General features: G+C 39.3%; 1 protein-coding gene and 1 pseudogene across 3 annotated transcripts in view; both read right to left on the bottom strand.

The window, feature by feature from the left end:
• The window catches only part of LOC109238564 (26S proteasome non-ATPase regulatory subunit 12 homolog A-like), a 10010-nt gene extending 2662 nt beyond the window's left edge, over positions 1 to 7348 (bottom strand). For both annotated transcript variants that reach the window (XM_019405045.1, XM_019405046.1), the window contains exons 1-8: positions 7155 to 7348; positions 6864 to 7058; positions 4404 to 4511; positions 4218 to 4322; positions 4009 to 4065; positions 3722 to 3918; positions 2403 to 2502; positions 1248 to 1360 (exon numbers count right to left, since the gene is read on the bottom strand). In XM_019405045.1, the coding sequence (XP_019260590.1) occupies positions 1248 to 1360; positions 2403 to 2502; positions 3722 to 3918; positions 4009 to 4065; positions 4218 to 4322; positions 4404 to 4511; positions 6864 to 7058; positions 7155 to 7157 (878 nt within the window). In that variant the 5' untranslated portion in view covers positions 7158 to 7348. The remainder of the gene's footprint in view (positions 1 to 1247; positions 1361 to 2402; positions 2503 to 3721; positions 3919 to 4008; positions 4066 to 4217; positions 4323 to 4403; positions 4512 to 6863; positions 7059 to 7154) is intronic.
• A 21349-nt stretch (positions 7349 to 28697) lies between these two features.
• Positions 28698 to 49116, bottom strand: LOC109238562 (annotated as a pseudogene). Its single transcript, XR_002069758.1, has 9 exons — positions 49064 to 49116; positions 34964 to 35192; positions 34794 to 34843; positions 34658 to 34709; positions 34542 to 34560; positions 34306 to 34446; positions 33525 to 33674; positions 30486 to 30765; positions 28698 to 29412 (listed from the first exon to the last, which is right to left on the bottom strand). The product of XR_002069758.1 is annotated as an uncharacterized LOC109238562 (transcript).
• Positions 49117 to 66232: the final 17116 nt, after the last annotated feature.

Genomic DNA, 66232 nt, shown 5'->3' with positions numbered 1-66232 from the left:
GGGGGGGGGAGGTTCCACCATGAAGGTGAGTTGAAAAATGAAGTTAGGAATGGGCTAAGAAATTTTAGGGAAAATTCAATGCAAGAAAAGCAAAAAATTTGGTGTTGGTGAAAGAAGAGGTGTCAAGAGGTTGTCGAGGAGGAGACGAAAAATGATGAAGGGTGAAGAAGAAGAGATAGTGCAAAATCAAAAATTTTATAAACTGGTATTTACAAGCAGGACACGCAAATTAAACGCGTCAAACAATAAAAGGCGAAGGCCTTAGCGTGTGACGTGTTATCCTTGTCAGTGCAATTGAGGATCATGCTAGTGTTTAAAACATGTATCCTGACAACGTAGGGGTGTTAAAATGTGGAAAAAGAGAGCTGGGGCCGACAACAAATTCTGGTCCAAGGACAAGGTAATCGGGTATTCTGCCTTCCAGAAAATATGGACTTCAAAGATCGCCTAATCATTGAATGACTCAACATGCAAAAAGCATACTGCCTCTGTCACATTTTATGTGAACACTTTCCTCTTTAGTCTGTCCCGAGGAAAGATAATGGTACCTTTTTATATTTAGAAATAATTTAACATTAAACTTCTCATGTTTCCCTTAGTGGGATGATTTAAAGCCACAAGAATGTTTATGGCTCGTTTTAGACCACAAGTTTCAAATTCTTTCCTTCTTAAAAATATGTGCCCAATCAAACATCATCACATAATATGGGACAGCGGGAGTATCAAGTAAGCTAACATTGCAAAAATGCAAAATCCAATGAGCCAAGATTCTAAATTCTATTTTTCCAGCCAATGTATTACAGGTGTACGATTTGACTAGGGAGGGAGTTTAACATGCTAATTTGACACTTGTACTACAAGTAGTAACCAAGAAAAATTAAAATAGTTGCTGAAACTTAATTCGTTTACGGAACATAGGATAAATTTGTGAATAGTTAAATAAATTTAAAATCTTGAAGTCTTTGAAACATGCAAGGAATGAGATTGTTGATGGATGGTGGCAACATCCTCGACATGCCAAATAGAAATTGCCATACAAAATTGTGCCAGGAGTACAAAATATTTATTACCAAAATGGTCCATAACCGCACAAGTTGACTCCGGGTTGCCAAAATTTTGAGATATCTTAACTCCACAAATCCCAATAAGCACATGCAAAGATAATATCTCCACATAGTAATTCCTTTTTTCCTTTTTCTATAAGTAGCATCAATAAACATACGGTAAGAGAATTTTCACACGAAAACCTGAAATGAGGGATTTCTGAAAGATTCTTGTCCTCCAAAGTTGAGTTATGAAGACTTGATTGCATAGGATCATGGGGAGATAATACCAAATACCAGCAAATTTTCCTCAGAACCTGCATAAAATAACAGAGTTCAGCCTGCTGGTTGATCAAGTATTATCTGCAATAAGTCATCTTCAAGATTTGGAATCTCAAATACAACTGACGAGCTCCTCTACCTACATCTATCTACCCTACGAGCTTGAAATTTTTTTAAAGTAAAAACATGCAAGCTCCATTAAGAAAATAGCCTCTTGTTAAGATTCAAGTTACCATTTACCAAAATAGAAAAAAGCTATCCATCCACAGATTTTTCTCCTAATATACCAGTTTCAAATTTCTTTCCTTTTTAAAGCTGTGTTACAGTTGTTTTTACACTACATTAGCATAGACGCCTGTTGTGCTCCAACATGTGCTTGAAGGTCGAGAAGAAGCCTAGACCATTTGATCAACAACGGTGGCCTTGCACGTGATAAAGCTTTCTTCTTTTATTCCCCCATGCAATCATCTTTCGGACAAATGAAAAGGATGCCTACCCTCTTATCTAAAAAATGATAAGGATGCCCTTCTCCCCTGAGATGAAGAGAGGCCTGACTAGCTGCATAAGGCTACAACACCGGTCCCAGCTCACAATTACCATATGATACCAAAGAAAACTAATCCTATTCCTTCTCTTCTTTAACCATTCATTTCCCAGAAAAAGAGAAGAAAGACAGAATATGCCTCTATGAATTTGATATATTGATAATTCCACAGCACCTTTACTTGACATAGCAATTGGAATTTCATATTGGTAAATTAATTTAATCATCCAATCTATTAAAGTTATGCAACAATAACATCTCCTATAGATTAATAATTTCCAAACCATTTTAGTTTTGTCAAAGTTGGTATCTAACATTGGTAAATGAATTTGATGTCACATTATTTTGAAGTCGTGCAGCAGCACAACTATTATTTAATTTTTCTCTAAGGAATTGCTCATTCACCAACAGTACGTTTCACAGATATACTACTTTAAGAATTCAAAACTGAATGTGCATTTGATAATACGACAAGCAACATCTCGAAATTATAATGAAGTAGAACGCGAGTATGCATGAAAAGGACCACTTACCGGTATCCACTGTGCTAGGTCTTCTTTCACAGAAGGGATCTCATATATAGCCTTATAACAACGACATATTTCAAGGTAATCGTTGCTATGTGAATAATACCTGCGCCAGAAGGAGAGCAAATCACTCACCAGTTTAAGATATTCAAACGCAAAGAACGATCTCCAACTGCAACAATTTGTTCATCTACAGCTACATCATTCTAAATTACTAAGCAGGCTCTTTTAGGCCCTAGGATTGGTGATCTGCTAAATCCACAGTCCTGCTCCAACCTAAAATTCTCGGAGAAGTTAAGGGCACAACATCATATATATAGCATAATTATAGTTCATCCATTCTTTTCTCCAATAACTATTACTTGTGTTTACAGTTACATTTGCTTGCATTACATTGCTATTTTTTTACTTTTTCCCTTTTGTGCTTTTCTTCCCTAAAGCCGAGCCTTTAATTGCGCTTTGCACTTAAAGTTCCAACAGGCTTTGGAGCTTTTTTGCACTTTCCATTTTTGACTACTTTGTTCAATTTAGGTGCCTGAAATTTATAGAGTTTAGATGATCACAACCACATAATTTAATTATCATGTATTCTCAAGAAAACTCGGACACTTCTTAAAGGGAAGAGCAGAGTATAACAGAACTATAATTGACCTCCTAAAGTTTAGTCCCCTGCTCCCGGTGAAATTTTATGGATGGAAATCCATTCATCATATAAACCAAAACAGAGAGAGCAACTGTCTCAAACATGCAGCTATGCGGAATTTGCATTACTCTCTATTTCTCAGCTGTAATGAATGCACAGATGTGCATTATCTCTTTGGATGAAAATATGAACCATTCTGCTAAAATGAATCGCTACTGACAAAATATGGATAGCATTTCCTTTAGTCCCTTGGTACAGTTGATAAGGGTAAAACACTAAAATTCTCATAGACAACTAAAACATATACACAATGAGGATAATCAGAATTTTTATTCAGGAAGCATGTCTTATCCAAACTCAAACGTAAAGGCGAGGTATGAGAGCAACTGTCAGCAAACACTGAAAATGAGCACATAAAAAAGTTGTGTCTTATACACTATTATGTCCAGTCCAGATGCTACAGAAATCACCAAAAATAAGGGCAGAAGATGCAAGTTTCAACCATGACTGCAGTTAACTATTCCAAGTTTTTTCAAAGAAATAAATAATACTATATTAAAATCCTATTTGAGTTTGCATAAATGAGCTGAATGCTTGATAGCGCAAAGGGTGTGACACTATCATCAAATCTAGAGAAAACAACTTGACACAAAACCCACATTTAAAACATAATCAGATGTACCTAATCATCAGTTGATAGTAGATTTTCTTCAACTCTAATAGTGATGGAATATCTGCAGCAGGCTCCTCAACCACATTTTCACCCTCCTTTGGTTTCTTCTTTTCCTTTGAGGGGTCAGCTTCAAACACTCTGGGATTGATCTTTCTTGAGAGTATTTGAGCACGAACATAATCTTGACGATCTAAGCATAGACGAACCTGCAGTATTCAGCATCACGCAGTTAGTCCAAAGGCATGCTCTCATTTAAGTTTTGAGTAGAAAGAAAAGAAAGAGTATCTATCACATACTTGTTCAAGAATAAAGGCTATCTTCTCAGTTTTTGCCATCGCCCCAAAAGTTTCAACCTGTTAGTTAAGCCATGGGTGCATTGTAAGTGAAAACAATCGAGAAAAAAAATTCTAGAAAGAAAAGGAACCCCACTGTTGCAGCTTGACATCAATTGAGCAAAGCAAAAAAGACCTATAAGACACCAAAGCGAAAGTCACCAAATACTGACCGCAACTTCTTGCATCAAATCAGCAGCCTCGGCTATTTTTCCTTGTTCTTCGTTAATCTTCGCGAGTTTCTTAATCAAGCGAGCTCTCTCAATTTCGACATATATCTACATGCCAGATCACGGTTGCTCAGTAGGAGAGAGAAACAGATTGCAGCAATGTTTTTATGAAAATGAAAACACGCTAACCTTTCCCGCAGACACATTGTTAAGCGTCTTGATGAGTTCTATCTTAGTGTCAAGATCTGGTGTCTGGTCAATATACTGCATTGCTTGTTGGACCATGGCCTGTACAGCCTGCACAAGTACAAGGAAAACATCAAGCATGTTACTAAAGTATAAAGAGGACAAATGAACGCATAAAATCGTCCATCAAAACTAGACGAAGTACTGCATTGCCCCATGTGTATATTTTTCACGGGAATGACTCACTATACGTACAAAAAGGAAGAGCATATCCAAAAAGCCACTTCAAATATGGGATGAACAGAACTCAGGAGCTTACAAGAAACTCGAGTATGCTGGCCTGATTTTCCTAAAACACAAGCACATCGGTGGCCAATTGCCCAAGTATTCGCCGATGTAGCCACAATATGAATGTTGCCAGTCAGGTTAAAAAAGAACAGTCCAGTGCACTAAGCTCCCGCTATGTGCAGAGTCCGGGGTAAGGGCTAGACCACATTGGGTCTTATGTATATAGCCATACCTTGCATTTCTACAAGAGGCTGTTTCCACACTTGAATTCGTGACCTGGTCACATGGCGGCGACAACTTTTACCGTTGTGTCAAGGCTCCCCCTAATTAAACACCAAGTGCCTAGGCCTCCCATGCTATGCAATTCAATGGTTCATAGCCCACTGCATCTATAGGTACTTTCTGTTTCTTGTTCCAGTAAATTGTATACAGAAGTAGCACCCAGGTAGAAATTATTGTTCCTTAGGCAAACACATCCAAGACCATCCTTGATCATTTAATACCGCAACTCCTACCCTCTCAAAGACAAATTTTTGGGGCCACGGGAAAGATGGCTCAAAAGTAACACAAATAGAGCTATTGATCCACAATTTGGTTGCCAATATAGGATTCTATATTTGTATCTTAGTCGTAGTTGACAGTTTTCCTCATATCCTCACCCCCTTACATCTACTTCTCTGTTAATTTGTTTGGTTCTTAATCCCAAGCCTTCTTTTGGACCTCTCCGCTTAATGTCACTAATCAAGAACTTTGGCCCTTCGTTAATCCTCTCCAAATACCTTCCAGAAAAGCTCAAAGTGTCTTTATCTCTCCCGCGTTCCATTTAAATCCTAATAATCCAATTTTGGTCATTTATCTTCCCCAACCATAAATTTGAATACTACTTTTAGAAGTCCAGCAACCAAATATCACCCTGAAATTATCATCCTAATAATGAATCTTCATCAAGAAATTTTTTTTAAAAAAAGAATCACAAAAGAAGCCATCTCAAGGTAGTTCATCGGAAAAACAGGAAAAATACTGGTGCAACATGGCAATTGCAAACGATGTAAATGTCTTTATAGGTTTAGTCAGCTCATTACATGTTTTATAATGAACCATCTTGGAAGTATTTTCCTTACCAGCACTTTTTTAGTGCTAGAACACATCAAAATAAAATTTACTCTTTACTTATCAAACAAGGGGCAAAATCCATCCAAAACCCTTATCTAGTAGTACTAGTTATGATTGTGAGCAGCATTAAAGTGGATGGAAGGAAAGCCAGTTTTCCGGTATCACTTTGAAAAAAAAATAGGACAGCCTTTCACCTTTTCTAAGTGGATCTCCAGCCTACCAAATTTCACCATGTTCAAGGAAGCATTCATAGGCACTTACATACAGACGACCTTTTAAATCAAGCGAACTAAAATATGAAGCACTACTCTGTCCTTTTGCTTCTTTGATGTCCAAATAAGGACAAGAATCTCACTTCCATTCCCTTTCTACCAAGCAAAGAATAGCAAAAAAGGAAAAGTTAGAAAATAAATCCAATTTTGGCAAGTCTAAATACTAGTTTAAACTGTTTTTTCTCAACTCTTGCAAACAAAGACTACGAGTACATTTTCCTCTAAGTTCTAACCATTCCTAGCATCAGCATCACAGATGGGTTCATCAAATCAATCTTGCTTATTTACTTGGTAAAGTACTACTCCATCAGTCCCAATTTAAGTGATGCACTTTCCTTTTCAGACCGCCCAAAAAGAACGATACCTCCTTATATTAGAAACAATTTCACTTTAAAACTCTCATTTTACCCTTAATAAGATTAATTCATAGCCACAAAAATGTTTGACTTGTTTTAGACCACAAGTTTCAAATGTCTTTCATTCTTTCTTGAAATCTGTGCCCAGTCAAGTAGAGCCAAATAAATAGGGACTAAGGGGATTAAATAGTAACACAAAAGATCAAATCAAACTTCGTTTGCGCGAAAAAGTCAAGATCTTTAGCTACAATCAACAGATTACGCGAATTTCTAAGACTTTCTACCTTTTTACTTCACAAGTTCACGTAATTTAGCAAATAAAACCTTGAATTTCAAATCCAAATTCATAGACAAACAAAAAAAACAGTTTTGTTTAAACAAACTTATAGAATTAACTGATAAATAAATAAATATAATGAGATAGATAAGCATGCCTGTTTCAATTGACCACGGCGCTTAGACAAGAGAACAATCTGTTCATTTAAAGTATTCCAAGCACGAGCTTCGAAGCAAAGCTGAAGAATATCTGTAGCCGCTTTTCTAGTTCCGGCGACATCTCCAGCTTGCCTCATCTGCTTCTCTACATTCAAAAGCGCTTCTATGTGGGCCTCCAATTTCCCATCACCTTCCTGTAAACGCAAAAACAAAAATTTAAACGAACAAACAGAGGAATGGATCAAAAATTAAGCACGAAGTATAGAAATCTAAGATAATCGAACATTTACCATATTGAAATTTTTGAGTTTTTTGGAGTTCGATTGAGATCGATTCTGAAACCCTAGAAGAGAGAGACAGAACGAGAGAGAGAGAGAGAGAGAGGAGTGTTTAAAGACTTATAATTTTTACTTTTGAGTGTTTTTACACTTATTTTCTGTTTTCTATTTTCTTTTTTCTTCTTTATTCCAGTTTTCTTGTGGGAATAGTTATTCTAAAAAAGGGCGATCTTTTAAAGAAAAAGGAACAGAGAGATTTCATTGTAGGCCTTATGATTCTCGAAAATACACTTTCATCCTATTACATTACTTTGCTGCGTTATTGAAAAAATAAAAAGTGTTATGAAATAATAAAAGTAGAAGAATAATATTGCAGAGAAAGAGAGATAGAAAGGATTCTTATTGATTTAGGGTGAATTACAATGGAATAGAACTCTCTATTTATAGGGAGAGGTTGACTTAGCCACCAAGTAATAAACCCTAGAATCTCTCTAAATATGGACATTCACCATAAATAGAATTCTATTTATAACACTCCCCTGAATGTCTATTCAATAGATAATGTGCCTCGTTAAAACCTTAACTAAAAGAAAACCCAATGGAAAAAAAAATTATAGAAAAGGAAAAAGAGTACACATATCTAATAATACGCCTTTTGGTTGCCTCGTTAAAAACCTTGCAAGGAAAACCCAGTGGGACAAAACCTTGTAAGGGAAAAAGAGTGCAACGCGTATTAACTCCCCCTGATGAGAGCAATAATTCACATCCTTGAGCATTTGCATTCCAATCTTGTGCACCATCTTCAAAAGATCTTTGGTAGAGATTTGATGAACAAATCAGCTATATTAACTTGAATGAATATATTACACCTTAAAATCATCATTCTTGATAAAGATGGATTGTCTTCATATGATCTTGTTGGAATCGTCAGTTCAATATCTTCACATAGAGGTGAAAACTCTTGGTATCATATTATCATGCCTATAGTTATAGCAAGATACATTTGTGCACAAATTGTACTGAGAAAGTGGTACTTCAAGATCAAGAATTGTATATGCTTCAAGCGATTTAAATCCTTCAAGGATTGTCATATAAGTCATATAATAGACTTTAATTAGATGTATATCAAGTTTTCATGTCATGCTAGACATATAAGATATCGAAAACTGATTACACATATCATTGGCTTTATACTTTCAAGTGTTTGAACTACATGCATGTTCAAAACTACATGTCTTTCATATGAAACCAATTCTATTCGAAATTGTTTCTTCCGACTTAAGATCCTCATATCTATATTTAGCGCTATCATAGATGTCGTCGACAAACATTTTATATCAGTTTCAATATTTTTTCATAAAGACATAACATAGAGATTTCTTCATTCATATTTTCAGGTACTTGAATCTCTCTTGAGATTTTATGAAGTGTTATGTCATGTGATCTTCTAGATCAGTTGCCTCCGTTATTATGATCATTTTGATCATTTGCTCATCTTCTTTATTAAGAAGTTTATTTGAAACAGATATGTCTATACGCTTTAAGCGTACCATAGACTTTGTCCTTCTAGGACTTAATAGGAGCATTTGCAATGAGAATATAGTTACTTTCTTTGGGTCAGCAAATGCGTCTAGCATGCTTCGCAATATATTGCAAATGAATTATCTTTTTATGAACTTCAAGTTCATATTAGTTTATTTGAGGATCAAGTTATACACATGATAATTCATTCCACGTAACTTTTTCTCAATTGTTTATCATGTCTCCCCCTCATGTTAGAAAAACTAACTTGTTTCTTCAACTTTGAGAACTCATCTTTGTGCTTTATGGTGTTAATCAAAATATACACCGCACATCAATAATAATAAGATGGAATTATTTGGTTCCTGACCCTGAACCACTTGTGAGGGGAGAATGTAATATACTTTCGTATATAACCTATATCAAACTGATATAGATAACTTTGTTCTCATAAGCAATAGTTTAGCTATTAAGTAGAGGCACTTAATAAATCATTTTGCTAAACGAACTGTGATGTAAACCAACTTATCAAGATGAACTTCTTGAATAAAAAATCTGGAAATTATGCTCGAAATTAAATTATTGAGCAAGTTACCTCGCAAAACACCATGTTGCGGGTTAATAATAATTGCACATGTAACCATCTCATAGATGCATCTTATGTGGTATACATGGCAGGTGAGCCCATATTCACCTTTGATATTTCCAACATTCATGGGATTCAATCCCAATCTTAGTTGGTATATTAATTAATGAGAACAGACAACATAAGAGAATTTTAAAGAACTTTCTAGTTCTTTAATATTTACCCATGTGAATTTTCTTTTATTTTTGCACATCATACTTGAATTAACATGGCTAAACCAATTATGCAAACTGGATAAATTATCAATATTGATAAACTTCAGGTTTACACCATAATGTGTGCAATTATGAATAAACTCCAAGTTTATTATGATATGGGTTTTTATATCAATAAACATCCACTTTATTGTGGTATTCTTTTATTTGTGCAGTACAAACTGGAGAATAAAGCGGGTAGCTTTTACATACATATTGCTCCGCTACAAATTGTAGTAATAGAAAATATTAAATCTTTTCTTTATTTATAGTCTCAATATAACCAACCGCTTTCGCGAATACTTTAGAAACTAAACAAGTTTCTTTGAGACTTACTATAACACAATATCTTATTGGTAATCAATTGTGTTTCTCCAAAATAGTAATAATTGGCTCTTCCAGAGCTCTCAATTAATTTTGTAGTACCACATATTCATCAAAACCCATATGGTGAATATCTCTTTTAAAGAGAAAGTTATACCATTATGGTTATGGTCAAAATTATATACAAGATATATTTCTTGCATTAATGTTATTCTTTAATAATCACATTACCAAAATATTTTGGCGTACAATAGGTACGTGACCAATGACCATTCATGCCATAATAATGACATTATTTTCTTAATCATCTCAAACCTCCATCTAGAGATGAGTGTGGTTTATTCACTACCACTAGCACGTTCGTATTCTTCCAAGAATGAATATGTATTCATAAATTAGATGTTGTCACATTCACATCATGAATGGACCATAATCATCTATATGTGCTTTATAAAATCTCATGTCAAATCGATGACAAATATTACTTTCACAGAGTGAAAGGATTATTTTGAGAATCCTTATTATTCTCAATATCACAATAATGACGATTATAATTTCGTCTATTATCACGTCCACATCCATTGATACATTCATAGTAGTAATTTTGTCTTCTTTCAGACTTATCACATACTGCTATCACATTCTCTAAAGGGAATGAGAATGGAGCAAATTCAATTGGACGGGTTTTCAATTCCGTGCCCACAATCGTACATGAATTTGATCATGGCAAGGTATAGAAATTTTACCACTTCAGGTGGTTATAATTTCTTACAAACTCCATTAGAGTTATAATCAAACTTTGTTGTCTTTGCTTGTATATAAAATCAAATTATAGAATTTCAAGAATTTAAAAGAGAAAAATAAAGTAAAATACTTACCTTAAATCCAGAATTTAATCATGAAGGAAGTTCATGGAATAATTGACAATCATTATGCTCAATCCCAAAGCTTCTACTCAATTGGTTAGAGTCTCGTGCTGATAACGTGTTATGAAATAATAAAAGTAGAAGAACAATATTGCAGAGAAAGAGAGATAGAAAGGATTCTTATTGATTTAGGGTGAATTACAATGGAATAGAACCCTCTATTTATAGGGAGAGGTTGACTTAGCCACCAATACCCTAGAATCTCTCTAAATATGGACATTCACCATAAATAGAATTCTATTTATAACAAAAAGATAGTACTAGCTCTATTTTAAAAGGGAGAACGGGGACTCTTTCGGGGCTCGCACGGGGGGCGGAGCTCTCCTAAAATATTCTTGGGCTTATGTGTGAGGCTTAGTTCCGTGAGACTTACGTCTCAGCCGTCGAGGCTTACGGCTCGGACACGCACAACGCCCAGCGTAGTGGACTCGCCTAATAGAATTTTATGCAATTGTATGTAACTAACATTGTAAATCCTCAAATTTTCTTAATAAACCATTGACTATTCAAAAATATTTTTTTTCTTAATCATAAATTACTAAGTTGAGAATATTTTATGTCATAGTTAAAATAAAAAATTATTGCATGTTATCCACTAAGACTGCCATGATAGTAAATATTAAATAAATCTTTCATTTAAAAGTATTTGTTTATTAGCTTTTATTATGTCTTTATTATGTAATAGTCCATAAATTTTTATAATTATTTTTCTAAATATTATTTTTTTACGTTTACGAGATACAATACTTATCAATTTAATAGCTCAGTATTAGCTAGTAACTATTTACAAATAATTAGTTATTATGGTATGGTATGATGAATTGTGTGTCACTTTGTTAACTTATTGAAACATAAAAATAATTGATGCTAGAGAACAACAACAACAAACCTAGTTTGATCCCATAAATGGGATTTCGGGAGGGTAGTATGTACGCAGACATTACCCCTACCTCATAGAGATAAAGAGGTTGTTTCCGACAGACCCTCGGCTCAAGGAACAATGAATAAATGATAAATGATGCTAGATGATCATATTTAAATTGTGAATTATGTTTTTTCATAAATTCTCTTTCAAATAGAAAGCATATTACACAAAAAGTGTATTTTTTTTAAAAAAATGTCAAATTATAATATCGAAATTCATTCAAGATTCATCACTCCTTAAGATATACATATAAGATTTCGCATCGAATACATTACTTTTGATGTTAGAGTTGTAACGACATTGCAACTAATTTGCATATTATGATATATGTCATACTTTTCGTATTATTCATAGTTGAATTATAATTTATAAATATTTTAAATAGATTATGTGTTATAATTTTGTGATTTTAATGTAATTTCTATAATTATTTTTTATTTTCTACTATCTTAAAATTCTTGAAATTAGTAATATTTAAAGATCCGTGGGACTTACGCCTCATGTCTCAGGGCTTACGCCTCGCCTCGTTAGAGGTAAAACGCCTAGTCTCACACCCCCGCCTTTTAAAACATCTAGTACTAGTACTAAGGGCCCGTTTGGCTATAATTAATTTTTTACTGCTTTCCAGTTTTTTTTTTTTGGGAATCAGTATGTAGCAATGAAAATTTTAAATTCTAATTGAAATTGAATTTCAAAAAAAAAATTGTTTTTTAGAATTTTCACTTCAAATTACTCAAAAAAATCAAAAACAATTTCAAATTGTATCCGTGTCCAAACACAACTTAATTTTCAAACTCTTTGTGGGACTAACTATTCAATGCGGGATAGAATAGTACTCAATTATAAAATTAATTAATCCAAAAATTGTAATTTTCGATGTAAAAATTCAACCAAACGTTGGATAAAATAATTCCATATCTAATCTCTATATGTGGAGCCGAAGACAGGACAGTCGGACCCGAAGATAGTGATCTCGCTTGTCATCGGAGAGAATGATACTTATAAAGGCAAAATAAATGTCTGCCATCCGGTAACATTCAATGAAGAATATTCTATAGCATTAAGTGCATGATCTGTTAAAGAGAATATGACATTCACTGCCCACCGTTACATATTCTTCAATGGCCCTCATAATTATCATTTAAGAGGGCTTGATCCTAGGACCTTGCTCCCTAGATGTAACTATAAATAGTGAGCTCTATTATCATTATAAGGGGACGAATTTTCTGACAAGCATACACCATATTCTATCAAAAGCTCGATAACACTTTACTATATTGCTTATTTACATTGTCTTTACCGCCTCTAGAAGATCTGCGCTCGGGACTAAGTTATCTGCCGTTTTACTTCAATTTCAAGGCTAAGAGGGTGTTTGGATTGGCTTTTAAGCTAGTCAAATCAGCTTTTAAGCTCTTTTTAGCTTTTTTCAGTGTTTGGCAAAGTCAGAAAGTGCTTAAAATAAGTTAAAACTGCTTAAAACAAGCCAAAAGCAATAAGCTGGGCAATCCCAACTTACTGCTTTTTGGCTTAAAAGCTATTTCTGCTGAAAAGCTACTTTTTTTAAGCCAATCCAAACGGGCTCTAAGTCTTACATTTTTATTTAATCCATCTGTTATTTTTGGATCAAATTGATTCACTTTTCTAAAAACCACGTATAAATTCAACTACACCGTGTTACAGGTTAACAGTTTGGCGCCCACCATGGGGCATAGACAGTCGTGTAATTGAATTGATCCCTGTATCTTTTACTAACTTATTTGATTCTTTGTTCTTAGCAAAAATATTAAAAAACTGGCAGATAATGGTGTCAACATACAACGTTGAGGCCCAAGAAAATCAACCTCAGCACGAAGATTCCAGCAGTGATACCCGCAACGAGGGAAACGAGGCCACGCCGATTCACGGCGGGCAATATATACGACATGTTTGGGAGGCAACCCTTGACGATTCTGAAGATGAGAAACAGTAAGGATCCCGAGGGAACAATAAGAGGCCATTATAGGCCATCTCGCACGACAGGATAAGGTCATGATAGAGCTGAAGCAGGCGTTGTCGGGTGTTTCCAACAACGCGAATGACGAGGTCCGGTTCCTCCCAGTGCTCCCGCAAATCAAATAACAGAGAGGGTCGACAACAACACCCCGAGGGACGAAGTCGGCTTTGACAGGGTTGGGGGAGACGGTGGCGGGTCCGGTAACAACAATGAGGATCATCCCTTTTAAAATCGAACTTATGCAGTTTATGAGGGAAATAAACGCCCGAATGGATCAAATTCCGGGCGCACCACCAGTGCTTAAAGGGCCGGGTTCAAAGAAGTACACACAATTGCCGTTCAAACCAAGCGCGGCACCAGAATTGATCTTGAAGCAGTTTAAAATGCCAGACGTGCCGAAGTATGATGGGACTTCAGACCCTTAGAAGCATATCACCACCTATACAACAGCATTAAAGGGGAACGATTTGGCTCCCACGAGATTGAGTCAGTCTTACTGAAGATATTCGGGGAGAACGTTACAAAGGGAGCCCTGACATGGTATTCACTGTTGCCCGAGTAATCCATAAACTCCTGCGTATGCTCGCGGATTATTTCATCAAGGCCCATGCTTGGGCCAGAAAGGTACATGCCCGAAAGTCTAACATATTCAAGATTGCACAAGGAGAGTCCGAGTTGCTGCGAGAGTTTGTGACCAGATTCTAGAAGGAAAAATATTACTATCGGTCGTACCGGATGAATGGGTAGCTGAAGCATTCACCAAAGGCCTGAATTTGAGAAGTTCCGACGCCTCCCAATAGTTGAAAGAAAGTTCGTTCGATTTTCAGGCAACAACATGGGCAGATGTTCAAAACTGGTATGAATCAAAGATAAGAATCGAGGATGATCAACTCGATTTACCGGCATCAACCAAGGCCCGAGGCCGAGAGAAGAATAAAGAGAAGTCAAGAGATGACTTCGACTCAGATCAACGGGTCTTCAAGGGGTCGGTTTTAACCCTATGAACGGGTCGATGGATGTGGCACAGGTTTCCAGTCGGCCGATAGATTCGCCACCGATAGGAGAGCTGATCGCGGTCGGAATAACAAGACACTGTAAGACAAGGAGACATCGGGTTCTCAAGATTCCTTTTATCTCAGGCTTTCCGAGTACAACTTTAATGCCAGCGTAGTGGAGCTGGTGTCGGCTATGAGGAATATCAAAGAGGCACGATTCCCGAAGCCAATGAGATCCGATCCCAGTCAAAAGGATCCGAATTTATAGTGTGAATATCATAGGACAGACGGTCACCGGACAGGAGACTTTTAGCATTTGCAAGAGGAGGTGGCGACATTACTAAAGAACGGTCATCTCAGAGAATTTTTAAGTGACCGGCTAAAAACAACCACGGTCCCAATAGTGATAATGTGGAACCTTCAAAAGTAGGAGAAGATTCCCTGCACCTGACGATCAATTTGATTCTCGGGGAAACGATATTAACGAGGTTACGTTCTCGGTGGCAAAAAAAATGAAGGTGTCGGTGACCCACAACAAGAGACTCCGGGAAGTCGCTAAAGACGACGTTACTTACGCGGAGGAAGACGCATATGGATTGCTATTACAACACAACGATACGTTGGTAATTTCTTTGAATGTCTTATATTTTAAAATTAAATGTGTTTCGGTGGACCCAGGAAGTTCGGCCAACATTATACAATAGAGGGTGTAGGAACAAGCCAAGTTGACCAAAAGAATCATTTCGTCCACAAAACTCCTCGCTGGGTTCAACCTAGAAAGTGTGACAACCCAAGGAGAGATCCTGCTGCCCACGAATGCCTAAGGGGTGATGAAGACGACCATTTTCGAGATGGTGGACGGCGATATGGGCTACAATATCATTCTGGGTTACAATATCATCCTGGAGAGACCATGGTTGCACGAGATAAAGGCTATTCCATCAACATATCATCATTTACTTAAATTCCCAACTCCTGAGGGAGTTAAACAAATAAGAAGTGACCAACCGACAGCAAGGGAGATGAATGCAACATAGTTTCCAATAGCAAAGGAAAGGAGCACTTGTTATAGCAATTACAGGAACCGGCACCTGCTCCTCAACCGAGTGCAGTCAACTTGGGGAGGGGGTGGGGGGGGAGTCTTCAGAATCCTATCAGGTACCAAGATATTTTCCGGTACCAGAAGAAACGGACGCAACAAAACCCACGGCGGAAGAACTCGAACAAGTCGCATTGTTCAAAAATTTGTTGGAGAGGAAGTTTCACTTGGGGACAATACTGCATCCCGAACTCAGGTCTAGATTTATTAAATTTTTTAAATTTAATGTCGATTGTTTCGCATGGTCGCATTTGGATATGACAGGTATCCCGCCAGAAGTGGCCGTACACAAGCTAAGCTTGGACCCCAGCATCCCTCCTGTAAGACAGAAAAAACGTCCTATTGCCGAGGTCAGAAACAAATTTGTCAAAGAAGAGGTAACTCACTTGCTTGATATCGGCTCAATCATGACTGGATAGCGAACATAGTAGTAGTTCTATAGAATAAGAATAAATTTGCATGTGCGTAGACTATAAAGACTTAAATAAGGTATGCCCAAACGACTCGTTCCCATTACCAAATATTGATCAATTGATTGATGCAACGACCGGGCACAAGTTAATGAGTTTCCTCAATGCTTACTCCGGGTACAACCAAATCAAAATGAACCAGCAGGATCAGGAAAAAGCTTCGTTTATCACAAACTTCGGCACATATTGTTACAATGTGATGCCATTCGGGTTAAAGAATGCCAGAGCCACTTCTCAATGGCTCGTAAACAAAATGTTCAAAAAAACAGATAGGGAAAACCATGGAAGTTTACATAGATGATATGCTTGTTAAGTCTTTGAACACAGGTGATCATCTTAAACACTTGCAAGAAACTTTTGACATCCTAAGGAAGCATAACATGAAGCTTAACCCCGAGAAGCGTGCGGTCGGGGTTAATTTCGGTAAGTTCCTAGGATTCTTGGCGTTACAAAGGGGATCGAGGTTAACCCCGATATAATCAAATCCATCGAAGACATCCCGGACCAACTATCAAGCGTAAAAGAGGTTCAAAGGCTAACGGGGAGATTGACCGCTTTGAGTAGATTCATTTCTCGATCTTCAGAAGAATGACCATCATTTCTTTACACTTCTCAAAAAGAAGAATAGCTATAAGTGGACACCAGAATTCCAGCAAGCTTTGAAGGATCTGAAAAGGTATTTGTCAAGTCCTCTGTTACTGTCAAAACCAGAGGAAGGCGAACAACTATTGATCTACTTAGCGGTCAGGTTGCAGCAAGTGTTGTTTTAGTCCGTGACCGTGAGGACGAAGGTAGGGGTGTGCATTCGATTTATCGATTCGATTTTGACCCTTATCGATAATTACTTATCGATTATCAAATTGTACATATGCTTATCGTTATCGTTTCAATAAGGTTTTGATTTTTTCGATTTCGATTTATCGATTTTTGGGGCTTATCGATTCGGTTATCGATTACACCAATAAGAAAATTTCCCGTTGAGGGTTAATTCTGGAGAACCTGAACCCATTAGAGTTGGTTCAAAAAGATCATCATTGTCGCCGCAACATTCTTCTTCGTTGTCGGCATCGTCGCCGAAGAGGAGGAAGAAGGTATCTCGAGAGACGGAGCTAGCGGTGCTATAGGTCCCAACTGGGTTCTGTGTAGTGATTAAGAAAAATAGAATTAGTCGAGGGAATTTGTTTTTTGCTTGGCCGAAGTAATGAATTTGTTATTTCTTTAATTCTTTGGCTGTGGTTGAAATTGAATCAACCATATATCTATGGGCATTAACGATGATATTAATGGAAGATAATTAATCCAAAAGACAATATTGAGATATAGAGAAAAGAAAAATGGTCAAACTTATGTATTCCGACTTTTTTTTCATAGATTGAATTTTTTTATTTAAATAGTAGTAGTACAACCCATAGAAACACTACGGCCCCTAAAAATGCCATTAAGGCCCTTAATGGGTAGAGGAAATAATAGGGTTAGGGACTTAGGGTAGAGGAAAGAGTATTATAGAATAAGGGTATATTTGTCTTTTTAGTATATCTTATCGGTTTATCGATAAACAGATAACCGAAGAGGACAAAATCGAAATCGAAATTGATAACTCGATAAGGAAAATTTCGAAATCAAAATTGATAAATCGATAAACCGATAACAAATAACCGATTCGATTTATCGATAAACCGATTCGAATGCACACCCCTAGACGAAGGTATGCTATCTCCAATTTACTACATTAGTAAAATTTTAATGGAACAGAAACTCGCTACCCACATCTGAAAAAATTGGCCTTAGCTCTCATAGTCATCCCTCGAAAGCTTAGGCCTTATTTTTAATGCCATTTGATAGCCATGGTGACCACTTTTCCCCTGCGGACTTCATAAACCCGAACTTTCGGGTAGGCTGGCCAAGTGGACCGTCGAAATAAGTAAATTTGACATAGAATATAAGCCTATGACTGCGATTAAGTCATAAGTCTTGGCTAAATTCGTGGCCGATTTCAGTTCGGGCCTGTTATCTTTGGCTACCAAAGAAGCAGTGATGGTGTCAGAATCGACATCATGAGTTTGGAACCGATTCACGGATGGAGCTTCCAACATGAAGAGGTCCGGGCTCGGCATATTACTAACCACTCCCTCGGGAGAAACCCTAAGGCAGGCCATAAGAATTGTTCTCTAACTAACAATGAAGCAGAGTATGAAGCTTTGATTGCAAGGCTCGAGTCGGCCCGGGGACTGGATTTCGAGGTCATAGAAATCAAATGTGACTCCCAGTTGGTGGTAAATCAAGTCTAAGGGATCTTCGAAGCCAAAGAGGAACGCATGCAACAATATGTAACGAAGGTTCAGGCTCTGTTCGCTCGATTCCGGGAATAGTTGATTACGCATATCCCGTGTGAAGAGAACACAAAAGCGGATGAATTAGCTAACCTTGGTTCATCTACGAAAATGAAAGAATCAGACTCTAGTACGGTCGTACAGCTTATGCACTTGGTACTGGACGCAGACAGTTATTACGAGATAAACGCGACTAATTTGGTCTAGGACTGGAGAGACGAGATTATTGACTATTTTGAACACAGAAAATTGCCTGAATATCCTGCAGGATTGCGCACTAAAGCAACTCGATACAGCTTTTAGGGGGGTCAAGTGTATAGAAGATCTTTCCAAGGCCCGTTGGCCCGATGTTGGGAGCCTCCAAAGCTAATTGTGTTATGCGAGAAGTCCACAAAGGGATCTGCAGAAATCACTCAGGCGAAGATTTCGTAGTATTAAAATTAATTAGGGCAGGATACTATTGGCCGCGGATAGAACAAGACGCCAAAGCTTATGTTCAAAAGTGTAATAAATGTCAACGCTACGCACCGTCGGTACATCAACCAGCACAGCCGTTGCACTCTATTTTATCACCATGGCCGTTCATGAAATGGGAAATAGATATCGTCGGACCTCTACCATCGGCCCCCGGTAAGGTAAGATTTCTTTTGATTTTAAATAACTATTTTTCTAAGTAGGTTGAAGTAGGTCCTTATCAGAAGATCGGCGAACGTGAAGTTGTAGATTTCTTGAGAGAGAACATAATTTGCAGATTTGGGATGCCAAAAGAGATAGCTTGCGACAACGGGGCCCAATTTATATGCGCAAAGGTCACGAAGTTCCTTGAAGACTTGAAAATCAAAAGGTCACATCATCACCCTATCATCCGAGCGCAAACGATCAAGCAAAAGCAACAAATAATGTGATTATACAAAATCTCAAAAAGAGATTGGAAGCGGCTAAAGGTAAATGGCCTGAAGAGCTGCCAGGTGTACTATGGGCATATCGAACAATGGTCAATCGAGCACGAGATGGACTCCTTTCTCTCTTATGTATGGAGCAGAAGACCTGATCCCGGTGGAAGTAGGGCAACCTGCCTTGAGAGATATTTTCGGGCAAACGAAGAAGCAAACAATAAAGCAATGTTAGTCAATTTGGAGTTTCTCGATAAAAGTAGGGACTTGGAGCATATAAGGATGGCAGCCCAAAAGCAAAGAATAGAGAGATATTACAATTGTAGGGCCAATCTCCATTATTTCAAAGTTGGAAACTTGGTTTTAAGGAAAGTAACTAAGAACACCCGGAAGCTCAATGCGGGGAAGCTAGGTCCAATATTGGAAGGCCCCTACCGGGTTTCAACTGTCACCGGGAAAGGGTCATACGAGTTAGAAAATCAAGATGGCAAAATTTTTTCAAGCAACTGGAACGTGGCACACCTCAAGAGATACTATTGCTGATAAACATCGCCTGTACTGAAAGTATCTGCTACATTATTTTTCCCTTCGTCCAGTTTTTCTCCAAATTGGGGTTTTTAGGCAAGGTTTCTAACGAGGCAGCGATAGAAATCATACTACGAATGAAGCTTCAAAAACAACAATAATGCCTTTAAATGACAAGGCATATAAGTAAAGAAACACTACGGAACAGTTAGATAGTCTTTTGCTCGATAGCAAAGTTCCTATCGGGAAGTAAAGTTTGTTGTCGAACAGAGATTACCTTACCTTTCACAAGTGCAAGCCACTAGGGGACTGTTAGATAATCTTTGGCTCGATAGCATAAATTCCTATGAGGAAGTGAAGTTTCCTATCAAACTGAATATTATCTAACAATTCACTCCTCGAAGGAGTAAAACTTCGAGTGTTCAAAATCGCATTCTTCACGTTCGTACACTAGGTGTAGGGGATTGTATGAGGATATGGCAATAACGACTGCCACTTCTACCGGAATACGAAACCCGAGAACATAGTTGAATCATTGGGACCGGGACTGCGCGGCCAACCCCATAGAAACAAGTTGTACAAGTTAGCCACAAGAAATGGCAATTTCATTTTAGCACAATGAATGCTTATGTACTTTTAAAAATGGAAGGAATAAAGTAAAGTCCTTTTATTTCTATCTTGTTTCTTGTTTGAACGATGAATTGATATTATCATTTGAAAGTTAAACAAGTACTTCAAAAACTAGTGTCGTAACGAACAAGAGACGTCATCTTCAAGAGCACCGTAAATTTAAGAGGTCCCTCTGTTATGAAATCCCTCACGTTAAAGGGTTGATTTCGGAAGAACTTATGCCCAAAATCTAAATGTTTTCGGGGAAAAATAAACCCGAAACCTTGCACAATCAGACGCAAATAGTAAAACTTGCGCAAACACTTAAATTAAAAAAAGACGCAGAGAGCAAACTTGCGCAAATACTTAAATAGAAGGACGCAAGGAGAAAAACTTATACGAAACTTGAACGAAAAAGTGTTTCTATTCACAATAAGTGTGTCGAACAGCACAAGTACAATGATATGAGAAAGATAAGAAAACAAAAACTAAGTTACTTCACCTCCGGAACCCGGAGGAAGAGAAGCATCTACGCCCCCAGGGGGAGTAGGAGGATTCGCTGCCAACTCAATATCTTGGCCGTCATCATTTTTTATCCTTCAGCATCATCACCTTCCGGTTCTTCTTTTGTTCCCGAGAACTCAGCTAGAAGAGTTAGTGGCATCACGCCGGGCCGGGCTGGAAGACCTCTTTTTGCAGCTAACTTTAGCTCACAGGCCTTAGCGATTTCGACATCAAAGTCAATGACACCCGCTTTGACCTTTTTCAATGTTTTCCTCCTCATGTTGTACATAGCATATGTTTTCTCAACAATGAGGGAAGCCGCTCAGCGTTGAAGTTCTTTTATAAGCTAGCCGACCTCAGCAGAGAGGTTGTCTTGCGTGTATCTCATGGATCAGAGGCTGGCATCAAAATTACAGACAGTAGAGCTGTAAATTTTATTATGCTCTAAGGTCTTCTTATGCTTCTCCTTCAACCGGGCATGCTTTTCCTCGGCAGCAGCAAGTTCTTCAGCTTTAATGTTTAAGGCTGCCTCCAAGTTATTCAATCTTTCAGCAGAGGCAGCCTCACGATCGGATGCAGCAAGAACGGCAATATGGACTTCAACCTATTTGGCCTTAGTTGCTTCAAATTGTGCCCTTAATGGGGCAACATCTTGGCTAAGGGTCACTACTTCTTGCTCGCTTTGCTGCAACCGAGCCTCCAATTCCACGGCCACAGTGGCTAGTGCTTCCAGTTCTGAGAGGCGAACAACAATTTGGTCCCGCTCGGCCAAAAGTTGATCCCGCTTGGAGGTAAGTTTCTCCTTATCGCGAATCAGCCTTTGAAGGCCCTCGGAAGGAAGAAAGTTGGCTTGCAAAACAAGAATGCAAATTCAAAACCGTGCCATAACACAGATAGAAGAAACAACAGAGAAGACAATGACTATACGACCGACGCATTGTGCATGGCATTGTTCAACAAACACTCTCCCGAGAGAGTTTGTGTTTTTTCCCAATCTTTCTCTGAAGCCAATCATCAGATAGTTAGCAAGTTCTACCGGCCAGGACAATAGATGGCATCCGGTGGAAACCGAGAGGGTGCCGTTTCTCCTCCTTTGGGGATCTTCTGAAGGGGCAATATAAGTTTGCCCCAAGTTCTCGTTAACTGGGGACTTGGGAAGAGGGACATTCTCCCCTCAGACAATCACGGACGGATTGGATGATGTAGCAGTTGCTGGTGGCGAAGGCAGAGTCGGTGAAGAAGGAGATGAAGCAGATGTAGGGGTGTGCATTCAATTTATCGATTCGATTTTGACCCTTATCGATAATTACTTATCGATTTGTACATAAGCTTATCGTTATCATTTCAATAAGGTTTCGATTTTTTCAATTTCGATTTATCGATTTTTGGGGCTTATCGATCCGGTTATCGATTACACCAATAAGAAAATTTGCGGGATTCCATGGAAAGTATATCGCTATAAACACGCCTAACTAATATGGACAAAAAGAAGCTAAAATAAGACGAACACCGTTTATAACATAAAAATTGTATCAACAAGCACATGCAACGAAACTAAAGTAAGGGATCAAATATATGCCACCAACACTCCAACGGTATAAAAAAAATACATCATCACGGCCTATTCTGTTTTACATTAATTTGAACTTCATTCCCTTGAGCTTTAAATATGATCATTCCTTAAATGTGGTAGAGGAAATAATAGGGCTAGGGACTTAGGGTAAAGGAAAGGGTATTACAGAATAAGGGTAAAAAAAAAAATGAAAATTAATTTTTTTTGTCTTTTTAGTATATCTTATCAATTTATCGGTAAACCGATAACCGAAGAGGGCAAAATCGAAATTGAAATCAATAACTCGATAAGGAAAATTTAGAAATCAAAATCGAAATCGATAAACCGATAACAAATAATCGATTCAATTTATCGATAAACCGATTCAAATGCACACCCCTAAGCAGATGCCGTTGTAGGGTGAGAAGCAATTGCAACAAATGCAGTAACAGTTGTTAGTTGCTCGTCAACCGAAGACAGAAGGTCCCGGTACTCAGCCTTACAATACCGAGCGCGATAGTTGGGACTTAGAAGCGTGAGTTGGCATCTTCCACCACATCAAAGTCCCTCGAGATTGCTGAGGCATCATCCTCGGTTGGTGTAGCTAACTCAACAGATTAAGCATTCTGTTGAGCTGATGAAGGTCGTCATCTTCTATGTAGAGAAGCCCCATCATCACTAGCTTCTCCATCATCTTCGATTCAGGTGCGACGCTCATCTTCACATTTGCCTTTTTATTCTTTCCCCAGCCGTAGATGAACGTCTCTTTTTTTGTTGCTTGTTCTCCGGTCGGGGACTCCGAGAAGAAGTACTTGCACCAGAAGCAGGCCCGGAGACATCTTTCGTGTAAGAGCTTCCTGCAGCAGCCTCGCCGCGTCAGCAGGATTAACCATAACATCCTCCTCGGGGACGACAACTGAGCCCTAGGGTAGACCTTAATTCAACATGAGAGAAAGGTTAATTAACCTCCTTATACGAAAAGTAAAAACATGATGAGTTCAATTTACCATAATATTTGGCCTTCCACCCGTATTTAAGGGCTAGTTATTCCCACGTGCGTCTTAGGCGTAGTAATGTCCAAAATTTTCCGGACCCACTTGTCCAAGCCTTCAACCCTAGATGGTACCCGCTGAGTGCTGAAATAAGCGAAAGAAAAGGGGTCAATAATGATATGGGACGATCTGTCATAGAAGAAAAGACAAATGGTGAACTTACGGTTCCATAATTCCAGAAAGGATAAAGTCATTGCCGGAATGATATCAATGGTGGAAACTATACCGAACAGTTCCATCCACCCACAGTCGTTGTCATCATCCATACTGGATAGTAGAGCATGGTGGCCACGCTTGCTGAAATTTATCATTTCCCCGCAAATTTCTTGGGGGAACAAAGATTCATTAATCGAGCTACGGTTAGCTCCTCTCTCGTCTTTTGGCTCAAACGCCGAAGACAAGCGATTGTCCATTACACAGAAGGACTTACTTGTGCCAGGCATACCTGGTAGCGAATGTAGAACTCCATGATGACGGAGTCAAGCTCTCCACTCAAGGAGAACAGCCTTAAGGTGAAGGGATACGTATAAAAATACGTAAAACCCTTATTGGGCAAGGTTATCTGCTTTGCCAAATCAGGAGCGATAATGTCTAAATCTTGGCAATGGCAGTCTTCCTTCACAGCAGGAATATTTGAAGGACGGATGGAGGAAGGGTATACGCTAATGGCCCGCGAACGATGGTGAGCGGAAGGATACTTGTCTTCGAAGTCCTTAGTTGTGACAAGACTCTTTAGGATGATGATGCTCACCGTAGGAGGAGCAACGTCATCAGCTTTACCTTTGTTCTTTGAGGAACTAGGGTTTCTGGAAGAAGAGGCCATTTTTCATCAGAAGAGAAGGAAAGTTTTCTCTCAAAAAGAAGGTTAAAGAAAGGTTGAAGACAAAGCACAAGTTGTAAAGAGAGTTTGGAGAATTAGGAAGTGTGGATGAAGAAGTTTGATGCGTATAAGTAAAGGAATAGATGGCTAATCGTGGCAATAATTACCGCGAGAAACGGCAAAAGTAATGCAAAATTGTAGGATGACGCGTGTTTGGGGCATTAAATGCTGAGAGACGTGCGTCTAATCAACCGTCAGAAACTTTTCAAAGGGGGTCAGAGAATTTCTCGCCAAGGAAGGTATCTCTACCAACTTCCCGGTATCATAAAGTTATTCCACCGGAAAGCAGGGCTATCTACATGGGGTAAAATATGTTCATATTTAATGATTGCACGAGAAAGCGACACGTGGAGCCAAATATAGAAGACAGTCGGACCCGAAGGCAGTGATCTCACTTGTCATCGGAGAGAATGATACTCATAAAGTCAAGATAAATGCCTGGCATCCGGCAGCATTCAATGAAGAATATTCTGTAGCATTAAGTGCATAATCCGTTATAGAGAATATGCCATTCACTACCCACCATTACATATTCTTCAATGATCTTCTGTAACGACCCGGTCCTTCGTTCCGAGAGTTATAGCCCCATTTCCCCCCATCTATGCTTATTTATGTGTTGTTCAACTCTGTTGAGTTGCATCGAGTTGGTAGGTTTGGGTTCGGAGTAGTTTTGGAGTGAAATGATCACTTAGTCTCTTAGTTAGAAAGCTAAGTTAGAAAAGTCAACCGGAAGTTGACTTATGAGTAAACGAATTTGGATTTAGATTTTTATGATTCGATTAGCTTCCTTGGGTGATTTTAGAATTAGGACTGTGTCCGAAATTTAGCTTTGAGGTCCGTGGTAGAATTATGCTTGAATTGACGAAAGTTGGAAGTTTAGAAGTTCTTAGGCTTGAATTCGAGGTTGATTTGGTGTTTTGGGTGTTCCGAAGGTTCGACTAAGTTCGGGTAGTGATATATGACTTGTTGGAATTATTGATTGAGGTCTCGAGGGCCTCGGATGAGTTTCGGATAGGTTTGGGTTGTGGTGCGCTCGTTTTTCTTATGTTTCGACTCCGTTTCTTCAAGCATAAATGATATCATATTGAACAAATGAGCTCCGATTTCTTTTTTTGATTGAAGCATTAGGTCCGTATTGTAATTTCGGACCCATAGCAAAAAGAATCATCGAATTTGGACATCGTATGAGGATTTTAGGGTCATTTTACTAAGAATTAGGTTGCCAGATTTTTCAGGGTAATTACGAAATTGCCACTGACGACGTATTTAAAAATCTGCACTATTTGCAAATATTAAAACCTACATATCTCCTACGTTATAAGGTCAAATTGAGTGATTCAAAAGCCTAAATTGACTAGAATTTCACAAGGAATCCATTGGAGGCTTAAAATACGATTTTTGGGATCGTTTGGCATGAAAAACGAGGCAGAAAAGCTGGTAGAAAAATATACAAAACTAGGGTTTGTTCATTCTGTCATATTTTGAGTTGGGGAGCTCGGATTTGGGCGATTTTGGAGGTAATTTTTACCATATGGATTGGGGTAAGTGTTCTCTACTTGATTTTGATTATAATTTATAAATCCATCTTCGTTTTTGGATTTGATTGATGATTTCAAAGTGAAATTGAGGGAGTTAAGGTTTGAGTTTTGAAGAGTTTTAAGTGAGGATTTGAGGGACCAAACGGAGTCCGATCTTGACAAATTTTATATAGTTAGACTCGGGAGAGGACGAGGATTATTATTGTGCCATTTTTGACTGATTTCGAGACGTGGGCCCGGGGGCCGAGTTTTGGCCGATTTCGGATTTTTGGCATGTCTATGTAGTTTTTATTGTGTAATTCGATTCTTTAGACTATGTTGATAGTAGTATTCTGATTATGGTTAGATTCGAAGCTTTTGGAGACCGAGTCGAGTGATGAGGACATCCCGGAGTAGGATTTTACGTTGTTGAGGTAAGTAACAGTTTTAACTCTGGCTTTGGGGGTATAAACCCGAAGAAATTAATATCATGTGATTGTTTGGTGGTGATACCCACGCTAGGTGACTGGCGTGTGGGTGTGCACCGCGAGGGGTTGAGACTTGGTCCGTCCCATGAGGCCAGGCCTAAAAGCTATTATCTGTGGTTATGTGTTTACTTGTTGTTGAACTTGTTTGCCTTCATGTTAAAGACCTTGTTTAGGTTTTATTCATGCTCACATTATTTGTACTCAGTCATAGAAATTATTGTACATGTTTACCTTAGTCTCTATTATTTGCTAATATGTTGTGATACTTGATGTGGGTTGTGTTCCCTTATTTGTTGATGATGGTGAGGCTAGTGAGGTACATGACTGAGTGAGGGCGAGGGCCTGGTTGTGAGGATATTAATACCATAGCGCGTGAGTTGTCCGCATAGCACGTGAGTTGACCGTGCGGGTCCAGGTATTGATATCATAGCACGTGAGTTATCCGCATAGCACGTGAGTTGACCGTGCAGATCCAGGTATTGATATGGTAGCGCGTGAGTTGTCCGTGCTTAGCGCTTGGGCTTTGGGATCCCCTCTGGAGTCTGTACACACCCCCAGTGAGCGCAGAGTGTTGATGTTGAGTGCTAAGTGCAAGTGCTGAGTGATGGAGTGACATTGTTGTGAGGTTGCATTTACTTTTGTTGTTGCTGTATTTATCTGTTAAATTTCTTTGTGGCATTTACTGAGTTATGGAATTTACCTGTTAATTGGACTGTTTTGCTCAGCTCGTCACTACTGCTCAATTCCTTAGTTATTTCTGTTACTACTGAGGTGGTTTTACTCATACTACACCCCGCACTTTATGTGCAGATCCAGGTGAGTTAAAGCGCGGCGATCGTTGAGTTCAGGCCGGCTATCTTTGGAGACTGCAAGGTAGCTGCTAGCATCCGCAGGGCCTTGTTACTCCTTTTATCATTTCTTCTTTGGACAGTTAAACAGTTTATATATCTCAGTTCATAGTTTTAGACGCTCATGACTTAGTGACACCCCGATGTTTGGGGCTAGCTTCCGTATTTTATATTAATTATATTTAGAGTTGATTTAGTTTATGAGAAATTCAAATATTGAAAATGTTTTCATTAAATTCTTACAATCGGTTTAGTTGTAATATTTTGGGAATAGGCTTGCCTTGTAACATGATAGGCGCCATCACGACCAAGGTTAGATTATTGGTCGTGACATCTTCATAATTGTCATTTAAGAGGGGCTTGATCCTAAGACCTTGCTCCCTAGATGTAACTATAAATAGTGAGCTCTGTTATTATTGTAAGAGGACGAATTTTCTGACAAGCATACACCATATTTTATCAAAAGCTCAGTAAAACTTTAGTTTCTTGATTATTTATATTGTCTTCACTGCCTCCAGAAGCTCTGCGGCCGGGACTAAGATGCCTGCCGTTTTACTTCAATTTCACGGCTAAGTCTTACATTTTTATCTGATCCATTTATTATTTTTGGATCAAATCAATTCACTTATCTATAAACCACGTATAAATTTAATTGCACAATTTTATGGGTAAACAATCTCTAGATTATTATTATCGTTATCATTCTAGACGACCCCTTTGTGCTTCTAGAAAGCTTGCATATTACTTCTTGATAGTGCTACAAAGGTTTATTTAATATTTTTTCCTCCAAAAACACGAGATGCGACTAAACTATAGTAACTTAAGGTTTTATAAAATTTTGAGATGCAAAGTTTTTAATTAATTTTATACTAAATTTCATTTAATGATTTTTTTCCAATCATTAATTTACGAGGCCCAAATTTTTCTAATCTAGTTTTAAGGGACAAAGTCATATTCATGTCCAATATCTTAAGAACTACTTATGCTTTATTCACTTATTATCTTTATTTGAAAGGTCAAACCGATTAACCTAATATGAAGATGTTCAAAGAGTAGAGATAAACAATCTCTATCCACCTTGATAAAAGAACTCAACTGATGCTCTTGTGTTACAATACAAAGACAGAAAACCCATTAGCTTAATTTGCAGAAAGCACCTTAAACCACAAGAAAAGATGTACATATTGTTCAAATTCCAGAGGAGATAGATACAAACTAAAGAATTTAAGTAGCCTTTGATCTATAACTATAGTTTTTCCAAGAATTGCTTATAACCAGCAAATGATTGTAAAAGCCACCATCCACTCCCTCCAACAAAGATGTCATATCATACCTTACGAGAACAAGAAGAGCCAGAGAAGCCTGAGAAAGAGCACGCCAGTGCATGTTCATGGCTAACAATAAGTATCGTGTTACATTTTTAAATCTCAATAAATGATCAGTTGAACATCCTTCTGATTGCTCCAAATAATGCCAGCAGAAGGAAGTAGGAGTCGTTGAAAACATTGGTGATATTGAATTTTAGTTTTTTTTTTTCCACTTGTTTTGTCCCGGCTAGTAAGAGGGTCTGGAGGTAAAATGATCCTATCCTATACGAAGGCCTATATACAAAAAAAGCACGAGACTCTAGACCAAATCCAAAGTCAACCTCAGAACGACCAATGGGTGACCTGTCACTTCCTGTACCTCTAACATCACCAACTTCCTCAGAATTACGTCGTTGAGATATCTTCATAATATCTTCTCCAATATCAAGATCGTCTTCCACCTTAATTTGCGTACCCCATCAGGGATATCTATTTCTGTTTCTTGAACGTTACTCTTAGGAGGCTTTGATGCCTCTTCCTGTACATATCCACGAAAATTGATTTTTGGAGGTTCTATCCTTGAGCAATACTTCAAGAAAATTGCTAATGCATCCCCGGTTATACACATTGTTCCTGTTATCTCCCCTATAACGAAAGTTCTCATATGTGGTCCGCAGAGATCATTAGTAACTAACACATGTCAAAATTCACGAGGAGAAAAAGATAAAAAGGTAATGATCTATATTCAAAAAGAAACAAAAGATGTTCTAAATAAAAACATAATTATTCTATAACATACTAATATCTAATAAATTATCTAACTATCATCACCACGAAATACAATCAGCTAGTAAAAGCTGTATGTTATCAGGAGAAAATCAATTTTCTTTCTCGAAAAACAATTGACATACAACCACTAAAAGCTGCTTAACTGTCAAGTAGTTTTTTGAAAGTGATATGATCACAAAAGGCAGTCATCCAATTCCATTTTCAACAGCATTTGCTCCTAAATAGATGTAAAGTTTGCTCTCCATATGAGCACACAGAGCACTCATCTTTGACTACGAATAGTTGTCTTAAACATCCCCCACCCCCCCCCCCCCCCAAAAAAAAAGGAGAAAAAATTCCTTGTTCAGGAATCCTATAAAATATAAGCAAAAGAAAACACACATGAGATGGAACAAACTTCGGCATTTGTTCTTTATAACTACATCGACAAGCTAGCCCTTATAAAGGATCTTTATGAACCTTCAACATAGACACAAAAACAACACACCGACAAATTAGCAAGGCAAAAAACAAAAAAAACTTAAACAGAATATTCAAGGAAATGCGTGTTTTACCTTTTAAAGTGGGTAATAATAAGTCTTAACTATAGATCATCTTCTTGAACAAAAATATTCTACTTCTTCCAATACAATTAACAGAATCATCTAATATTGTTCATATTTTTTGGAAATAACGACCCTTGAAAAATAACCAAAAAATGTAAATAAGAAAATTCAACAAAAGATTTGGCTCCATGATAGCAAATAGAGGGCAAATGGGAAGCAATAATGTAGCTATGTTCTAAGCATCTCCTAGTCATTTTCTAAAAACGATATTGTATTAAATTTTCCAATAACACCACGATAATAACAGAGCCATCTTTTAGGAATTAAAAATAATACTATGATAGTACCCAGCTGCACAACAGCAGATAAGAGTTAAATTATTGATAGTAAGGGTTTAAAATCAAACTAACCTGATTTGTACCTATGAGATACAAATGGAAGCCAGTTAGACCTCCAACAAACCACAGTGCAACAAAACAATAGGCCATTAATGCCACAAGTGCTGGTGATTCTTTGATAGCTTTCCAAATAGTTCCAGAATCGTCCATAAAAAGCTTCAGATACAAAGCTGATATGGAAAAGACGAAAACACAAAGGAAGGTTGTTGAAGAAACAAAGAGAAAGAAGCAACGATAATCCAGATGTACACCAAAAAAAGAGCAAACAAGAAATAAGTGTCTCAAAAGGATATCTAAACAGTAAACAACAATTACAGTAGAAGATAAGCTTCTCTTTTCCTAGAATTCTTATACACACATAAAAAAGAGAAAACTAATATAAATGTAGTAGGCAAAGCTCAATACATTTTTCTTTAGCCTGTTTCCTGATCCTTATCACGACCCAAATCGGTGGGACGTGTCGGATGCCTGAGTCTTACCTGTCGAACATCCTTAAGCATGTGTCTAGGATATAAACATGAATAACATACATGAGGGAAACCTATCCAAAAGACATATATACATATACATGCGAAATACAGTAGGCAAGCCGGCAATACTGCTATAGACAAGATACCCAAAACTGAAAGCCGACAAGGCCACATACTATCCAACTATAACTGTCTATAGACCTCTAATAGAAAATAAAGCTATAGAAGGACGGGACTGGCCACGTCATACCCATATATGTATACAAGAATATCGTACCAAAATCAAAAGCAGCTCCAGATCAAGTGGAGCACGCCAACTCTCGCTGATCAAGAATCCTAAGAAGGGGGGCCGCCAGCTTGCCTACTTGCACATGCTAGCATGAAACGCAGGCCCCGGGAAATAGGGCGTCAGTACAAATAATGTAATGAGTATGTAACGCATGAAAATCAGTTCATAAGAGACATAGATGAAACATGGAATAAGGAATTCCGCCTTTAAGTCTAAATAACTTTGCAAATCCTGAAATGGTTATAATATCATGCACGCGCGTGTAAATGTCGTGTCATGCATAGGTATAGGTGACATAACATCATCAAGCCTTTGAGGGCATCCCATCATATCATCTCGTCCACTATGGGCAAAATCATAAACATATACCAACTGATCTTTTGGTGGTGCGTATATAACGCTGTAACCTTTTCCCGTATCCCATATATATATATAGTGACATCTGGTCATGGGTCAATATACATGTATAAATGAATGAAATGCATAAAAATATGTTAATAAGATCAATATACCTTTCGGATAAACTTTTTCAACTACGTATTTTTCTAAGACCCATGAACAGAGGATGTAATAATAAGATACATGGGAATTCAAGAACATAGGCACCTCTAATACTTCTATGAATAGAGTCATTTATGGAAGTTGTGCATTTATTCGTTTCATTTGTATCATATGGATCATGCCGAAAATAAAGAAGGGATAGCCTTAACATACCTGAACCGATTCGCTTAGAATTTGCAATTTACGCTTTACAGAATCAACAACCAACATTATCTAATTTTGGTATGTAATTGTTCTACTCTTTGAAGAACTCACGACCAGCCACTATAAGAGATTCCACTTGATTTGTAATGTACACATGAATTCATTTATGAAGAACTCACGTTCTTAAGACTTAAATGGGCTCTCTTTCCTTAGATGAATATGTGACTAATGACTCATCTTCCTAAGACTTAAAATGGATCTCTTTCCTTAAATGAATAATGTGACTCACGTTACAAGATTTGCCCACATATCTTAATCTTGCCACCTATATATTGACTTAAGAGTCATACATGGGGATGGGGGTGCTGCCACGTGGGGGGAGGGTTAGTCTTATTGATACGGAATCTATCGAAAACATAGATAATGCAAAAATACACGAAATCAAAAAGATAGAAGATTAGGGTTTAAAATAGAGAAATACAAGAACCTAACTATGGACTAGTTAGACCCCTTGAATTTATTATGATAAACACTAATCGAGGAAGAACACTAATAAGAAACACAGATTAAGCTAAGTAAAGAATACAATCCAAAGCCCCTAAAAGATATATCAACTAGAACAATGAATTAACATTCATAAAGATAATCCAAGAGTATGAACATGAACTCACACATGAAAAACCTAACATAGATAATCTAAAAACATGGTAAATAAAGAGAAATAAAAGATACCCTAAACCTCTCAAGGTTTGGTCTTTGTTTATTTTTCACTTCTTCCTCTATAAAAGTAGACAAAGCTTTTCTCACCAATATATCTTCATTCCTCCTATATTCTCCATTAGAAAATTGTTGGATGTCGTGAACTCATTCAAGGTGGTCTCATGATCATGGTGAAAAAGTGGGTTGTTAATCATTCGAGGCTCTTGAGGTGGTATGGGTTGTGGAGAAGGGAGATTGTCCCTCCTTGGTGGTGCTTGAGGCATATGTTTTAGAGGTAGAGTTAATGGTGGTCTAGGTTGTGGTGAAGGTTGATAAAGTTGTAGTTGATGTACTTGTGGTGGTTGAAGTGTGGCTGGGGGTTGTAGTTGGTGTTGGCAGTGGGATGGTGGATAAGTGTAACAAGCATTGTAACAAGCATCAAAACACACAACTTGGCTTGGCATAGTAGAATCATCATAATCTCCCCTTGGACTAGAAGAATGACTTGTGAATTGATTTGCACTACAAACTCCATATCCAGTATCTTCCCTTGCCACCAATTTATCCTCAAAGTATTTAGGAATGAAGGAATGCCCCCTTCCATTTAGATCAACCACATACCTATTCCACTTTACATCAATTGAAAGATTATGATCAAGAAACGAAGGTTTTCCCAATCGTACATGGCAATAATTCATAGGGTATACATTACACCAAACCACATCTTTAAAGTCTCATTTGGTTATAGTAACCATCACACCTCTATCAACCGACTCACCCCAAAATTTATAATGCGATTCCCTTGGAATACAACTCAATCTCAATCATTCAACAAAGGAAGAAGCTATAAAGTTGGTCGCATAGTGAGTACTTATAGCAACCAAACAACCTTCATAGCCTTCTACATTCGCTAGATAATGCCTCAAATTTATCTTTCTCCCACTTTCATCATAAAAGATTTCAACACTTGGAGACGCACAATTAGTTTCATAAGAAGAAGTGCCATAACCATCCATACCTCCCTTATGACTCCTTGTACCTACAAAAGAAAACTTATAGCAAGAAAGTTGGTTAGTCAAAAATAGGACCTCACATTCACTCCCTTAGTGTTTCACGCAATATATATGTCACTCAACACTCGTGTTTACACTCAAAGGTCAAAGGCTTTTGTGACCTCGCACAATTGAACTCACCACTCTAGCCTTTTTCCACACAAGGGTATCTAAAAGTTCTCTTCATAACCAACGTTCTCAAATCAATCGAAGTAGGCAATCAAGTATCGGTTCGGAATGAAATTTATGCGACACCAATGAATACACAACTAAAAGCTAACGGACTTGAGCCAAACAATTCACAATGAAATTAAAAGAGAAAAGCACGAAAAAAATGGCACGAAATAAAATAAAGCACACAAAGAAACTAGAAATAAACTCAATATGAACTAATATCATGTTAATCTAGTTGAGAATTTAGTTTACTACAAATTGAGAAGAAAGAAAAGAAAAGAAACTACAAAACTAGACACTTTTCCAAATTTTGGTCATATTCTCAAAAACGGGCTATTTTTGTAAAACAGGTCAGATTCGCAAATCTAGACAAATTGATCATTAGGTTGCAGGCTGTTGGAATTCTTCTGAGCAACCAGTTGTGTAGAAACTAGACTTACACACCCAACTGAAGCCAATTTCCCCAAAGTTTCAAGCTCACAAAATTGTCCTCAGGTTGTTTCAAACCAAGCAGTAGCTGACCAAAGTTCAGCAGTGAAACACCCTCTAAATTCAACCCAAGACTGTAGCAAATCCTTCTGCCAACTGGTTTTCAAACTTCACAACTACTGCATATTTTCAAAGTTCAAATTCTGTAGATTTTCAACAGACAACTATTGGTCAAGAATGAAGTTAACCACCTCCAAAGATGTACAAAAACTGGTGCAAAGAACTGATCAGAAACAGTTACACAACTACAGGTTTCCAAAGGCTGTTTTAGACCAATTTAGGCTGCAGAAATTAACCTTCAAAATACTGCTGCAACTAAGTAAACTTGCAGCTCAAAACCTTTCCCAACTGTGCACATTCTGGATAGAATGCCTAAACTGAGCAAACTTTATCAGCACATATGTTGTCCTAAAACTGAAGCAGGTTCACTGTCAATCTTCTACCTTGCAGTTGGTGTAACTGATAGTTGAAACACTGCAGTGACTGCAGCTAACTGATGCAACAGTTACAACTCAAACAATACAGAGTTTTAGCTAGAAAAGGCAGAAACAACATCCTAACAATGTGAAAACATTGGAGAATTTTGATCAGGGATGCAACTAAAACAGGTTACTTCAGTTAAACCAATTTCCAACCAGTCTTGAAGATGAACACTGCAGTACAGGGAGAACCAAACTGTGGCAGAAGCACCAAGTTTCGAACTCAACCCATGATTTTCAACCCCCCACAGTAGAAAGTAAAAGTTTTCATTTCTGTTGCTGATTCTGGAATGTTCTTCACAACTGAACTGCGCAGAATTAGCAGTTTCTGGTGTGCCGAAGAGCGTGTATGCTACGCAACAGCTTCAGGAACTCAATTCCAGAAATTTGAAACTGTTCTTCAGAGTTCGTCGAGCTTCAACCGCAGAGACTTCGGTTCTCGATCAAATCCCCACAAAACAAACTCAAATAAGGATTACACCTTCCCAACAACAGTACGAACAAATCCCAGCAGCTAATTTGATTCAATTTTCACGAAATCAATGGAACCCAGATCATCGTCGTCTTCGAAGAATTGAGTTCAGAAATTCCGAACGAAACCCTATCGAACCAGTTCAATCAACACCAATAGGTAGCTTCAACTTTAAATAGCTTAAGAATCAAACCCCAGTGATTCAATTTATTCCATCATAACCGAATTCACTAGACCTAAGTTCTTCGGCTTCGATTCCGAAATTTTCAACCAACACCCTAGATATTCAGCTCCAAATTAACTCAATCTTCTAATTCGAGTCCACAATCAAGTTTCCGACAAATTTAAGCAACAAATATTCAAATTCGAGCCCTAATTTACATATTTCAAACACCCCAACTTCAGCTAGGGCTCAATCGATTTTCAACTCAAAATCAGTTGTGGAATCGAACTAATACCCAAGTAATCCAACGTTTTCAATTGATATCAATTAATTTTCAGTGGACTAAACAATTTTTTTTCGGTCTCACACTCGAGCAAAGAGAGAACAAGGACTCGATTTTTTTAGCACATTAAACACAAAACAGTGAACAACAATAACGGGTGAATAGTGATATTTCCATTTTTCGAATTTTTTATTTTTTTAAATTTTTTGATTTGTTGATAATCAAAACAAAGACCCAAGGATTGATAGAACAATCCAAAACCTCCGCTCTGATACCAAGATAATACGGAATCGTATCGAAAACACGGATAATGTAAAATACGTAGAATCTTAGCGTTTAAAATAGAGAAAGACAATAGTTAGACCCCTTGAATTCCTATAATAAACACTAATCTAAGAAGAACAAGAACAACTTACACGGATTAAGCTAAGCATAGAATGCAATTCAAAGCCCCTAGAAAATATATCAATCAGAACAATGAATTAACATTCAAATACAAAAGATAATCCAAGAGTAAACCTAACATAGATAATCTAGAAAACATGGTAAATAAAGAGAAATAAAAGATAACCTAAACCTCTCGAGCTTTTGATGACGAATTAATAAGTGAAGACCAAAACCTTGAGAGGTTTAGGGTATCTTTTATTTTTCTTTATTTACCATGTTTTCTAGATTATCTATGTTAGGTTTATCATGTATGAGTTCATGCTCATACTTTTGGATTATTTTTTGTATTTGAATGTTAATTTATTGTTCTAGTTGATATATCTTATAGGGACTTTGAATTGCATTCTATGCTTAGCTTGATCCATGTTAGTTGTTCTTGTTCTTCCTAGATAAGTGTTTACTGTAGGAATTCAAAGGATCTAACTAGTTCATTGTTAGGTTCTTGTCTTTCTCTATTTTAAACTCTAATCTTCTATCCTTTTTGATTCTGCGTATTTTGCATTATACGTGTTTTCGCTACGATTCCATATCACTTATCCAACCATTACTTAATTAAATAGTTAATCTCCCATTAACCAATAATTAACCAATTACCCACATAATTAAGAATTATCTCAAATTACTTAATATACTACTCACTTTTAATACATTTTACGTACCCTACTATCGTGGTCATGGGGTACCTTGTATAGTACTAGTCCATAAATACCGGATATTATTGCTCGGATCGTATTTTATCCCAAATCGACAACCTTTAACGAAACTCAATTCTTTAATTCGTTTACCCTTTATCCTTCACGACACTTACTTATCGCTTGTTGTAAATAGCATAAATATGTTAACCTCAAGATAATCTCATCCCCTAGTCTACGTCGATTAACTGAAGGCAAAACTTTAACGTACGAAAGTGCGAGATGTAACATTCTTCCCCCCTTAGAAACTTCGTCCTCGAATGTTTTAACTCCCCTGGATCTATATAAACTTTGGCGGAGTCGCCTTTGTAACAATCTATTACTAACTTTTCCTGTAGAAACTCAATAATTCAACGCCACATAGGACCACAATCATCAATAACGATAATGGCCTCACACGACCAATGACAATAACTAATACAAGAATCCATACATGTCACGACCCAAACCGATGGGACGCGACCGGTACCACGTGCCCTTACTCAACCGAGTACCAATATAACGTATCTTTCTCATTACATCAACATGGGTAAATGGGGTAGAAGGGCCGTATGGGTAACAAGAATAAAACATGAGAGAACAGTCTACATAAAACGACCCAACCTGATATACTAACTTATACATATGACGTACGGGCCTATAAGGCCAAAATAATCACTCGTACACTGAACATAAGCCGACAAGGCCATACAATCTTTCATATACATGACATATGTCTACAAGCCTCTTAAGAGTACATAAACATCATAAGGTCGGGACAGGGCCCCGACATACTAATCAATACATGTCTAAATCATACTAACCAAATAAGCAACTCCGGAGAAAATGGAGCGCACCAACATCTTTCGCTGAGTTGATAGCCTACTTGGAGGACTCTCAACCTATCTATCGGGACCTGCGGGCATGAAACGCAGCGTCCCCAGGCAAAAGGGACGTTCGTACAAATAATGTACTGAGTATGTAAGGAATGAAAATCAGTGAACAATAGACATGAGAAAAACATGGAGTAAAAGACTCAACATGTATATCTGAAAATCCTCGTGAATCATTTAATATTATAATGTGCGTATAAATGTCATACCATGCATGGGCATATGCGTTCATAACATCATCAAGCCTCTAAGGGCATCCCATCATATCATCTCGGTCACTGTGCGCAAATCATCAACGTATACTAACTGATCAGGTGGTGGTGCATATATACGCCGTAACCTTTTCCCATATCCCATATACATATGTACGTGTACATAACGCCATCTGGTCACGGGTCAATGTAAATGAACGAAGTGCATGAGAAGTACGTCAATAAAATCTTTCAGAGTGTCATAAGACCATTATGCCTATGATTAATATCTTGAAATAAACTTTTTCAACTTATGTTTATTCTAAGACCCATGAACAGAAGATGTAATAATAAGACACATGGGACTTCAAGAACATAGGGATCTAGCACTTCTATGAATAGACTCATTTATGGAAGTTGTGCATTTGCTCGTTTCGTTTGTATTATATGGATCATGCCAAAAGGAAAGAAGGGATAGCTGATAACTAGGGATTATGGTTCATTACACTCCTCCTTACTTGAGTTTTGATTAAAATTGTGTACAAAAGAGTCCCAAAGGCTTACATGTTGTACTTGTTTGCAGGGTTTGGTCAAAAAGGTGACAATTAGTCAAAATCATCTCAAAAAGGAGTGAAACATGCACAAGTACCAAGAACAAGTCCAAGCATAGTGCAACAGATCCTCTACGACCGCATTCCATTTAGTTCGGTCTGCAGTGAGGAGATTCAGAGAGGTGTTTATTCCTGAAACTCAAGCAATGCGGCCGCAAAGCAGTTTGTGCGGATCGCAATGGTCTCACCGCGGCCGCAATCGATATTGTGCGGTCCGCAAAGAAGGAGTTCAGAGAATTGGGACTTGGGAGAGTTAATGCCACTGCGATCCGTCGTCGTTTTTGTGCGGACCGCATTAAAGCCACCGCGGCCGCGGTGGCCAACTTCAGAGACTGCAGAGCCAAGCCAAAAAGCTTCAGTGCGGTTCGCGATGCATTTTGTGCGGACCGCACTACCTCGTCGGGGGTATTTTTGTCCAGAAAATTCGGCCTAGTATAAATACTTTCTTTTCACATTTTTTGGTCATATTTTGTAATCTGACATTTTTAGACCCATTAGCTAAGGTTGTGGCTCAACCTTAGTGTGGGTATTTGATGGGTCTTGAGTTTTAAGGCTAGAATGTGTATGGGTGTTTGATATTTGGACTAATTTATGTTTTCCATGTTGAATTAGTGGTTGCAAACACTAATTTGTGCCTTTATGACTTGAGTTCTTCTTGAGAAAGAGAACGTGAGTCTAGGAAAATTGGTCCAACAAGGAATTGGGGCGTATTCAAGAGATTGATAGCCCCAATTAAAGGGTTAAACCTAGATATAGTAATACCCGGCTTGAACCTCAAATGCTTGCTCAATTATAATACCCAATTGGTCTTGAGAAAGTCAATTAGGGCAAAATCACTCCAACTATCAAGAGGTATAGAGTGAGAAGTTTCGTGCATTGGTTATATCGTAATCCCCATCATAACAATCTTGCTTTATACTTGAGAATCCGTCAAATATCCACCTAGGAGAAAGTCACTTCCCTAGTGCCTCTTTAACCAATTAGATAACCTATCAAGTATTTCACTCTTAGCTTAATTTAGCATCTTGTTAGCATAATATTAGAAGTAATCAAAACACCAACTATGATTGGAAGTGCAGTTAAGAGTACTTCACATTGCTAGTTTGGATAGGAAACCAACTCCAACTTCTAGCTCCCTGCGGATTCGATCCCGACCTATTCGGGTAAAAGCTGCATCGACCGCTCTCGCCACTCTATAGTGGTGCAGAGTTGGCACCGATCACTTTTTAGCGCAGTTGCTGGGGAGCTAACGGTTTTGGCTATCTATCTAAATAGTTTTGTATATTGCTTTTCTTTCCTTCTGTGATACTAATCTTTGTTTGACGCCAATTCAGGTACAAAATGGCGGCAAATAACAACAATGACCCTCTTGGTAATGTGATCCCAGGGGAGGAGGTTGATGACAATGGTGAGGATGAGGTACCTTTTGTGCCTCAAGGACAACGGAGAGGCCGCCAGGCCAATGCTAATGCCAATGACAATATTCCAGAACCTCGCCCGCCACCTCCAAGAGTGGCTCCTCGGGTGCTTCCCAACCAAGGGTATGCCAGTGCAATTGTCCCACCCGGGATCCGGGCGGGCAATTTTTGAATTACCAATGTGATGCTGACTTTGTTGGAGCAACGAGGATATTTCACGGGTGCTCCCGATCAAAATGCCTACAAGCACCTCAAGGGTTTTGTTGATACAGGTTGGGGGAGCAAGCAAACCAACGTGTTCGAGGATGCCTTGCAGTTGAGACTCTTCCATTTCTCTCTTCGGGGGAAGGCACTAGACTGGTTGGAGAGACTCCCCAATCATTCCATCCATACCTGGGATGAGTTGGCGGATAAGTTCATTGCAAAGTTTTTCTCACCGGGGCGCATGGCAACTTTGAGGGATGAAATCTTAGCTTTCAAACAAGAGCCCAACGAACCACTACATGAGATTTGGGAGCAATATCGGACCATGGTTAAGGAATGCCCTAACAATGATATGACCGAGCCGATGATACAACAAACATTCTACCGGGGCATTAACACAACAAATCAGTGCATAGTGAACTAATTAGCTGGGGGCAACTTCATGAACACGCCCTATGAACAAGCTTCTGAGATTTTGGATGAGATGGCGGACAATTCTTCCGCTTGGCAAAGTAGAGCAAATGTGCCATAGGGTGACCCCACGGTCATTCATTTGCACAAAGAGCTCCATGATCATGGGCAGGCAATAGTAGAACTGACAACAACTTTGAACCAGCTAGCAAAGGCACAGTTACAACAGGTTCAAGCTCAGCGACAAGTGAATGCTAATGGAGGGTGTCAATATGTTGGTGAACAAAAGAAGACAAAAGAGGGCAGCAAAACCAAGGGAATTCGGATCAATACAACCAAGATAGTGGTGGGTTCCAAGATAACGGGTATGAAGAGCAGAATGAAAAAGTGCAATACGTGAATAATTATCAAGGCCAAAGGGGCAATTCTTCCAACCAGAACAACAATCAGAACAATCAAGGAAACTGGGGTAACAACAACAACTGGGGTGGAAACAACAATCGGGGTGGTTGGAACATTAACAATCAGGGAAATAGGGGGCAAGGCTTTCAAAGGCCCCCAATGTATCAACAACTGTGTAATCCACCTCCTTTTCCATCCCAAGGTCCTAGTTCATCCAACAATGAAATGGGGAGAATCGAAATGATGTTTGAACAGATGATGAAAAAGCACGCTGACTTCAATGCTCAATTGGCATCCCACAATACCTCAATCCGAAATTTGGAGGTTCAGCTAGGCCAAATCTCACAGTCTTTGAATACTCGCCCTAAAGGGGCTCTACCTAGTGATACGGTAGTCAACCCGAAGGGTGGGAACAATATCGGTCATGCAATGGCGGTTACAACAAGAAGTGGGCGAGGCAGTGATGTAAATGCCTCCAAACAAAAAGAAATTGTGAATGATGATGTTGAGTTGCAAGAAGATGAGATCCCTTTGGTGGTTGAAAATGTGATTGATAAGAACATGAATGAAGAAGTGAGGATTGATATCAAAGAAACCGAGGTGGAAACACAAAATGACGTGAACCCGTCTAGGGAACACGTAATAGACATGCCGAGGCCGGTTGTGCCTAAAGCCAAGGCACCTTTGCCTAGGCCACCTCCACCTTATCCTCAAAGGCTAGAAAAGCAGAAAAATGAGAATCAGTTCAAGAAATTCATTGACATGATGAAGAGCTTATCCATTAATGTGCCTTTCGTGGAGGCTCTAGAACAAATGCCGGGTTATGCTAAATTTATGAAAGATTTGGTGACGAAGAAAAGATCCATGGATTGTGAAACTATCAAGATGACCCACCAAGTTAGTGCTATAGTACATTCAATGGCTCCGAAGTTGGAGGATCCCGGTGCTTTCACAATTCCTTGCACCATTGGGAGTGCAGACTTTGCTAAAGCTCTATGTGATTTGGGGGAAAGTATCAACTTGATGCCCTACTCAGTTTTCAAGACTTTGGGTATTGGGCAACCGAGGCCGACTCCCATGAGATTGCAAATGGCGGATAGATCAATGAAGCGACCATTAGGTATTATTGATGATGTTCTTATCCGGGTTGACAAATTTATCTTGCTAGCTGATTTTGTGATTCTTGACTGTGAGGTCGATTTTGAGGTGCCTATAATCTTGGGAAGACCTTTCCTTGCAACCGGGAAGGCTTTGGGTGATGTGGAAACAGGGGAACTCACTTTCCGAGTGGGTGATGGAAAAGTGGTCTTTCATGTGTGTAAGTCAATAAAGTAGCCCAACTGTACCGAAGTGTGCTCATTTGTAGATCTTGTCACGGAAGTGATAATTGATGATACTAGTGCAATGATCAATGTGGAGGACCCTCTAGAGGCGGTGTTGTTGAATATTGATGTAAATAAGGATGAAGGCCGTGTGGAGTGTGTCAAGCTTTACATGGAATGGGTTCTTACTCTTATGAACCTCGGAAGCTATCCTTGGATCTTGAGAATAGGAAGACTCAACCAACAAAGCCCTCAATCGAGGAACCTCCAGTGTTGGAGTTGAAGCCGTTGCCTCCACACCTCAGGTATGAATTCTTAGGCCCTAGTTCAACTTTGCCAGTTATTCTTTTCTCTTGTCTTACTAACGTGCAGGTAGATGCCACATTGGCGGTGCTCAAAAAGCGGAAGAAGGAAATTGGATGGACTTTAGCTGATATTCAGGGAATAAGCCCCGCATTCGGTATGCACAAGATTATTCTTGAAGATGATGCAAAACCCTCCTTGGAACATCAAAGGAGGTTGAACGAGGCAATGCAAGAAGTTGTGAAAAAGGAGGTGATCAAGTGGTTAGATGCCGGGGTTGTGTACCCCATCTCTGGCAGTTCTTGGACTTCGCCGGTGCAATGTGTGCCGAAGAAGGGTGGTATGACCTTGGTGACCAATGCTCAAAATGAACTAATTCCAACCCGGACAATCACTGGATGGAGGGTGTGCATGGACTACCGCAAGCTGAACAAAGTGACCCGCAATGATCAGTTTCCATTGCCTTTCCTTGACCAGATACTTGATCGACTTGCTGGGCGTGCCTTCTACTGTTTCTTGGATGGGTGATGTTCTAAATGTCAATACCACATAAGAGGGGGGGGGGTGATTTGTGTGGTACCCAATTTTCGCTTATCTAAACTATAGAAGGACCTGGTTCTTTTAGGTGTTCCAACTACTGCTATTTGCGGAATAATAAATACAGAAAATAAAGAACACAAAGATTTTTACGTGAAAAACACCTGGCTCAAAAGGTGAAAAAACCACGACCTACTACTCAGTAGGATTTTCCCAAACTTCCACTAAAATCACTGAGCCAAAACAACATTTACAAAACTCTTTGTAAACCTAAGGATTAACTCTAATCCCGTTGTAGCAACCAGCCTCTAACTGTTGCGTCAACTTCAAGTTAATTCTAACTTGAATACTCAAATTACCTATTACAATTGCTTCTAAATAAAGCTGAAAGGTACAATATGAAAACACCTACTACAATTGAACTAGAAATAAAGAAAGACACATAAAACTCTTTATGGAGCTGGTTCTTCAATCTGGTTCATGTAGCTTCAGGTTTTCACACTTGAATCACACACGAACTGCTTGCAAAAAGCCTTGCTATTTTGCTCTCAATTCACGTTTAACTTCTGCATTTTTGTGCAACAATATAATGTGAGAACATCCTGCAATTTATAGAGTTAGTAGATGAAGAAATAACTAGAGTTCTGATGCAACTCTTCCTTGGTGGAAGAGTTCTAGTTGATTTCAACTTCTAACTCCTTCCCTATCTTGGATAATGTTCTCTTTGATTTAGGAGTCCTTCTCCTTATCAATTATGCAACCATTTTGATCAGGAGGTATTAAATATACCAAGTTAAGCTTATCTCCTTCACATGCATCCCACATGCTCGAATTTGCTCGTTTTTGTGCACCTGAGGGATGGACCAGCAGGATGGACCTGGTTCATGTCTGAGTTCCTTTGTCAGTCTTCAAAACTAACCTTTACTTGGGCCAACAAATTCTCCCTTTTTGATGATGACAAACTCTGTGCTTTTCATACACTTAAGCCCTATTTCAACTTAGCTCAACATCAACACAATGTTAGAAATATTTTTCCTTTTTATCACTTATCATCAAGGACCAGGTACATTAGGTTATAAACATCACTGTTCAAAGTGTAAAGCACAACCTTTTTCCCCCTTTTGGCATCATCGAAAAGTTGCATAAAATGTAAGATAACCAGATTTTAAAGCTTACTCATGGCCACTAGAGCTACTTCAAATGCAAACATGGATTAATCATCATAGATCAAACTAAGAATTTCAACCATCAAAGAAATATAAACAAACAGTTAGAGCAAAAATAGCGAACTTCATTGATGATTGATAAGATTCTACCACAAAGCATAAGAAGAAGTAAAAATACTGAAAACATGAGCAAAAGAAACAAAACGTCCCGAACTGGGTCACTGGTTAATCTACACTAGGCTAGGATTTAAGGCTTGGAAGAGGTAGGGGCTGGGTTATTTGCTTGGAGAAGTTTCAGCATGTCTTGAAGAATTCCATCATTCTTCTCCTTTTCCCTTGCAAGTTCAGCTCTGAGAACATCTCTCTCAGATTGTACCTCAACCAATCGTGTCTTCAGCCTTGCTATCTCAGCATCCTTTGCCTTACTCTCCTGTAATAGAGCTCTAACCTTGCTATTGATAGGAGTCCTTTTCGATGAACCAGGTTCATTTGTGGCATTGACCTCATAATCGCAAGCAAGCAGAGTATTAACCCCACTTCTTCATAGGTACCTTGAAATGTGCAAGCACAGTTGTGAGAATGAAACCATAGGGAATGGCATGAGTTTTGGTGCCATTGATAACTCTATCAGTAGGTCCGCGAGGGTTTCCTGTTCAGATGGAACAGGTTCATCTATATTTTTCCCAAGTTGAACCAACCCCTCAGCAGCTTCGCCAGACCCCATTCCCCCCGTCGTTTTTGCTCACACTCTATTCTATTTCAGTAAATTCCTCTCCCCAAATAACCATTGCACTAGTTTCTTTTGTTAGACCAACATGAGCGGGTAAAGAATCAACCACTCTTGTACCTTTCCCCTCACAGTACTCCTAGCACCCTTGATCTCCTTTTTGTTTCCCTTTTTATTGTTACCACCAACTTCTCCAGATTCTTTAGTCTCAACACCTGCTATAGATCCTACCAGCACAAATCTATTCTCCAAATATGCAGCAACTTGAGAAATTGTCTCAGGAGTAACTTTAGAATCAGAAGATACCTGTTCAGTTTCGGAAGACCTACTTTCTTCCCCCTTAGTAGCAGACTTAAACGAATCTTCAGATTTCTAGGATTCTTCTTCCCTACCTGCTTTCAATTGCTTGTTTATTTTCTTGATTTGCTCTCCTTCAGCGACAATCTTACGAGCCATCATCTTTACTCTACTTTTCTTAGAGATTGATGTTGTAGAAGGTGTGGAAGTGGTTTCCTGTGGTGGTGATGAAGGATTTTCAGAGGTGTTTGACATATCTGGGCTAGGGTATGGAAGAGAAGAGAATTAGATTGTGTTTGGAAGATGAAAGAAGAATGAGAGTTTTTGACGACTTGAGAGAGATGAAGTAAGGAATACACTAAAGCTGATCAATATACAGAGGAATAATTGATGGGGTAACTACAACTTTTTAGACTCTTCAAAGTTTAATTAAACTGAAATTTAGTTTTGAAGAGACGTTGGAGTGTATCCCTAGAATCTAGATACTTCCATTCGGTTGGGACTCTTTTGAATAAGACTGGTTCACTTGTAACGGATAAGTCCAAAAGTAGTTTGGTATTTGGTAGGACTCTGCTCATGATCCAAATATAGTTATTTCAAATTATGCAGAGTGTAGAAAACATACCGTTTTATCTTGACGAACCAGGTTCTTCACTAATAATTCTCTTGTGTGAGTCTAAATTTGCCAAAATAGAGAAAATATCATTAGTGATTAATGAGTCATTTTAACACATGACACAAGAGTATACTATGGAAAGTATGAGACTGATCAAGATTTAATCTAATTATACAATTTACTGACTTTCTAACCAAAATTTATTTTTCATTTAACCTTGAACTGGTCCTTTTAGGTGATCTTAATCATCCCTAATTCCAACCTGTTCTTCTCAAAGTGATCTCTACTTAAGGCTTTTGTGAAGATGTCAGCAATTTGCTTGTCAGTAGCACAAAATTCCACAGTAGCCAAGCTTTTCTCATAGTTGTCCCTCAAAAAAATGGTGCCTAACATCTATGTGCTTAGTTCTCTTATGATGAACCGATTTCTTTGTCATACTAATAGCACTAGTGTTATCACAAAGAATAGGGATGCAACCACATTAATTCCAAAGTTCAATTATTGCTGTTTGATCCACAGCAATTGAGCACAACATGAAGCAGCAACAACATACTCCGCTTCAGCAGTAGATAAGGCCACTGAATTTTGCTTTTTGGTAGCCCATGACACAAGACATGAACCAAGGAAGTGTGCCATACCTGAGTTGCTCTTTCTATCCACAAGGAAACCTGCATAATCAGCGTCAGCATATCCCACTAGGTTAAAATTACTACCTTTTGGATACCAAAGGCAAAGGTCAGTGGTGCCTTTCAAGTATCTCAATATTCTCTTGACTACAGTCAAGTGGGACTTCTTTGGATTTTCTTGAAATCGAGCACAAAGACCTATACTGAAAACAATGCCAGGTCTACTAGAAGTAAGATACAAAGGAGAACCAATCATTCCCCTATACAACTTCTGATCAACAGATGAACCAGGTTCATCTATATCCAATTTCGTGGATGTTGCAATAGGAGCGTCAATTTCTTTGGATATTCCTTCCTGGTTTTGTTACTGAGGAATATGTTCATGGACAGGTTCCCTCGAGGTTTGAGGATCAGTTCCTCTCTAGTCAGTTCCCCCTGTCATGTTGCCATGGGTGGAAGGACCTGTTCCATTACCTGTTCCTTCCTGTGATGCATCTTCAGGCTGGTATGTGGTTTCACCATTTGAATTTTTTTATCAGCCCAATATCTTCATTACTTGTTCTTGCCTCAGAAAGAATAATTTTTTGTTTTAAAAAAAAATAACATATAACTTTTTTCTACACACATAGTTCTTTTACTGTATATCTTATAAGCTTTACTGTGTGAAGAATATCCCAAGAATACTCCCTCATCACTTCTGGGATCATACTTACCTAGGGAGTCTTTGCCATTATTGTGCACAAAGCACTTGCATCTGAATGCCCTAAGATGGGATATATTTAGCTTTCCCCCTTTAAGTGACTCATAGGGAATCTTCTTAACAAGAGGTCCAGTCATGCAACTATTTATGATGTAGCATGCAAAAATTCAGCAAATTTAGCATTTTCAAATTCAGTTCCATGATAAGAACTAATTGATACAAGTTGATTACCTAGTTGTTTCTGAGTTTTTTTTTAACAAAAGAAGTAAACATGTCAAATGCTTCATCTTTATATGTTAAAAACAATGTCCAAGTAAATCTAGAGTAATCATCAACAAGCACTATCACATATCTTTTACCACCTCTGCTTAATGTTCTCATTGGACCACAGAGATCCATATGGACCAGTTCCATCGTTCTGGTGGTGCCTACCACTTTCTTGCATTTAAAAGAGGATCTTACCTGCTTCCCCCTTGCACAAGCCTCACAAACTTTGTCTTCCTTGAACTTGATGTTAGGCAGCCCAATCACCAGATCCTTGGAGACTAATTTGTTGAGTTGACTCAGACTTGCATGTCCAAGTCTCTTGTGCCAAAGGAGGGGATCATTGTACAACACACTTAAGCAAGTGCGTTCATTTTCTGAAAGTGTGGACAAATCTACAATGTATGTATTGTTTACTCTTTTTCCCTGCAAAACAATCTTGTCAGCGGTAAGATTAATCACAAAACATTTGGTAGAGGTGATTACTACCAAGTTACCTCTATCACATAATTGTGATACACAGATTAGACTGTACTTTAGGCCATCTATCAAGTAGACATTCTCAATAGAGTGAGAATCAGTCTTACCTACCTTTCCAACCCCAATGATCTCATCTTTCTTCCCATTTCTAAAGGAGACATTACCTCCTTTGAGGTCCTCAAGTGAAAGGAACTGGTTCTTGCTTCCTCTCATATGCTTTGAACAGCCACTATCCATGTACCATATTTGGCTGCTCCCCTTCACTTGGACCCGAAAAAGGAAATCAGGGGTTAGTCTTAGGAACCCAAACTAGCTTGGGTCCCTTTCTATAGGCAAAAGGGTGAATCGGATTCTTTTTAGCCCAACCTGGCAGTCTATTTTTCTCTTGAATAAATTCTTTATTCTTTTGACTAGCCTTTTCTTTTGCAATACATTCACTTTTATAATGACCAGTTTTACCACAGCGTGTACAAATTATATTCTCAGGAAGTGTGAGGTACTTGCTTTTGGGATCCCACTTAGGTGCAGGGGTCCCGTAGCCAAGTCCTCTCTTATTGCTACTATGGTGTTCATGTAGCCATGAAAGTGCATCGGAGGACCTATTCCATTTACAAGTTCTGTCTAGCTCGTGCTTAACCTTGCCTAGATCCTCCTTAAGGACTCTTATCTGCTCATCTCTTTTGTACAACTCGTCTTTCCTTTTTCCTAGGTTTTCTTCTAATGTGAGTTGTGTGTGATCAGCTTTCTATTTACCTGTTCCTAATTTCAGTTTTAGATTTTCAGATCTTAGCTCTAGGACATTGGTGTTAAGTTCATGAACCTGGTTCTTTAACTCAGCATTTTTACTATCACTTTCACTAGCCCTAAGTTCCAGATTTTTGCACTTAGCTTTCAAAATCACACACTCCTTAGACAACAGTTCCTTTTCATTGTTTAGATCCTCAGATTCATCAATGAAATCCAGGAGTAACTCAGATAGACTTTTTTTAGACAAAAATTTAATCTTGTCTTTGAGATGAATTATACTTACCTCCGATTCCTCATCGGATTCTCTAATTGCCATGAGTGCTTGTTCGTCTCCATCTTCATCCTCTGAGTCCTCTTCTGAGCTTTCTCCCCACGTAGCAACCATAGCCTTTGTTGATCCTTTGTTCTTCTTGGGTTAAACCTGTTCCTTCTTCTTGTTCCTTCGTTCAGTTCTTTCCTTCTTCCATTCAATTTCCCATTGAGGGTAGTTTTTGATGTGGTGATCAGTCTTCCCACACTTGTAACACCCCTCATTGGTTTGTTTTTCAGGAACCCTTGGTTTGCTGTAGCTTCCACTTCTTGAAGGACCCTTTCCTCTCATTAAGTACTTCTGAGGCCCTTTGTGATCATGGTCATTTCATTCTCCTCTAGATCAACACCTTCAATGATTCTGAATGCTAGGCTCCTTTTCTTCTTGGGTGCATCCATCTTCATGGTTTGCCTTCTAAGTTCATAGGCAGTGAGATTTCCAATTAGCTCATCCAACTTAAGAGTGGCAATGTTCTTTGATTCCTGAATAGCTGTGATTTTGCTTTCCCAAGAGAGTGGCAGAACCCTTGTCAAAATCTTCTCAACTTTATCTTCTTCAAGAATAACCCTTCCAAGAGATTTAAGTTCACTTGTTAGTGTTGTGAACCTTGTGTACATCTCCTGGATGGTTTCTCCTTCCTTCATGGTGAAATTCTCATATTGAGAATATAGCAGTGTTCCTCTTGATCTCTTTACTTGAGGAGTTCCTTCATGAGCCACTTGTAAAGTGTCCCATATCTCCTTAGCAGTGGTGCAACTTTGAATCCTGCTGTACTCGTCTGGTCTTAGTCCACACACAAGCCATTTGTTGGCCTTGGCATTCTTTTCCCATTTCTTCAAATCTTCAGCAGTGCAGTCAGCTCTTGTCTTTGGCACGTCCACTCCTTTAGCATTCTTCTTTGTACTAGCCAGGGGACCATCAGTGACTATGTCCCAGAGTTCATAGTCTTCTCCTATGATGTGATCTCTCATCCCGTTCTTCTACCACGAATAGTACTGACCATTAAAGAGTGGGGGCCTAGCAGTGGATTGCCCTTCCCAGTTTCCAGGTGGTGCACTCATCTTGATCTTTTCCTAAGGTGTTAGCCTCTTCAAGGATAACCCGCTCTGATACCAATTGATGTTCTAAACGTCAATACTACACAAGAGGGGGGGGGGTGATTTGTGTGGTACCCAATTTTCGCTTATCTGAAGTATAAAAGGACCTGGTTCTTCTAGGTGTTCCAACTACTGCTGTTTGCGAAATAATAAATACAGAAAATAAAGAACACAGAGATTTTTACGTGGAAAACACCTGGCTCAAAAGGTGAAAAACCATGACCTACTACTCAGTAGGATTTTCCCGAACTTCCACTAAAATCACTGAGCCAAAACAGCATTTACAAAACTCTTTGTAAACCTAAGGATTAACTCTAATCCCGTTGTAGCAACCAGCCTCTAACTGTTGCGACAACTTCAAGTTAATTCTAACTTGAGTACTCAAAGTACCTATTACAATTGCTTCTAAATAAAGCTGAAAGGTACAATATGAAAACACATACTACAATTGAACTAGAAATAAAGAAAGACACATAAAACTCTTTATGGAGCTGGTTCTTCAATCTGGTTCATGTAGCTTCAGGTTTGCACCCTTGAATCACACACGAACTGCTTGCAAAAAGCCTTGCTATTTTGATCTCAATTCACGTTTAACTTCTGCATTTTTGTGCAACACTGTAATGTGAGGACATCCTGCAATTTATAGAGTTAGTAGATGAAAAAATAACTAGAGTTTTGATGCAACTCTTCCTTGGTGGAAGAGTTCTAGTTGATTTCAACTTCTAACTCCTTCCGTATCTTGGATAGTGTTCTCTTTGATTAAGGAGTCCTTCTCCTTATAAATTATGCAACCTTTTCGATGGGAGATATTGAATACACCAAGTTAAGCTTATCTCCTTCACATGCATCCCACATGCTCGAATCTGCCCGTTTTTGTGCACATGAGGGATGGACCAGCGGGATGGACCTGGTTCATGTCTGAGTTCCTTTGTCAGTCTTCAAAACTAACCTTTACTTGGGCCAACAACAGGTATTCTGGGTACAACCAAATCTTGATTGCTCCGGAAGATCAGGAGAAGACCACTTTCACTTGTCCAGATGGCACCTTTGCCTTCTCTAGGATGCCTTTTGGGTTGTGTAATGCACCTGCTACATTCCAGCGGTGTATGATGGTCCTTTTCACCGATTTGGTGGAAGACATTTTGGAGGTGTTCATGGATGACTTTAGTGTCGTGGGTGACTCATTTGATGAATGCTTGAAGAATCTAGATAGGGTGTTGGCCCGATGTGAAGACACCAATCTTGTGCTCAATTGGGAGAATGCCACTTCATGGTTGAGGAGGTCATAGTCCTTGGCCACAAAATTTCAAAACATGGCATAGAGGTGGACATAGCTAAAATAGAGGCGATTTCAAGGCTTCCTCCCCCCACTTCTGTTAAGGGGGTTAGAAGTTTTCTTGGGCATGCGGGGTTCTACTGGAGATTTATCAAGGTTTTTTCGAAGGTAGTGAATCCTTTGTGCAAGCTATTAGAAAAGGATGTCAAGTTCGTGTTCGATGAGGGATGTATGCAAGCATTTGAACTTCTCAAGCATAAGTTGACCACCACCCTTATTATTACCGCACCCAATTGAAGCTTGCCTTTTGAGCTCATATGCGACGCAAGTGATGTTGCGGTTAGGGCAGTTTTAGGGCAAAGAGTGAGTAAAATGTTTCATCCGGTGTACTACGCGAGCAAGACAATGAATGATGCCCAAAGGAACTACACGGTAACTGAAAAAGAGCTGTTGACTATTGTGATCGCAATGGAAAAATTTCAGCCGTATCTCATGGGCGCCAAAGTCATAGTGCACACCGATCATGCCGCTCTTAGGTATTTGATGACGAAGAAAGATTCCAAAGCTAGGCTGATGCAATGGGTCTTGTTACTTAAAGAATTTGATTTGGAAATTGTGGACCGAAAAGGTAGTGAAAACCAAGTCGCGGACTTGGAGGAGGAAGGGAGGCCGTGTGATGGCCTAGAGATCGATGACACATTTCCCGATAAACAACTACTTTCTGTGTTGATGAATGATATGCCATGGTTTGTAGATGTTGCTAATTTCCTTGTGACTGGTATAATCTCGTGTTTAGCTCTCTTCTAACCAAAGGAAGAAGCTCAAACGAGATAGTTTGGATTTCTATTGGGATGAGCCGTACTTGTTCAAGATATGCACCGACGGAGTGATACGAAGGTGTGTTCCAGAGGAGGAGCAGTTGAGTATCTTAGAGGCTTGTCACTCCTCTCCCTATGGTGGCCATCATGGCGGGGCGAGGACAACTTTGAAGGTTCTTAGTTGTGGGTTTTACTGGCCAACTTTGTATAAAGATGCAAGTGAACTTGTGAAGAGGTGTGACGAATGTCAAAGAGCGGGTGAAATTTCGAAGAAAGATGAGATGCCTCTCAACACCATTCTAGAAGTTGATATTTTATGTCTGGGGTATTGATTTCATGGGCCCGTTTGTAAGCTCATGTGGGAACACATACATTCTAGTGGCGGTTGACTATATTTTAAAGTGGGTCGAGGCCGTGGCTTTACCCAACAATAAGGCCCGGAGTGTTGTTGCGTTTCTCAAAAAGAGCATTTTTACAAGGTTTGGCACTTCTCGTGCAATCATAAGTGATGAGGAGTCGCATTTTTGTAATAGAGCTTTTGACACTTTGCTTGCAACGTATGGTGTCAATCACAAAGTTTCTACTTCTTATCATCCTCAGGCGAGTGGCCAAGTTCAAGTCTCAAACAAGGAAATCAAGAGTATATTGTCAAAGACGGTCAATGCAAATAGGACCGATTGGTCCAAGAAATACGATGATGCTCTATGGGCTTATAGGACTGCTTACAAGACTCCGATTGGTATGTCTCCGTACCGGTTGGTGTTTGGGAAAGCATGCCATCTTCCGGTTGAGTTAGAGCACAAGGCCATGTGGGCCTTGAGGAAGCTGAATCTTGAATGGGATGTGGCAGCAAATCTTCGTGTGGTGTAGCTTAATGAACTTGATGAATTCCGAATCCATGCCTACTCTAGTTCGTCCTTGTACAAGGACAAGATGAAGTACCTTCATGACAAGTATGCTCGTAGCAAGGAGTTCAAAGTGGGTGATTTGGTTCTCTTGTTCAATTCTCGGTTACGTCTGTTTCCGGGAAAGATTAAGTCAAAATGGAGTGGACTTTTTGAAGTAGTGCTTGTGACTCTGTTTGGTGCACTTGACTTGAAAAAAAAATGGTGAAATCTTCAAAGTTAATGGACACAAAGTCAAGCACTATCTTGGCAAGATTGATGACAGCCACGTGGTGGCAATGATCCATCTCAAGTGATTTGATGGTAACCTGCATCGTGCCGCGACGTTAAATCAGGCGCTTCTTGGGAGGCAACCCATGTGTCTTTCTTTTTGTTTTTCTTTGATTTTATTTTTAGCGTAGGATTTATTTTTGGACTAACTGGTTTTGAGATGTTGTAGGATTGTTTTGATGCAGTGCAGGACCAAGTTTAGAAAAATGTGCACTCTCTAAAGTCTGCACTGCGGCCGCATTGCATTTTGTGCGGCCGTAAAGGCCTTAGTGCGGGGACAACAATTCAGTACGGACCGCAGTGTTAAATGGTCAAAAATGAGGAGTCTCTAAAGTTTTCCACCGCGGCCGCAATGCATTTTGTGCGGTCCACGGTGGACCACTACGGCCGCATTGCATTTCTTGCGGTCCGCAGTGGATATCTCCCCAGTGCCACTTGTTTCTGAGTACCGTGGACCGGTGCCTTTTTGTGCGGTCCCCGCTGGGTAGGTGAGATGGGCCCGAGTTCCTTTTTCTATAAATAGGACCTGAGGCCCTCATTTCAAACTTTTCGACCATTTGCACTCAAAAGATAAAAAATCACTGTTCATCACTCATACCTGCTTGAATTCAACTGCTAAGTCTCATTAATATACATTGCATCTCCTTCTGGTAATTTTAGTTTTGTCTTAGTTATTTAACTTTGTTATTTTCTTTTAACTTTTATTTTTCTTAGTTTTTCTTCTTTTTCCTTCCCGTTTTCTTTCAATTCTGTATCGTAGGTTTGTTTAATCATGTTTAAATTAGGACTAATCAGTTAAAAACACTGGTTCAACACCTAGGGGATCAATAATAGGTGAAAAATTGGACTAAAAATGTGAAAAATTGAAACCCTAGGTTGGTGTTACTGGGTACAACTTACCGCAGACCGTGATGGATTTTGTGCGGTCCGCGGTAGATTCTTTGCGGCCTCACTTCATTTTGTGTGATCCGCGTTGGTGAAACTTCTGAAAGCTGATAATTGAGGACCGCAGCCACAACACATTTTGTGCGGTCCGAGGTGCCTAGAATCAGAGAGTGGGTAGTCTTATCCCCACCTCAGTGCGGACCGCGGTGGATTTTGTGCGGTCCGTGGTAGCTTCTTTGTGGGCGCACTTCATTTTGTGCGGTCCGCGGTCTGCAGTTCTGCTTTGTAATTTCACTGTCTGCAATCATAATTTCACTGCTTCACCTGGCACTATGATACTAACAAATACAGAATGAATTCCACTTGCAGAAAATGGTCAAATCACGAGGCGGTGGAGACAAACAAAAGGGAAATGCTGAGTCCTCCCGGGGTAGGGGACGTGGAAAGATAAGGTTGACACCCCAAGTTCCGCAAGCAATAAAGGCGACAAGAAATGCCATAAGGGCTACTGATAGAGCTGCTTCCCATTCAGAGGGAAGTCAGTATGAGCCCTCCCGGGAGGCATCTGATTCTGACTCAGTGCCGGAGTATATGGATGGCTTCCTGGAGAGGATGAGACTGAGAGATGACCCTACTCCTTAGGGATCCCCCACTGCCCAAGCATCAGTGCACATATCTTCTTAGTCGTTTGAGGGCTCAGCTGCATGCAGTGACAATGCCTATTCTACCTCACCTACAGCTTCACTATCGGGTGAGGGTCCCGTAGAAGACGGAGGAGAAGAAGAAGGAGGGGGTGAGCCCCAAGTGGGAGGAGTAGAGAGAAGCAGGAACCCGGAAGCATAGCAAGATAGATTTGTGAGTGAAGTGGCCTACCACAAGTTAAGAGAATGGTGGCCTGAGAGGAAGTTGATACTTGAATGGACTTTCAACGATAGAGACCTCTTGCCTCACAACCCCAATGTGAGGAGACAGTTCAGAGAGAGAGAGTGGGCTGGGACTACTTCACAAGCAATTGTGAGGATGCAAATGAGCACCTAGTCTAGGAGTTCTACACCAATGTTGCCCACATAAAAAAGGGCACTATAGTGACCAAGGTGCGGAATTTGAAAGTAAAGTTTGATGTAAAAACGATCAATGACTACTTGGGCTTCATGGAGGAGATGAGACATTGTACTTAGAGAAGGTAGCATTGGGGGAGGATTTCCGTCCGTGGTTAGCTGAGTACATGGAAATCCCAGGTACCACCCCAGCATGGTCGACAACGGGGGTAAAAATTCTGAGGAGAACCCTTAACTTTGAAGCAAAAGGGTGGGAAACATTTGTTTGTAGCAGGCTAGACCCCACCACTCACGACAACTCTTTTCCTATCTCCTGGGCTATATTGGTGGCATCGATCATGGCGGGGTACCTAATCAACATCGGGAATGTGATGTCCAGGGTGATTAAATGGGTGGTGAGCGAGGTGATAGATCCTACCCTTTCCCAAATTTCCTGACCATGTATTTTGAGGATCTAGATGTGGAGAAGCGAAGATTTGATGTGAAAGTGAAAGCCAAGGCACCTTTCTCCTGGTACAGCACCAAGGGTCCTGATAACCCCAAGGACCCTAAGGGCAAATCCCCTACTTCTACTGGCCAGTCTGAAGACCCAGTAGTAGTAGTGGCTCCTACTCAGCCTCCTTCAGCCACACCAGACATGGCCCCAGGACCCTCCACTTCTACAGTTCCAGATATCCCCTCATCCGCAACATATCCTTTGACTGCCCACCACCTGAGCCAGACACTTGCCAGTATCAACAACTGGATGCAGGCAGCCACTTCTAAGCTGTCTGTTCTGTCTACCTCTGTAGAAGCCCAGTCTGTACCACCTCAGCCACAAGTCCCACAGTCAGTGGAGGACACTCTCAAGGAGCTTCTGGACAACCAGAAGAAGCTCCTGGAGAACCTGAAATTAATATTGGAGGCTTTGGATTCACACGGAAAAACATTGAAGGATTTGTCCAAAGAAGCAAACAAACTGAGGAAGACTCGGGCATCCAAGGAGTCGGTGAAAGAGTTCAGAGTGGAGGTGGAGAGGTTGAAGGCGGATCACTTGCCTTTGGACCTTCTATTGCATGACCCGGCTCCAGCAGCCCAGCCTGAGCCAGAGCAGGAGACAGAGAGGCCGGCAAAGAGGAGGAGGGTGATTCCCCGTGCTGATGATGCTGTGATAGAGTTGGAGGATCCGCAGGGAGGTTCCTCTAGCCAACCCCAGGACCCAGTACAGGCCCAGGACCCAGTGCAGACACAGGTGACAGAGATCCAGTCACAGGTTCCCCAGCTGTCTGAGGACCCAAGGACCCAGACTCATGATCCGATGCAGACGGAGGGCCAATAGGGAGTTTCCTCTTTACTCTATCTTTTATTGAGCTTATTTTGGTTTGTTAGCATTAAGGACAATGCTAGTGTTGGCCCAAGAACAGGTGAAGTTTTTAAGAATGACAAATGAACTCAGTTATGGACCAGGTCCATCTTGTGAAGCATAGTCATGATCAACCTACACATGTGAGATGCACATGAAAGAGAAAAGTCCTACTGATCAAGCAGCAATATCTCCTGATCGGATCGAAAAGGTTGCATATTGGATAAGGGGAGAAAGTCTCCTTATATGAAGAGAACACAATTTGGATAAAGATAGTGTTGGAGTATGAGATCTTCAAGGACTTAACTACGATAGAAGATCAGCAATTGAGTCCCAATCAAACTCTGATTACTAACCTATTAAAAGACAGCGATTGTTCTCTTTTACAGGTATTGCACAAATGCAGAAGTTAAACTAAATTGAGAGCAAAAGAGCAAGGTGATTTTGCAAGCAATTTATGTGAGATTTGAGTGTGCACTCCTGAAGCTACTTGAACGAGATAGAAGAACCAATTCCATTGTGTCTTTCTTTTATTCTAGTTCAATTGTAGTAGGTGGTTTAAAGTTGTACCTTTCAGCTTTCATAGAAGCAATTGTATTAGGTACTTAGAGTGTTCAAGTTATAAGCTAACTTGAAGTTGTCGCAACAGTTGAGGCTGTGTGCTACAACAGGATTAGAGTTAATCCTTAGGTTTACAAAGAGTTTTTATAAATGCTGTTTTGGCTCAGTGATATTAGTGGAAGTTTGGGAAAATCCTACTGAGTAGTAGGTCGTGGTTTTTTCACCTATTGATCCAGGTGTTTTCCATGTAAAAATCTCTGTGTTCTTTATTTTATGTACTTATCATTCCACAAACAGTAGTAGTTAGAACACCTAGAAGAACCAGGTTCTTCTAGAGCGAAAATTGGGTACCACACAAATCACCCCCCTCTTGTGTGGTATTGACGTTTAGAACATCAATTGGTATCAGAGCGGGTTATCCTTGAAGAGGCTAACACCTTAGGAAAAGATCAACATAAGTGCACCACATGGGAACTAGGAAGGGCAATCCACTGCTAGGCCTCCACTTTTCAATGGTCAGTACTATTCGTGGTGGAAGAACAGGATGAGGGATCACATCATAGGAGAAGACTATGAACTCTGGGACATAGTCACTGATGGTCCTCTAGTGACTACAAAGAAGAATGCTGAAGGAGTGGATGTGCCAAAGACAAGAGCTGACTGCACTGCCGAAGACCTGAAGAAGTGGGAAAAGAATGCCAAGGCCAAGAAATGGCTTGTGTGTGGACTAGGTCCAGATGAGTACAGTAGAATTCAAAGTTGTACCACTGCTAATGAAATCTGGGACACTTTGCAAGTGGCTCATGAAGTAATACCTCAAGTGAAGAGGTCCAGAGGAACACTGCTGTATTCTCAATATGAGAATTTCACCATGAAGGAAGGAGAAACCATTTAAGATTTGTATACAAGGTTCACCACACTGACAAATAAACTTAAGTCTCTTGGAAGGATTATCCTTGAAGAAGACAAAGTTGAGAAGATTTTAACAAGGGTTCTGCCAGTCTCTTGGGAAAGGAAAATCACTGCTATTCAGGAATCAAAGAATATTGCTACCCTCAAGCTGGATGAACTAATTGGAAACCTTACTGCCTATGAACTAAGAAGGCAAACCATGAAAATGGATGCACCCAAGAAGGAAAGAAGTCTGGCTCTTAGAATTAGGGGTGGGCATAATACCCGCCGAACCGAAAAACCGCCCGAACAGTGAATTTTGGTTCTTCGGTTTCAGTTTAATCGGTTATTCGATCGATGCGCGGTTTTTAAATTATTAAGTTTCCGTTTTTCGGTGCGGTTACGATTTTGGTGTTTCGGTTTTTTGTTGAAATTTAATGTATGAGTCAAAATTTTAAAACGCTGCCTTGTTAAATTCTTTATTGAAATGCTGCCTTGTTTGTTAAAAATGGATGGACGAGGGAAATTTTATTCTGAAATCTTTCAATGGCACATGTCTATCTATATTAACTGCTCCTCAATAGTAGACTTTACATCACTATCTATAGAAATTCAGAGATCACATAATAGCAGGAGAGTTCAGTCATCATGATCCTTAACATAAAAGATTACAATGTTAGTCAATCATATGTTAATTATGACAACAGAATAATTAGTGTCAGTTGCCATTTTCACCTGTGTTAATAGAGCAACTAATAATAGAAAAAAATTACAAGTTGGATAACTATAACCAAATGTATTTCATTCTTTAAAAGAAATAAATGAAACTAATTAAGTATGAAAATGGATATGGAACATGACAACATAACTAAATTTCTTCTATATAACCAAAAGCCTCATGGAACAGATTGTACAGCTTCTAAAAAAACCAACAAAAGCTATTTTCCTTAAGAAGTAAAAGATCTCCTGTTATGTACATTACTATGGAATCTGAGCAATTTCGACCAAAATTTTATGCAGCGACTGTGGCTTGGAAAAGAATGGACAATGGTCACTGCCTTTGATCTTGAAGACACCTTCAGGAGAGTTTTCCCTCACAAGTTTTTCTTGGACATCTGGTGAAAGAGCATGATCATCCAGTGTCATGGACAAAAAATCTAAGACCTCCTAAAGATCAGTATTCTACATTGGATATAAAAATCTTGAACCGTTAATAACCGAAAAACTAAATCGAAAATAACCAAACCAAACCTTGAAAAAACCGCACCGAACCGTAAATACTTTGGTTTGAATTGGTTATTAAAATTACAAAATCGAAAATCGATAAACCGAACCGTACTTTCATAATAACCGACCGAACCGACCGACGCCCACCCCTACTTAGAATTGCTGAAGGTTCAGATCTGGAGGATGAGGAAATGGCTATGATCAAAAGAGATTTCAAAAAGTACCTGATGAGAGGAAAGGGTTCTTCAAGAGGTACAACCTTTAACAAACCAAGGGCTCCTGAGAAACAGACCAATGAGGGTTGCTACAAATGTGGTAAGACTGATCACATGATCAAGAATTGTCCTCAATGGGAAATTGAGTGGAAGAAGGAAAGGGCTAAACGAAGGAACAGGAAGAAGGAACAGGTTCAACCAAAAAGAAACAAAGGATCAGCAAAGGCTATGGTTGCTGCCTGGGGAGAAACATCAGATGAGGACTCAGAAGATGAAGCTGGAGATGAACAAGCACTTATGGCCATCGGAGAATCAGATGATGAACAAGAGGTAAGTATTCTTCATCTCAAAGATAAGATTAAATTCCTGTCTAAAGAAAGGTTGTCTGAGCTACTGCTAGACTTCATTGATAAGTCTGAGATAATTAACAATGAGAAGGAAGAGCTGTCTAGGGAATGTGTGATCCTGAAAGCCAAGTGCAAAAATCTAGAGTCTAGGGCTAATGAGAGTGAAAGAAAAAATGCTGAGTTGAAGAACCAGGTTCTTGAACTTGACACTAGTGTCCTAGAACTTAGGTTTGAGAACTTAAAACTGAAATTAGGAACAGGAAAGAAGAAAGCTGATCACACACATCTCACCCTAGAATAAAACTTAGGAAAAATGAAGGATGAGCTGTATAGGAAGGATGAGCAGATAAGAGTAATAAAAGAAGATCTAGGAAAAGTAAAACATGAACTAGACAGAACTTGCAAATGGAACAAGGCTTCTGATGCACTCTCATGGCTACAAGAACATCACAGTAGCAACAAAAGAGGACTTGGCTATGGGACTCAAGCACCTAAGTAGGATCCTAAAAGCAAGTACCTCATACTGTGGCAAGACTGGCCATTACAAAAATGAATGTAATGCAAAAGAAAAGGCTAGTCAAAAGAACAAAGCTTTTGTTCAAGAAAAAAATAGGCTGCCTGGGTGGGCTAGAAGGAATCTGATTTATCCCTTTGCCTATAGAAAGGGACCCAAACTAGTTTGGGTTCCTAAGACTAACCTTTGATTTCTTTTTGCAGGTCCAAGTGAAGGGAAGTAGCCAAATATGGTACATGGATAGTGGCTGCTCAAAACATATGACTGGAAGCAAGAACCAGTTCCTTTCACTTGAGGACCTAAAGGGAGGTAATGTCTCCTTTGGAAATGGGAAGAAAGGTGAGATTATTAGGGTTGGAAAGGTAGGTAAGACACTCTCACTCCATTGAGAATGTCTACTTGATAGATGGCTTGAAATACAGCCTGATCAGTGTGTCACAACTGTGTGACATAGGTAACCTTGTAGCATTCACCTCTACAAAATGCTTTGTGATTAACCTTACCACTGACAAGATTATTTTGTAGGGAAAAAGAGTTAACAATATTTACATTGTAGATTTGTCTACTCTCTCGAAAAATGAACTAACCTGCCTAAGTGTGCTGGATAATGATCCCCTCCTGTGGCACAAAAGACTTGGTCATGCCAGTCTGAATCAGCTAAACAAATTGGTCTCTAAGGACTTGGTGATAGGGTTACCTAACATCAAGTTCAAGGAAGACAAAGTTTGTGAGGCCTGTGCAAGGGGGAAGCAGGTAAGATCATCCTTCAAAAGCAAGAAAATGGTAAGCACAACCAAGTCATTGGAACTGGTCCATATGGATCTCTGTGGTCCAATGAGAACCATGAGCAGAGGTGGAAAGAAATATGTAATGGTACTTGTTGATGATTATTCTAGATTTACCTGGGTACTATTTCTAACATCTAAAGATGAAGCATTTGACATGTTTACTGCCTTTGTTAGAAAAACTCAGAAACAATTAGGAAATCAATTTGCATCCATTAGGTCTGATCATGGAACTGAATTTGAAAATGCTAAATTTGCTTAATTCTGCGATGAAAATGGTATAGATCATAACTTCTCTGCCCCTAGGACTCCTCAACAAAATGGAGTAGTTGAAAGAAAGAACAGGACTCTTGAAGACATGGCTAGGACTATGCTTCTTTCTAGTAAGCTGCCCCATAGCTTCTGGGCAGAGGCTGTAAACACTGCATGTTACATTATCAATAGATGCATGACTAGACCTCTTGTAGAGAAGACTCCCTATGAGTTACTTAAGGGAGAAAACTAAATATATCCCATCTTGGGGCATTTGGATGTAAGTGCTTTGTGCCCAATAATGAAAAAGACTCCCTAGGTAAGTTTGATCCCAGAAGTGATGAGGGAGTATTCTTGGGATATTTTTCACATAGCAAAGCATATAAAGTGTCCAATAAAAGAACTTTGTGTGTAGAAGAAAGTGTGCATGTAGTATTTGATGAAACTAACATTCTTTCTGAGAGACAGGAACATGAAGATGAAGCCATTGGATTGGTAAAGGATTTGACTGAAGCCTCAGCACAAGTCAAAGTGGCACCAAAAGAAGGAACAGGTGATGAAACAGGTTCTTCTATTCAGGGCAACCTGACAGGGGGAACTAATCAAAGAGGAATTGAAATAAATCCCCTAAAAGAACCTGTTCATGATCCTGTTCCTCAGCAACAAAACATGGGAGAAGCATCTAGTATGAACCAGTTGGTTGTGAAACCTCACAAGTATCAAAGTTCTCATCCTATTGAGAACATTATCACTGATCCAACATCTGGAGTCAAAACTAGATCACAATTAAAGAATCTATGTGCTTTTGATGCCTTTTTATCTCTTATAGAACCTAAAAATATTGTTGAGGCTTTGCAGGATGCAGATTGGGTCAATGCAATGCAAGATGAACTCAATCGGTTTGAGAGAAGTCAAGTTTGGCATCTAGTTCCAAGACCCAAGGATAGATCAGTTATTGGTACAAAATGGGTCTTTAGAAACAAACTTGATGAAGATGGAACAGTTACAAAAAACAAGGCAAGACTGGTGGTCCAAGGTTACAGCCAAGAGGAGGGCATAGATTATGATAAGACTTTTGCTCCAGTTGCAAGACTAGAGGCAATCAGACTCCTCAAAGCCTTTGCAGCACACATGGAATTCACTCTTCATCAGATGGATATCAAAAGTGCCTTCCTGAATGGCTACCTGAAAGAAGAAGTGTTTGTGAAACAACCTCCAGGGTTTGAGAGCAAGGAATGTCCTGAGCATGTGTACAAGTTAGACAAGGCTCTCTATGGACTGCAGGCCCCGAGAGCATGGTATGAACGACTGTCCAAATTTCTGCTTGAACATGGTTACAAAAGAGGTAAAATTGATAGTACCTTATTCTTAAGGGAAAAAGGTAATGATCTCCTTGTGGTACAAATATATGTTGATGACATAACCTTTGGGGCCACCACTGATAAGCTAAGTAAGGACTTTGCAAAACGAATGGGGAGTGAGTTTGAAATGAGTATGATGGGTGAGCTTAACTTCTTCTTAGGCTTGCAAATCAAACAAAGTCCTAATGGAACCATGATCCATCAACAGAAGTATGCAAAAGAGCTAATCAAAAAGTTTAAAATGGAAGAATCAAAAGAAATAGACACACCCATTGCAACTATCACTAAATTAGACATTGATGAACCTGGTTCATCAGTTGATCAAAAGTTGTATAGGGGTATGATTGGTTCACTCTTGTATCTTACTGCCGGTAGACCTGACATTGTTTTCAGTGTAGGGTTGTGTGCTCGTTTTCAAGCCAATCCAAAAGAGTCTCACTTGACTGCTGTCAAGAGGATACTAAGATATTTGAAAGGCACCACTGATCTGTGCCTTTGGTACCTCAAAGGTAGTAATTTCAATCTAGTAGGATATGCTGATGCTGATTATGCAGGTTTCCTAGTGGATAGGAAGAGCACCTCAGGTATGGCACACTTCCTTGGTTCATGGCTTGTGTCGTGGGCTACTAAGAAGCAAAATTCAGTGGCCTTATCTACTGCTGAAGCTGAGTATGTTGCTGCTGCCTCTTGTTGTGCTCGATTGCAGTGGATAAACAGCAGCTGGTAGATTTTGGCATTGAAGTTGGTTACATTCCTATATTCTGTAATAACACTAGTGCTATAAGTATGACAAAGAACCCTGTTCATCATAAGAGGACTAAGCGCATAGATGTTAGGCACCACTTCTTAAGAGATAACTATGAGAAAGGATTGATCTCCATAGAATTATGTGCTACTGATAAACAAATTGCTGACATTTTCACTAAAGCACTGAGTAGAGAAAACTTTGAGAGGAACAGGTTGGAATTAGGGATGATTAAGATCACCTAATAGGTCCAGTTCAGAATGCACAAGAAAAAAAATTATTTTTTTGGCTAGGAATTCTGAACTTGTGTAGATATCTAGATTAATTCTTACTCAGCTTCATACTTTAATTAGTATACTCCTGTGACATGTGTTTATATGACTCACTGATCTTTTACAATTTTTTCTCTATTATGGCATTTGAGGCATGTTCAAGAGAGTTCTAAATGAAGAACCTGGTTCATCAGTATGGGCTCATATGAAAGCTCAGGTATGTTTTCTATACTCTGCACAATCAGAAAGATTAACGTTTCAGTCATGAGCAGAAGTCCTATACTTGTCAAATTCCTAGAAAATTCTATCCGTTGGCATTGAACCAGTTCCGTCCATCTAGAACTCTAAACCATAATTTTGCCTAATATCTAGGGAAGCCAAATTGATCATTAAAATTCTGGAAATTCAGTTTGATTAGACTTCTATTTGACCCCTGAAAAAGCTGCCGTTACTTATTAAATGTCAAATTCTCTTTAAATAAACACCGTATATCCAGTCTTCATCATAATTCCTAAACCGTCAAAAACTCTTCTTCACTTCTAATTTCCATCTTCTCCAAAATTCCCAAATTCTTTCAAGAAATCGACCATCATGTCTAACCCACAAGAAAATCCTGGAACTCCTCCACCACCAACTCCCTCAAATTCATCCTCATATACTCCACCCAGTGTATCTCCAAAACCTAGACTACGAAGGCAGAAAATGCTTGCTCGAAAGACTGTAGCATCTGGGGCTTTGAGAAAGGTTTTAAACGAAAGGTTGAAAGCAAGCCAAATGAAGCAAAGCAAAACTCCAAATTTAAACTCCAGCTCTGAGTCAGAATCATATCAATCAGCGACTGAGGGGGAAGGACATGGGTCTTCTAACTCTAAGAAGACTTAAGAATCCCCTACTGAGGTAAGTTCATCTGCGATTGAATACTTAGAGACTAGGTTTGTTCTGGTTGGTCCAATTAGGGATATTGAAGTGCCTGAGATACGTAGGAGTGGAGGTAAAAAGAATTTGGAAAAAGAAAAAGAGAGAGAGGGTGCATGTGGTGAAGAGAGGGGAAATGGGAAGGGAGCAATTCTTGCTACATGTAGGGTTGCACAAGAGAGGTTAGAAGAGAATGGCCTGAAGTCAGGGGGAAGTGGTTCGGGGGCAGCTGCTGAAGGGTTGGTTCATCCGAGCAAACAGAGAGATGAACCTGTTTCATCTACTGAAGAGACCTTGGCTGATCTACTGAAAAAGGTTGGGGCAAGCTATGACCCAAAGAAATGCAGAACTCCCACAACAAAAGCCCCAAATGTTCCCAAGCCTTCCAAGAAAAGAAAAGCTTCATCCCCTACACCTATTGCCTCTTCAGTGCCTAGGGGTAGAGCCACAAGAAGCAGGGTAAAACAGAGTGAAGCTGATCTACAAAAGGCCTTAGAAGAAAGCAAGAAAAAGAAAATGGATAAGGGAAATGGAAAGATTGCAGAATCCTCAGAGGGTGTTGAGGAAGAGGAGATGGAACTGGTCCATCAATAAAGGGTTACAACAGTGGACATTCCTACACCCAAGCCTAAAAAGCCCAAGACTTCCTCCAATAAGTCTTTTTCTGCGCCTGTGGATGCTGAACCTGCACTAGCCAAGAGGACAAGATCAGCAGTGAAATCTAAACAAACAAAAGTTTCAGATGATGATGACTAGAGTGGATAAGCAGAAGAGAATGATTCTGAGAAGGAACATGACAAGTTTGCCAGTTTTGGCAGAAGAAAGATTTTAAAAGGTAGATTGTTGAAGGACCTGGTGGAACCAGGGATAATGAGATTGGTAGATTCTTTAGCTGCTTAAGGATGGAAGGACATGGTCCTTCAGATGGATGGTAGGCTAGCCAGAAATGAGCTGATTGAATTTATGGCAAATGCTGCTGTTAAGGATGGAGTTGTTAGTAGCCTGGTGAAGGGAGTTCAAGTGCAGTTTGATGCAGTGAAACTAGGAGAGATTCTGGACATACCCTGTGAAGGGTTTGATGACTATACTAGGCAGAGGTGGCCATGCCTGGATCCCTCCCTACTGCCCTTGAAATCACCAAGAGGTTCTGTGATTCAGAAGAAGTGAATGAAGTCAGGGCTGTGCAGAAAAGTGAGATGAGGCCTGAGCACAAGGTTGTGTTTGAGTTTGTCAACAAATGCTTATTGCCCAGACAGGAGAGAAGGCACATTCCTAACTACATGGACCTGGTTCTTATGGAGTGCCTGGATAGAGGAAAGCAAATCAACTGGCCTGCCCTCATAGTCAAATTGCTAGACAGGGTCATAAATGGTTCCAAGGCTCATGCTACTCCATATGGCTTCATA

The sequence above is a fragment of the Nicotiana attenuata genome, unplaced genomic scaffold (assembly GCF_001879085.1).
Source record: "Nicotiana attenuata strain UT unplaced genomic scaffold, NIATTr2, whole genome shotgun sequence".
Taxonomy (NCBI): Eukaryota; Viridiplantae; Streptophyta; class Magnoliopsida; order Solanales; family Solanaceae; genus Nicotiana; species Nicotiana attenuata.
This window is presented reverse-complemented; position numbering and strand designations above follow the sequence as displayed.